The 60,948-nt window shown below is 38.9% G+C and overlaps 2 protein-coding genes and 8 non-coding genes across 10 annotated transcripts; 2 read left to right on the top strand and 8 right to left on the bottom strand.

The window, feature by feature from the left end:
• Positions 1-36,013: 36,013 nt before the first annotated feature.
• Positions 36,014-36,086, bottom strand: TRNAR-UCG (transfer RNA arginine (anticodon UCG)). Its single transcript has one exon. It is a non-coding gene; the product is annotated as a tRNA-Arg (tRNA).
• Positions 36,087-36,492: 406 nt separating this feature from the next.
• TRNAR-ACG (transfer RNA arginine (anticodon ACG)) lies at positions 36,493-36,565 on the bottom strand. The gene has a single exon. It is a non-coding gene; the product is annotated as a tRNA-Arg (tRNA).
• A 92-nt stretch (positions 36,566-36,657) lies between these two features.
• On the bottom strand, positions 36,658-36,730 carry TRNAR-UCG (transfer RNA arginine (anticodon UCG)). Its single transcript has one exon. It is a non-coding gene; the product is annotated as a tRNA-Arg (tRNA).
• Positions 36,731-36,978: 248 nt separating this feature from the next.
• Positions 36,979-37,051, bottom strand: TRNAR-UCG (transfer RNA arginine (anticodon UCG)). The gene has a single exon. It is a non-coding gene; the product is annotated as a tRNA-Arg (tRNA).
• Positions 37,052-37,457: 406 nt separating this feature from the next.
• Positions 37,458-37,530, bottom strand: TRNAH-GUG (transfer RNA histidin (anticodon GUG)). Its single transcript has one exon. It is a non-coding gene; the product is annotated as a tRNA-His (tRNA).
• Positions 37,531-37,622: 92 nt separating this feature from the next.
• Positions 37,623-37,693, bottom strand: TRNAR-UCG (transfer RNA arginine (anticodon UCG)). The gene has a single exon. It is a non-coding gene; the product is annotated as a tRNA-Arg (tRNA).
• A 407-nt stretch (positions 37,694-38,100) lies between these two features.
• Positions 38,101-38,173, bottom strand: TRNAH-GUG (transfer RNA histidin (anticodon GUG)). Its single transcript has one exon. It is a non-coding gene; the product is annotated as a tRNA-His (tRNA).
• A 733-nt stretch (positions 38,174-38,906) lies between these two features.
• TRNAR-UCG (transfer RNA arginine (anticodon UCG)) lies at positions 38,907-38,979 on the bottom strand. The gene has a single exon. It is a non-coding gene; the product is annotated as a tRNA-Arg (tRNA).
• Positions 38,980-44,975: 5,996 nt separating this feature from the next.
• Positions 44,976-47,769, top strand: LOC149630112 (uncharacterized). Its single transcript, XM_089851288.1, has 7 exons — positions 44,976-45,976; positions 46,183-46,521; positions 46,577-46,612; positions 46,706-46,986; positions 47,056-47,161; positions 47,231-47,445; positions 47,513-47,769. The coding sequence occupies exons 1-7, from the start codon at positions 44,976-44,978 to the stop codon at positions 47,767-47,769; spliced, it is 2,235 nt and encodes a 744-aa protein (XP_089707414.1).
• A 2,410-nt stretch (positions 47,770-50,179) lies between these two features.
• Positions 50,180-50,863, top strand: LOC149630113 (uncharacterized). The gene has a single exon (XM_089851289.1). The coding sequence runs from the start codon at positions 50,180-50,182 to the stop codon at positions 50,861-50,863; it is 684 nt and encodes a 227-aa protein (XP_089707415.1).
• Positions 50,864-60,948: the final 10,085 nt, after the last annotated feature.

Raw genomic sequence — 60,948 nt, forward strand, 5'->3', positions numbered from 1 at the left:
TACTACCACCCCAATGCATTCGGTTGGAACGTGATAACCGCGATTTAGCCAATAATATTCCAGATTTCCGTCACCAAATAGTTCCACCGCGAACCGAAAAAATAATGAAATCAAAAGTGTAGTGTCACTCATCTATGTCTTTTGTATTTGTGAAGATACCAATAAAATGTAATATTTATTTATTATTACTGTCACGACAAGCGACAGAAAATGCTAGCCCATTCATTTACAAGGTGCTAGGCTACGTAAAAAATATTTACATGTCCTTTTCATAAATAAAAAATGTTTCCAAGCATTCCACAAAATTTCTTTGCTCTTTCATTTTTAATCCAGATTTTAATTATCAATATCATTCGCATAATATAGGAAAACGAAAACATTGTTTATACCGCTGCCTATCACAGAATTTTCTTAGTTGGCTCAGATTTCTACCCTCTTGTTTTTTTCCTTTGTTTTTTAAAACTTATAACCCAAATATCTCAAACAAATGCGGTACCAATTAAGTTTGGTGTGTTAAGTTTTAGTTTTGAGTGTAATGTTATTAGTATGGAGGGTATGTTTTTAACAGTTTGCCTAATTACTCGGCCCCTGTTTGCAGTACTGATTCTTTAAAAAAAATTATTATTTTTGTGTCCTATATAATCCTATAATTCTGTGCTATAAAATAGTATATTTTTATGAAAAAATACCTATATTCCTACAAATATTTTCAAAATTCGACTGTGGGCCCTGTTAATGCTATTGTAGTCACTTGATGTCTATAAATTATGTTGAAGTCACTGAAAGTCTTTACAAATTATATTGAAGTCACTTGAAATCATATATGAAATGAAATACAGTTTGTGAAGTCTTTGAAGTCAAATGAGTTTATTTTTATAAAACCTGTTGTAGAAGTGTTAATTGAACTTTTGAGGTGAAATTTTATGGAATTAAATTGATAGACGTAAAATTGGGGTAGTTTATAATATTCTACAGACTAAATTGGGCACCCAGGCTTACGGGCATGTTATACGCAGCGCTTTCCGGACGGCATCGGCGGACATCGCCGTCTATTCGCCGATGAAGCGATTATCCCATACCGTCGCCGAGGCTTAGCGAGCTATAGCGTCCTACTAATATCAAAGCAGCGTTTGCATAAGAACTTAAACAATTTAATTCTTAACATAGTTTTAATTGTACTATCTCGGTTTTAAATACTAGGCATTTTATTTTATTTTTAAATTTCAAAAAGTTCTCCCACATGTCTATCGTGGTTTAGTTTACGCGTTAACTCCATAGAAGCGCTATAACTCATACCCACAAACAATGCAACTTCTCATGCATGGCCCTTAGTGTGAATAGGCTAATTGAATTTATAATATATCGGTGGGCCATTTATCCAGAGGATTATAAAAAAAAGTAGACATGCGTCATATTCTAAAAATCTTACATTTACATATACAAACGGTCGTATCAATTAAGTATTTGACACAAGTATAGTTGAAATAAAAGACTTTATTTTAAAAATAAATAAATTATAGTGGGAGATAATTTTAAAGTAGTTAAGTTAATGACTGAAAATAATCTTATTCAGTGATTGTTTGCTTGTTTTTAAAAAAACAGCCATTGAATAAAATAATACCCCCAGTCATTTCTCTCAGACACACTCTCGACTATTACAGTTTTCAATAAACATTGAACTTTTGGAAAATATTTGAATGTTAAGAGGGTATGCAATATTGCACGTCGCACTCAAGAAAGGTCCAAGAAGAATTCGAAAAATCTTTGCAACTTTGGTTTTGTTCTATTAGAGGTGGTCCCGACTCTGACACATTCTCAACTATTTCAGTTTTCAATGTACATTGAACGCAAAATATTTAAATGTTATATAAAATTAAGTGGGTATACAGTTACAGATACATATATTGCACGTCGCGCTCAAGAATGGTTCAAGAAGCCTTTGAAAATCTGTGCAACTTTGGTTTTGATCACTATTTACAAGCTGCCCCACAAAAGGCCGCAACTTCGGGCTAGCTTTAGTTCTTTCGACGCCAGTCTGACGGAGAAAGTGTACTAACTCTATGTGGTGCATAGCCCACTCGATCACGCGCGTCACGACACAAGCTGCTCTGCTCGCGCTATACACCCCGCAAAAAGCCGCAACTTCGGGCTAGCTTAAGTTCCGACTTTCGACGCCAGTCTGACGGAGAAAGTGTACAAACTTTATGTGGAGCATAGCCCACTCAATCACGCGCGCGGAGCGCTGCGTCCCTGAGCGCGGATCGAGTGGGCCATGTTTGGAGCTTCGATTCTCTGAAGGAGAGCGAGACACTTAGCAGGTACCATCAAATTCTCCGTCCCCCTTAAGTCAACCTCTTACAGTGATTGACATATTTCTTCATTTGGTGTATAATGCATTTCTCTGAAAACATAGCCCCCTTAATTCCTAAAAACTAACAAGTCGGTAATACATACGCTCTGAAAAAATTTAAAGTTTAATATAACACAGTGAAATAACGGAATTTATTATACAAGTAAATAAATTCATAAATAAATAAATTACAGTGGGAGTTAAATTTGAAAGTAGTTAAGTAAATGACTGTAAATAATCTTATTCAGTGATTGTTTGCTTGTTTTTAAAAAAACAGCCATTGAATAAAATAATACCCCCAGTCATTTCTCATTTATGTTTGCCTCCATCTTCTTAACGTTGCTGCCTGCAAAAGGAGAAAGAATTTAGTGTTAATCCTGATTAATACTGTGGCATACCATTTTTTAATGACTGGGGGACCTTTATTGCTTTATGAATAATCGTCGGAACTCCGCACACCTAAAAGCTTTATTAAAACTGCAATGAAACGCTGGATATTTACAAATAATGAAATCATGGTTAGCTAAGATTTCTTTTTGTTTTTTTTTGTTTTTTATTAATTTTCCTCCCCCCCCCGAATTATTTCCTAAAGGCTTAATCTAAAACCGTTTTTTAAAATATATTCCAAACCCTCCCCTTTGACTATTCTACCTTAACCGCACCCTATTTAAGGCACTAAACTGATATCACTAAATTTTATAACTTCACAAGTGCAAAGAGGGCAAATAGGTTTAATGGTATTGTCATTTTCAAGACCTTATCTAATAGTAGAAATAATTATACTATATTTACAACTTTGGCAACACCAAGCGTGATAGCAAGGAAATGCAATTCTTCTTATATTACATTGATGGCATACTCTGCACAAAAAATCATTTATTTCCCCTGTTTGCATTGTATCAGTTTTTTGCGGTCCTTCCATAGTTTGACTTGGTAATTCTGATTCGTCATTAGGAATATCTATTATCTCCCCTTCTTGAACTGCCATTTAAATTTCCCTCTTCTTGACCATTAACTCCCGCCAACGTTTTGACTTTCATCAACCTGCTCTTCACCTACTACTCCCCTTCCTTTCACGGGTACAACTTGTACTTCACCTCCCTGAACTCTCGCTGCCCCTTGACCTAACTGCGTTTCAACTACTAACCCACCTCTCTGTCCTTGATCTTTACCCCCAAGACCCCCAAGCTTACGTTTCCTAAACTGAATTAAGGTTTCCTTAACATCGTCGTACGAGACAATAGCTTTTGGGTAACTCGGATTCTCATTAAAAACATTTTTGAAGGCGTTCTGGCTCTTCAATGACCCTTCTCTTTAAACGCGACAGAAGCATAAAGTTTTCAACAGCCGCAATATCCGGGCCGTGATTGTGTTTTTTACTTAAGACGACGAAAGCATTTTTATTTTTGTTAAAATTTGCAGTCGCATCGCAAAGAGGAAAATCAACCCCATCCTGAACCATATGATCATTTCATTTCCTCAACCACATAAAATACACTTTCCCAGCTGAGGTCTTATTTTTTAAGTACCCAAAGTCGTTATATACCGACACCTTGGACTTATCTCTTTTTCATCAATTATCTCCATTTTGTAGAAAATGAATCAAAATCAGTAACAACACCTTTTTTAAAAGTTGGCGAATGCCTTGTTCGTTGCTAAAAACACGCACTTTCTCCCACTTAGCCCCCCCCCACACCATCCTTTTACCCAATCTTTTCATTCAATAATATCGCAGTAATAGTTTTTCCGTTCGTTTCTAGGGTGCGTCATCACAAGCCCCAAAAGGCGGGAACGACGTACTTTCACCTCCTCATCCTTTTAGGCAAGCAACAGCTTTTAACCTCTCCGAGTGACGTATGTCAGTCTGTGTGTCTGTCAGTCTGTTGTTATTGACTTACACCCCAGGGGACCGCGTTCGCAGTTTTCAAATCGGAGCAAACGTTTTCCCAAATTCCGGACCGCATTTACAGTTCCCGGAAATTTGGAAAATTGTATTCCACTTACAATGGCTATTATCCATTGCCTGTCTAACAACAACAGCCTCTGATCTATGCCCATCCCACCTGGACACCAGTCTGTACACACTGGCTTCTAATCACCACCCTCTTATGGTCTTTGTCCATCCTACATGGACACCAGTCTGTACACCTGGCTTCTAATCACCACCGTCATCTGCTCTATGTCCATCCCACATGGACACCAGTCTGTACTTACTGGCTTCTAACACCAACATCTTCTGGTCTTTGTTTTGTCCATCCCACATGGACACCAGTCTGTACACCTGGCTTCTACTCCATCATCATTCTTATGGTTAAGACATACGCGGCGATCGGCCAGGGTTACGAGAAACGTCTGGCCTCCCAATGGTGGGGCTTCCACCAAAGGTTCACGCAATTGCGCTGTTCTTATCTATAGCTGCGATTCGAAACCCTTATATACTACCTATTTGAATAAGGCGAAGCAACCGGCGTATGCTTCATTTCAAACGCCAATATTAGTCAAGTCTCTCAAGAATGTTTAATTGTTCTTTATCAAAACGATGTAACGCTCAATAAGGCGAACAAATAACGAAGAAAATAATTAATATTAATTAAATTTATTTTAATATTTAAGATAATATTGTTTCTCAACTCAAAATTAATACGGAAAGAGTTAAAAAGCAGTCTATGCTTTTGTCTGTGTGTGTCCGTCCATTGTTACACTAGTGCGTCGCGTTAGCAGTTAGCCTTGTGTTGATGTGTTAAGAAATCATACAGAACCATAATATTCCCTTTTTCCATAATATAAAGTGAATATGTGGAAGTATTTTTCGTAATTATGATGCATTTAGTACTTTTGTAGCTTTAAAGCTCTGTTCCATTTTGATTTTCCAAAGATTTTTTTTAATATTATTATTTGAAATTTCTGTTTATATATTACTTAAGCTATACTACATCTGTATATAGAATAATCCTTGGTTTAGTTATTTCAAGAAGAAATCTAAGGCCTGGATTCTGTCGGTCAAATCAAGTTATCCGCAATAGGCTTAGTGAACCAAAGAGTAAATAACTGAGACCTGAGGTGGAGTTAACTTTGGGTTTTGATTATCGTGTCTGTAATGAAGGGACATTAACGGTTCAGAGTGAGCCGAAAGTTAAATACACGTTTTAATAATCATATTTAGATATTATAATAGAGGAAAGCATCATGGTAGCAATTAGAACAGTGAAAGGGCTAATCGTTATCAGGTTAGTGGTATGCATCAGATAATAAAATTTAACATAGAACTTATATATTCTTTGAAAGTAATGATTTGAAACCTAGGATTAGCAGATGATTATATATTTTGACAATGTAGAGAAAACTATTCATTGACTTAAGCCTCGTTAGACAAAACAAAGCGGAAAAATGTTGCTTTAGTATTTCTTTATTTAGTCGTATACTAGTCTTTTCCCCGACTCGGAGAGGTATTATTTTGGTTTTCCCAACTTGTATTTGACTATAATTAAACTTGAATCCTATTATCACTAATCGAAATTACTTAAGTGCACTGATAATCGCATTGATAATACAAACCAAGCGTATTTTTCTATACATAAAAGTACAGCTAAAACTTAGGGAATGATTTTTCATTTTTTCTTTGCCCACAAGTGGAAGTTAAACTTAGGCCAATCAAATGTGGGCTTACAAAAAAGGCACCAACCAGAATAATTTCCTATTTCGCGCGTCACTGCAGCGTCTCAACATTCAGAAGATTGTGTTAGATGGTAATTCTTGACCTTTATCCTAATCTAGAATCTCACAGACCACAGACTGAACCTCGATAACCTCAAGCCTCGGTCTCGAGCTTTTTTCCGAGGCTCGAAAACTTGTCGAGCCTTTCAAAAGTTGCTTATTGAGCCTCGAGCCGAGTACTCAATACATGAAAGTGTGAGAAAGTAACATAATTTCGAATGAAAGTGATCAAAAATTAGTAAAATGGAACTGAAAATGGTTTAAACTGGGACTGAGTTTTATACAGTGTGGATAAGCTAAGAATAACACCTTCGTTTGAGGACAACCCACAATACTGCCAACTAAACTAAATTATACAGGGTGTAAAAAATTGTATGGAATTCGTACTTTATTGCATGCAAGTGAAAAGGTACAAAGGAATATTAGAGAATATGCCTGAATGCAACACTATGATTTAAGGCACAGTCCTTCTATTAGTCTTAGAACTTAAGCCTCCAATTACAACATCTAATTTATTTGAAAAACAGCTCAACGTAAATGTTCAATGTGATTACCATTGTGGTGGAAAACCTTTTCAAGATGACTGTCTAACAATGCATTTAGAAGCATTAAATTCATGACGCAGAAAGTCCAAGTAAAAGTCTTCAGTGTTTTTCTCATCGATAAGGGTCCGATAATTCGACTTCCAAGAATGCCCACGCAAAAATTTAAAATCCATCGCATTTGATGGTAATGATTGTGTAACCAGTGTGGATTTTGTTGGGTCCAGTAATGAACGTAATGCCTGTTTACCTTACCATCCCTATGAAAATATCCTCGTCAGAGACCAGTATATTTTTAAAAAACAATGGATCAGCTTCAATTAGTTCACGTAAAGGTCTTGTCGTCTTGGGTTTTCCCAGTAAACATCATGTTCAAAATGTCCAGGTTGGAATAGGCTGGCAAAGACGAGATTAAATACTGTAATTCGATCTTAGCTGCAAAAAAACGACTAGCTATATTTAAAACGGCCTTTTTCTCGATGCCACAGACAACTCGGACCTTCTGCTTCAAAGTTCTTCCCAAAGAAACCTTTATGTTTTTCTAATTTAGTCCAAAGTTTAGGGTAAGGGGTGTTTTAATATTGGCAAACCTTATTGCTTTGGTTTATTTACAGTATTTGTGCCTTGTTTACAGACGTATTGTTACAATAGCGTTATTACAGTTATTTTATTTCTAATGGGACCGGGAATACTGGAACGTTGAGCCCGAAATCTGGTTTGGTAAATGTTAGGACCTTATTGGTCACGACTGCAGAGGTCCAAATTCCAGCGATGTCGCGGGTCGAACGTTAAAGGGACCTCCATCACAATAATCACCATGATTTGCTCAAGCCGGTAATCTATGAAAACTCAACGTTAAGCTATTTCCGGTCCCTTTAGATACCTATATATAAAAAAGACTCAGTTTCCCCAAGCCTAAAAAACAAAACGATATCAGTTTTTCCAGTTAACTGAAGCGTGGATATTATTTTTTTCTATTGAATTTTAAAGACAATCCGTATTTAACTACTATTTTGAGTTTAATTACATCTCCTAATTTTACTGGCAATGGATTTATATCCTATAAATCAATTGAAATAAAAAATTACTTATTTCAGATTTTTCAACAATAATTCCATTTTCTTAAAACATTTTATCCTGGAATTTATTTTTTTAAGGGCTATCTGGTAAATTTAATCGACACTTTTTTAAATTTCTGAGGATTTTCCTTTCAAAAAGTTTTAAATACATGAAGTATTCATATTGTTTGTAACTAAACACGAACTTTTCTTTTTGTACATCCTTACAGTACTGCGCCAAAAAAGAATATAACTAGCCTCAAACATGGAGTACTATTAAACCAAAGTTATGCAAGGTTAAAGAATATAATAAGTTAAACCTTATGGATTACCTAACCTAGCTCTTGAAAATGAAAATTCTTTGGCTACTTAAGTTTCATTTCTAGTCATCTTTGACACCCCCCCCCCCAAAAAAAGGTTCTAAAACTGATATTTTAATTCATGTACGTTTTGTTCTCTTTGTTTCAACATTAGCAGTGTTTTTGGGACCCTTTTCTCATCTTGGAAAAGGAAAATGAGCAAATAATCCGACCAAATAGTGTTAAGGTTAAAAATTCAGCCAAATTTCAATTTATATAAAAGTATGCTGACAAATTTCAAATTTATAAATGATGGGTTACGAAAAACGTTTTAACATCTGAAAACTTATTTTTGAACGAACCAATGTTTCACTTTAATCAATATTAGGTTAGTTCAAAGTTGTCAATATATCCCTGATTCCCTACTGGCTTTGCAGTACTCTTCCATGATGGTACCACACGTTTTAATAGGTATACTGTAGTGACATGTTAAAAGGAAGTTCACTAAAGTTAGCTTCGCGGCGAGAAGTTGATAATACCCATTACCCCTTTAAAGGATTATCCTTGTCTATGAATTTCATAAGACTGACTGGCTGATTCCAACTATAGCCTCCTAGACCACGCGACTTAGTGAAGGCGGGTAATATTTAACAAAAGCCACTTCAGAATTTTCAGGTTAAGTCTGCCAAATCTCGTCATCTATGAGACCATGATCCAGCGAACACTCTATCACAGCGCCCTCTAACTCACAAAATTAACAGAAAAATCCAAATTTTGTTGCGAATACCAAATAATTTGGTCAAGAGAGTGATAAAATCCTTCTCTTTCAAACTGATTTCTTCGCTATAGAATAGTCAGTTTTTCAAAACTTATTATTTGGTATTCTAGAATTTTGAGAACCATAATTCGATTCCTCGGTGCGAATAGTTAACCGCAATTTTGACCAAATTATTTGATCCGACCAAATAGTAACGAATAGTCTGCACGGACCTATTACAATTACCCATAGCACAGACTCACTGAATAGTCAGCTTAAGTAAAGCAACTTACTTGGTCGAAACTAACATCTAAAAAATAAAATAAAAAGGCATCTTAAGAAAGGAATTTCACCTGATACACTTAATTAAACAAAAATTAGACCCGCCAGTAGTTTTTTCGAAATAAAAGTGTTATATTAATGGAAAATTTATCAAGTAAAAGTTTCAAGGCAGTGAAATGGCAAATTAGCGTCGTCCACTTTGGAGTAATGAAAAAGTAGGTCGTCTGCTGTAGAGTTATCTTTTCATGTACTTCCTTTTTTTAAATTAACATACTTACACTTAATTGATTTTGATAAAACTTGAAAAAGGCACAACTTGAATAGTTACTTGTTAATTTCAGAGAATTCCGAAACGTAACTTCGCTTTATTTTTAAATGATTCGATGTGCTGGAGCACTAAAAACCCCTTGTTATTCCTATGGTAAAATCAGAGAAAAATAGGAATTTTCTTTTTAGGGATGCACGGATATGGGTAAGCCGATATATCTGAATTTCGTAGCCCATATTATCCGCCCCTAAACAAATAATATTTCTCCTTGAATATCGTTTCCAAGAGTAGAATCAGCACTATTTAGGACCATTTACCTTTTTTATTTCGTTTTATTAGAGACATGTCTCACATCTCTTTCGTTAAATGTGGTACCGATACATATTTTAGCCTTAACCCTTTTACTTAAAAAATGGTATGGTCTAAAGTCTAAATTAGCGACACCAAACGCATTAGAGAGCGTTAGCGTCGACTTCAATTGTTTGTGCCAGGGAAATTACTTTCTCATAGTCTTGAACAACGGCATAAAACTGGAATTGTGGTAAACCTTGCATTTTTAAAGGGAAATGTTAAATTGTGGGAATAAATTTGTGTGATGTGTTTCAAATAGTATTGAGCTGATATCCTAAATCAGGAATCAACTGAATGGGGTATTTCCCCTAGAATTATCGACTCCTATGTAAATCATATAAAGTCCTTATTGTAAATTTGTAAACCTTAATGCGAGAGAAAGTAAATAAAATGATTTAAATATCTTTATTTGTCTGATTTAGTTCATATATCAGTTAGCGGTTGGTAAAATAAGACGTTAACAATATGAGTGATTCGTTTTATTTGTTCGCTATATCTACAGCGAGTCTAGATGTATTTAAAGATAATACCCAGAGTCGTTTCAAAATGTTACTCCCGAAGGAAATAATTCTAAATGGGGAATATGAGGTGGGGTTGAAAGAGCTTATATTACCCACTGAATATGATAATATACCAATCTCGGCAACGTCGTTCAATCTTTATAAACACCCTGTTAATGGTAGGAAAATAAGGACTTTCGAGTTACCTTATTCCGAGTGGGGTGATAGCGAACTTGATGGTTTAGATATTTATTATTTAATCGCAAATAGTTTGGATTTCCATTTGGGGGTTGACGGAACCGTTAACATAATTGACCATGGTGATGAAAAACAGAGGGAACTGGAGATTGAGTTAAAGCCGAATATAGAACTTGAATTAGACAAACAACTAGCCGACTTCATAGGTTTCAGAGAGGAGTTGCTAACGGGAAATTCCAAATCAAAGCACTTATAGTTCATGTTTTTAAAACCATCCGGTGAGAAATATGACTTTATGAAAGCGTCAAACGTTATTCACGTTGATAGTATAAAGAAAGAGGAGGCAACAGTAATCAACCTTAATATTGATAAAGGATACTATATAACTATTGAAGATCTGTTCAATAATATTAAGAGTAAATTACCGGACAATATCAAAAATCAGATACAATTCGAGAAAAAATTAGACGGACGAACACTGATGAGAGTTAATTCAAATTATTCTATTGAATTTCCCGCGGATTCCCCCGAACTAGGAAAATTTTAGGATTTACAGGGAACCAAATCGGTGTAAGATTAACCGGCTCTGTTAAATCTAGAGGTATCCCCGACATCGCGAAAGATGTTCAAAATTTATTCGTCTATTCATCATTAGTTGAGGAAACACCTGTCGGTGATACATATGCTCCAATATTAAAAATCATCCCATTTAATAATGTGGGGGAACATCGTGAAATCATGTCTTTGGAATATAATGAACCTGATTATTTTAAACTCAAGTCGAATATAATTGAAACGGTTGAAGTCAATATAAGAACTAGCGATGGGAGTTTCCTGGCATTTCACCGCGGACAGACCATAGCAAAAGTGCACATACGGAGACGGAACAAGAATGGAAAATAACCCATATGTTATATATTTCTCCCAAGTCGGGGCTGATCTACCTTATTTCTCCTCCCCACCTACACATACCGGTGCCGGTTTTGGTTCGATTTTCAAAAATATATTTTCTTATCTGAAACCAATATTTGCACCCGCCGGACGTTTACTTAAAAACGAGGCTCTGAAAGCTTCAGCAAACGTATTATCGGATTTGGCTGAAGGTGCTAATTTTAAGGAGAGCGCTAAAACTCGTCTTAAGAATGCAGGAACCAATATTATTATTGTTGTTGAGGAGGGTACGCGCCCTAGCACCGATGTCAAAGGCATATTGTGCATCCTCGTAATCAGGCCTTGAATAGGCCTGTAGCTGCAGCGTAGCGAAGAATTCGCTCCACCGTGAGAGAGGAGACCCTCGAGGGTTCCAGGGTGTGTGAATCAAAATATTCTAATCTAAGCGAGGCGAAGTAGTCGCACTCGCAAAGTACGTGAGCGGATGTTTCTTCCTTCTCCTGACACGACCTACAGAGAGGGTCGTCGGCAAAACCCATCAGATGGAGGTGCCTATTAAGCCGACAATGCCCGGTCAAAAGACCGGTGGCCAGCCTAATATCCCATCTGCCGAGCGAAATTAGGTCCCTAGCACGAGACCTGCAGGGACCATCGACAAACAGCTTTGTCTGTCTCTGGCCCTCCATGCTGTGCCAGAGCTGGTTTTGTATGACAGTCAACCTGTCATGCAGACACCGTTTGACGTGCCTGTAGGGGATGGGGACGGCCGGCTCCGGCCCCAAGAGCTTGGCCTCCGCACCCCTTTTCGCAAATCTATCGGCTTGCTCATTGCCATAATATCCGCTATGCCCTGGCACCCAATACAGCAGAACCCTGTTGCAGGATGCCAGTCGCGCTAGCAGGTCGAGGCAGCTACGCACCAGTTGAGAAGTAATCTGACACTGGTTCAGAGCGTTCAGGGCAGCCTGACTGTCAGAATAAATTCTCACAGTCCGTCCGGTATACCCTTTGTTAATACAGTAATCTGCGCAATAACAGATCGCGGCAATTTCAGCCTGGAACACACTAGCGAAGGTGCCCAGGCAAGCAGAAAAGCCGACCCTTGTGGTTTGACAGTAATAGCCGGCGCCAGCGCCGGAATCAGTCTTGGAGCCATCGGTGAACCAAATGGTTTCACCCCCAGTGCCAAGAGGCAGCAGGTTAGTCCACTCTGCCCGACTGGGGAAGTGGATGCTGAATGGCTTAGTGAAATCAAAACTGGTAACGGTTTTGTCAGAGCACATCGTAAGCGACGGCTCAAGTGCGGCGTACTCCCGAAAGAGCTTCGTATGGCTGTAATCCCAAAGTCTTGGAACCCAGCAGCCACTGATGTTGAGCCTGTAGGCTCCCATGACAGCCTCCTCCTCAATGAAGAGATGAAGAGGAAGCATGCCAAGGAGCACCTCCAGGGAAGCAGTTGGGGTCGATCTCATGGCCCCCGTAACACCAATGCAGGCAAGCCTTTGAAGCTTGCGCAGGGCAGCCTGCACCGTCTTAAGCCGGACCCTTGTCCACCAGACAAGTGCCCCGTAAGATAGTATGGGTCTGATGATCCCAGTATAGAGCCAGTGTACAGCCTTGGGGTTGAGGCCCCAAGTCTGGCCGACAGAGCTCCTGGTCCTCCAGAAGAGCATCTTGGCCTTCTTAATACACCGATCAAGATGCGGCTTCCATGTGAGTCTACAATCAAAAGTCACCCCCAGGTATTTCAACTCGGAGGACTTTGTCAGGACCTGGCCAAAGAAAGAGATATCATTGAACAGATCCCTAGTATTCTTCCTCGTAAAAGGAACAAGGACAGTTTTATCAGGATTAACGGTGAGGTTAACCGCCTGACACCATTGCTACACGCTAGAGAGAGCAGATCTCATAAGCGCGGTGACAGTATCCGGGAACTTCCCGGTAAAGACTATCGCTACATCGTCCGCATACCCGAAGCAGCAACAGCCCCCCAGCACCCCCGAGCCTCCCCAGGAGTTCGTCCACCACCAGGCACCACAACAGGGGGGAGGGCACTCCACCCTGAGGGCAGCCCCTGTTGGTAGTCACCCCTAGAGAGTCCCCAAGGAGGGACGCCGACACCTCGCGGTCGGTAAGCATGGACTTGATCCAGCGGCCAAGAGTGGCGCTGATGCCAAATCTCTCAACAGCTTCAGTAATAACCGAGCTAGAGACCTTGTCAAAGGCCCCCTCGATATCGAGGAAGACAGCCAGTGAAATTTCCTGAAACTCGAATGCCCTATCCAGGCAATTCGTAAGGCCGTGAAGGGCCGTCTCAGTGGATTTGCCTTTTTGGTAGGCAAATTGTGAAGAAGAGAGAGGAGTTACCGAAAGTACCTCGTCTCTGATGTACCTGTCCACCAACTTCTCCAGAATTTTGAGGAAGAAGGAGGTCAGGCATATGGGTCTAAATGCTTTCGCCTCGAGATAGGAAGCCTTCCCGGGCTTGGGAATAAAGATGACCCTAGAGCGTTTCCAGTCACGAGGTATGTGACCGAGAGCAATGCAAAGTCTGTAGATCTTGCATAGCGGAGAGGCGATGTGGTCTAAGCCCTCCTGCAAAAGCAGAGGGAAGACCCCATCGGGTCCCGGAGACTTGTAGAGCTCAAAACAGTTGACAGCCCACCGAAGCTTGGGAATCGTGACAACCTGTCTGGCTACAAGCCAGTCTTCCCTCTTAGCCCTGTGCAGGACAGGGTAGAGAGAGTCAGGGTTTGTTGGATTGATAAAAGTAGAATCAGGAAAATGGACCTCCAGCATGTGCTTGAGAGTCTCAGCCCCAGATTTAGTGTACACACCCTCCCGTAGCTTAATAGCATTAAGTCGATGTGTGCTGTCGTGCGCTAGAATCTTCATGACTCTAGCCTTGGCAGGGACATTGGAGGTTTGCTTACAGAAGGTCCGCCAGGAGTCCTTCTTAGCAGCTCTAATGGCCCTGTTGTAGGTGTTAAGGGACTGCCTGTATCCAGCCCAGTCACCCGTGCGCTTGGCTTTGTTAAAGAGCCTGCGCGTGTATTTACGAAGCCGGCTGAGATCCGCGTTCCACCAAGGGACAAGCCTCGAGCGGTTGACGGTCTTAAGTGGGCAGTTCCGGTGGAACGACTCCATGATGGAGCACTGTAAATCACCAGCAGCCCGATCAAGATCCTTAGGTGAAGTAAGTTTAAGAGTGTGACCCCCTCCGTAGCGTAGGATTAGGTCTTCCCTATAGCCGGCCCAATTAGTCCGTTTTGGGTTGCGTATCTCCGTCCCCGCCGGGACAGAAGTAATCGCGACAGTAAAGCAGATGTGCCTATGATCCGACAGAGACGGTTCATTAGACACATGCCAGTTAGACACGGAAGACACGAGGTTTTCCGTGGCTAGCGTGAGGTCAATGACCTCCCTTCTATTAGAAGTAACAAAAGTAGGTTCATTGTTTTGATTAAGAATATAGAGTTTACAGCCAACTAAATATTCTAGTAAATCATCACCTCTCTTGTTGCAGTCAGAGCTGCCCCACGTGATGTGATGAGCATTGGCATCGCAGCCAATGATTAGTTTGTCCCCTCTCTTTTCACATTGATTGACCAAATTGATCACCTCAATTGTCGGGAGAGAGTCCGCGTCGTGGGCAAAGTATGCGGAGGCAGTCGTGATAGTCAACTTGGCTTGCCCAGTGGCCAGGACTAGATTCACGGCCGCCGTGTCCTGGGACGTGTACAGCGGTAGAGAGATGCAACAAAGATCCCTCCGAACCAAAATACACGCCCTAGGTCTAGCAGCAGTTTGGTCATAAAATAGTGACCCCGCCGCGTCAAGACCGAGGATTTTGCCATGGCAAATCCACGGTTCTTGTATGAGGGCCAGATCAAGACCCTCTATAGCAAACCTCCTGCAGAGTACCGCAGAGGCCGCCTTACTATGGTGCAAATTGATTTGAATTGCACGTAGCGTCCCCATGGTCCTTAAGAGAGGGGTTCAGAAGGGACCTAGCTACACCTCATCGGTCCCGAGAGGGCTAATGGCACCTCCTCCCCCGACAGGCGAGCTCCCAGTCCCAAGATCCTCCCCCTCACCAGGACCATTAGAACGCTCATCGGCTGAACCCCGAAGGGTCCCATCCGATTCTTCCAGTAGGGTGGACTCATCCATGGAAGAACAGACTTCCGAATGAGCCACCCCCCTCCCCCTCTGTGCCTAGAGCGACACCAGAGAGCTCCTCCGCGAGATCCCCCATCTCGCTAGTCCCACCCCCCGCCGCAGACTCGGCTACAGTGGTTTTAGTGGTTTCCGTGTTCTGAAGGAGTTTGAAGGAACCCTTGTCCACTCCAGTATAGCCCACGAAACCAGCATTCTTAATGGCTTCCAATGAGGAGCCATCAATGAGCAGTACCCACGTACGTCCGGATGCATTTCCAGCGTTCAGTGGCAAAACCTGCATTAAGGGCCTTTAGGCGCCGAAACAGCACCGCCGGCTCCTTGGTGATCTCGTCCTTGGTGCGGAACATTACCTTAAACGGCTTAGGGAGTTCGCTAGCTCTCATTACTGAGAGCACCGCATCCCCCACCACCGAGTAGGCTAAGTTGTCCTTCAACCATTGCCCAGTGAACGAATCCTCACAGGAGTATACTAGGGCCCCGGTCGTCAGGCTAAAGTTCGCAAGGCGCGGTAGAGGGCTCCCCGAAGGTATCCCATCCAGCGCCCTTAGAATCGCCTTCTGAATTGGGCCCACGTCTTCCTCCGTGATGACCGCCGTCGGATAGCCTTTTTTGACAATGGCCATCTTTTCTGAGCTGGCGGCGTCACTATAGGACTTAGCCTTTTTCGACGCCGCCTGCTAGGTACTTGGTGAGGGAGTCGAATCCTCCGCTCTGGGCCTCTTCATTGGGTTGTCACGAGCCACCGCACCCCCAGCGGGGGTGGAGACCGTTTCAGACCCCGATTTGACCTTTTGCCGAGCAATCCGTCGTTTGAGACGACGACGCACGGTACGTTTCGAGGGCTTGCTAGACACACGCACCGATAAATCGGTACGAGTATCGCTGGATACAAGCTCTTGTAAAGTGGTATCAGTGTGGGTTCTGCCTTGAGCAGACCCCCTGCACCGTAGGTTTGGTAGTGTTAGAGTTGTTTTTTTAGATTTATCCATGGGAATGCCACGAGTAAGGGGGCAAGTAAAAGGTCACCACCCGGTAGTCCCCCACCCGGGTGGAAGGCTAGATACAACGGGGTGTCGCCTGGTGCCCCGAGGGGATCGTTAGCGATACCGTAGTTTTACTTCCCCAGTACCATGCAGCCCTCGGCACGATGCCTCAACACCTTGGCTTGGGAAGGGCGCGTATCCGCTTAGCCCACACAACGTAGTGGTAAACCAGCTCTCACCACCGAGGAGGTGTGATACTCCGCACCGATGAGGACCCAAGCTAGCGTGTGTGAAGTTAAAAACGCGAGCGGGAAGCCAAAGCAAGGGGGTGGAAAAGAAACACCCCATCTAGCTTGCGTCCCCAACTTCGAGAGCCTTGACCAATATAGTCAGTGGACTCCAATCAGGGAAAGGAAGACATTTAAAGAGACGACGAAAGACTAAGGAGTCCAGTTTTAACGTGAAACACAAGCGGGTCAGACGGAAAAAAAGATTACTTAGATTAAGCAATGGCACTTTTGATGTCTAATTTAGATTTTTTCAACGACCCGATTACCAATCACTGCATTGAACAATCGGAGACTGTTTTATTCAAACCGTTAGGTAATTTATCGACAACAGGTGCACCCATCGAGTATTTAGTTCATGGCACCCCGGATTATTATTTAGCGTTAGCTCAATCTTTAATAGAAATTGTTGTTAAAGTTACCGAGGAAAATGGTGATAATTTGCCAGCTGGGGAGCAAGTAGCCCCCGTAAATAATTTCATAAACGCGATTTTATCACAATTAGACGTTTATTTGAATGACACCTGTAAATCTAACGGTCTCCCAACATACGCTTACAAAGGCGCGGTAAGCGATCTTCTTAATTTCGGTAGTGAAGCGAAGAAAACATACCTCGCTACACGTTTACTAACTGAAGGAAATGATGTTATTAACGTCAATACCGCATTTTCAAAACCGGAAAGCGGACTCAAAAAACGTCAGGAAGAGATATAGGCCAGGACAGATAGGCCAAAAAAGGGCTTGACCTAGAACATTTGCACATAAAGATGAAAATTGGTGCATGTGTTGTTTTTGACCCAACAAAAAATATACTAAAAGTCCCCTGCAGTAGAGCGCGAGCTTTCGCCGCCATCTTGGAAAATGGCCGCCGGGAATGCCAGCTACAATGTATTCCACGTTCTTCTTCAAAAATTATGAAAATTGGTACACATAATAATTGGAACCACTTCAACATCATGGCAAAATTTTACAGCTCTGTGTTCAATAGTTTGGTCGCCATATTGGAAAATGGCCGCCGTGAATGCTAGGTACAGTATATTTCACCATGTTGTTGGAAAATTATGAAAATTGATAGGTATTATAATCAGAGCTGTGTGAACCTCATAGTAAAATAATGAAGCCATTAGTCAGATATTTTGGCCGCCATGTTGGAAAATGGCCGCCATCAATGCCATTTAGATACAGTATATGGTTCAAAAATTATGAAAATTGGTAATTATTATGTTAAAGACCATCTAAATATCATACTTGAATTTTGAAGACGTGCTTCTGATAGTTTGGGCGCCATCTTCGAAAATGACTGCTCGAAGTGCCAAATATATTACTAATATATAAAATTTTTCGATATTTGTTTATTGAGTAGATGATTTTCATGAACGTATAAAACGCCATAAAAATAACCATTTTCGAGTCTAAATTATCGACCCATCTTCAAAAATGCTCGCTGAAATATTACTATCCTAAAATCTGGAAAAAAGAAAAGGAAAGCCATATTACTCGGATTTTGGTTAGGAAAAACCGTTTTATATGGGGTATATACATTCTAGTGTCGTTAAGGATTAGATTTAAGACACATTTTTAACATTTCGTTCATATTTCTCGTCATCCTGAAGATTTTTTGTTATGGCTTATACCTTGACAATGACCACACATTGCCCAGCAAGCTAATCCAGATCGTCTACATTCACAGTTCTTGACACAAGATGTTCTGCAGGCTGCAGGTACAAATAATGAGTGATATAAGTTCATCTGATGCCGGAAGGAGAATGGTGTGGATGGGTCTTCGACTTTCCCGATCGCGAACCAATGCCCACTGTTCGGGATTAAATCGTTTCCTAGCTATTGTTGGCCTTGAAGATACGCTCGGCAAAAATGTAGTTTTGGGGCATCGGTTGTTGGATGAAGCTTAGCGAGATCAAATGAGGACTTGACAGTATGTGTGGCAACGGTTCCATTATACGTGTAATATCTACATTGTTGAAGCTTGGACGTGTCAATTATCACCCTAAAAAAGCGAAAAGAAATCTCTCTTCGGCAGCAGCTATGGCTTCCTTAGATGCAATATGGTCATTAAAAAAGCGCAACTAATTTGTAAGATGTTGATTATCTGTCATTACTTTAAACCACGCCTTATCATAACCACACCCAGTTACAGCATGTAAATGAAAGAAGTGTTCTCTTTTAACTCAAAGGACTTGTCATGGCGGAGGGGCCCGAGTTCGGTGTGACGGTTCGGGAGTTCCTTGGGTTCGCCCTTGGTTCAGACCGTTCCTTGCCCCATTCCGTGAAGGTTTTGCTGGGCCGCTTTCGCCCCCGCTATTGGCCACCCTCTAGGGGTCGCGAATACACTATTTGTTTGGGCCGTATGGCACTGTTGTGCTTGGAGAGAACCCCCCCGTCCCCTCGAGTCTTCTGCTGCCTTAATCCTTCCCTGTCACCGACCACCTCCTGACTGGGCTCGCCGCTGACGGTGTCCAGCTTCAGTCACCTGCTCAAGTGGCGTTTGTCGGGCCCGCTGGCCGATCCCGTGTGCCATGACGGCGGTTCCGCAGGTTAAATTTGGAATATGATGGGGAGGGGCGCTGATAAGGCCACCAGCTAGGTGTAGCGCCTAATCAAGGGCTCTAACATGCAATTATTATGAAAAATCTTCAGGATGACGATGAATATGTATGAAATGTTAGATATTTGTCTAAATTCTAATCTTAAACAACACTAGAATGTATAAACCCCATATTAAATCATATTGTCTAATCAACATGTTGAGAATAACAGCTTAGAATAACTTTCTTTCAGAATTTAGGGCAATGATTTTCGTGTGGCCATTTTTAAAGATGGCGTCGATAATTTCGACTTCGAGATATCCATTTTTTGTTGTTCATTACGTTAATGAAAATCATCTACTCAATAAACAAATATCGAAAAAATTTATATATCAGTAATATATTTGGCACTTCGAGCAGTCATTTTCGAAGATGGCGCCCAAACTATCAGTAGTACGTCTTCAATATTCAAGTATGATGTTTAGACGGTCTTCAGCATAATAATTACCAATTTTCATAATTCTTGAACCATATACTCTATCTAAATGGCATTGATGGCGGCCATTTTCCAACATGGCGGCCAAAATATCTGACAATTGGCTTCAATATTTTACTATGAGGTTCACACAGCTCTGATTATAATACCTATCAATTTTCATAATTTTCCAACAACATGGTGAAATATACTGTACCTAGCATTCACGGCGGCCATTTTCCAATATGGCGACCAAACTATTGAACACAAAGCTGTAAAAGTTTACCATGATGTTCATGTGTTTCCAATCATTATGTGTACCAATTTTCATAATTTTTGAAGAAGAACGTGGAATACATTGTAGCTGGCATTCCCGGCGGCCATTTTCCAAGATGGCGGCGAAAGCTCGCGCTCTACAGCAGGGGACTTTTAGTATATTTTTTGTTGGGTCAAAAACAACACATGTACCAATTTTCATCTTTATGTTCAAATGTTCTAGGTCAAACCCTAATAGTCCTGGGCTAATAGCAGAATCAAAATACGTACAATTAATTTCCATTATTCATCATGAAATCTTTAACTCTGATAAATTTCTATTGAACGGGGTATCATTGAGATTGAAATTCAGTAGAAGTAATCCCGCATTTGCACTCTTAACTCCAACTAAAAATACAAAGAGTTGTAAAATAAATATCATAGACACTGATATCAGAAGGGTTAAAATTAATCCGGATATAGTACTCGGTCATTTAATGGCCTTAGAGAAAACATTCAGCTAAATACCTGTTGAATCGAATAGAATGTAAACTGTTTACAATTCCCACCGGTTCCATGGAGACCCTACGTGACAATTTATATATGGGGAAACTCCCTCAAAGACTGACCATAGGAATTGTGCGCTCATCAGCTTTCAATGGTCACTACCATCAAAACCCTCTCGCATTTGAACATTTAGGTTTAAATTACTTAGATGTGACTATCGGTAATCAGAGATTCCCTAACGAGGGTTTCAGACCATCATTCGCGCAAAATATGTGAGCTTGACTGAGGGACTGAATAATTATAAGAAGGACAGTGGCAATAATATAACATTCGATGACTATATAAACGGGAACACCCTTTACGTTATCGACTTAACTCCAGATCAATTATCGGGCGAAAGTCATAGAGAAAGAGTTCAAACTGGGAATTTACGTTTGCATATGAAATTTAACTCTCCAGTAGCTCATAACCTATCCGTCATTCTCTTCGCCGAGTTTGAATCACTCCAACAAATATCTCGGGATCGTGGTGTTATTTACGAACAGGGATGAATTCAAATGAAATAAGAAATATTTTAAAATGTATTGTCGGTAAACGCGCGATCGGTGTTTTTCCCTCTAATCATATACCCAAGTGTAACCTTAAAGAATACGGGTTGTGTCTTAACAACGAGGATTGCGCGAAACCCGGAAGTCACTGGTTAGGACTATACGTAAAAAATGGGAAAATTATTATTATTATTAAAAATGGAGAAATTCGCCTGCACCATTTGCGGGAAACCTTTCAACAAAAACTGTAACCGTCTACGGCATGAGCGAGAAACTCATCAAAAGACGTCTTTAGTTTACCATTTGCGGGGGAACTTTTAAACGGCACTATCTTTTTACAAGGGACATGAAAAAACACCCTGAAGTCTCACCCACACACACCCCGACACACACGATCGTTACAGAACTTCTCCGTGACATACGTCACTCGGAGAGGTAAAAATTCTCTTCCGTTATACTCTAATAATCATCTTTAAATGTTAATACTGAGCTTATCAGGACTCGAACCTGGAATCCTCTGCTCCGTAGGCACACGCGTTATCCATTGCGCCACAAGCCCGTTAGCTGTTTATCTAGATGCTATGGAGAGCATTGCAATATTATAAGTTTTCTTTCCGTTATAGTTTAATAATCATCTTTTAATGTTAATCCCGAGCTTGCCAGGACTCGAACCTGGAATTTTCTTCTTCGAAGGCAGACGCGTTATCCATTACGCTACAAGCCCTCGCTTCGTATTATAAAAAATTCTTCCAAACATTGTATTTATGCATTTTTTATAAAGCATAAACGATCTTTTACTAAAATAAACACCGAGCTTGCCAGGATTCGAACCAGGAATCTTCTGCTCCTCTAGAAGCGTTATCCATTCGACGGTTTCGCATTATCACCTGAAGTGTATGAACAAAGCTTTATAAGAAAACTAACCAAACATTTCGAATACCAGAAATATCACCTGCAAAATGTATCTACTAAAGTCTGCGGTTTACACGTAATATATTTCCTGTTCCTAATGTCTAAAGGGTGGTCTTTAAAAAAAAATTATTAATACCTATTGTAATAATACTATGTTAAATGATATTATGATAACTTTGCATATTTACCGGGAATTAAATAGGAAAAGAAAATGTATGCTTCGCTTCTAGTAAATAAACAATTCTTAAACCAATACTGATTTTTTATCCGATCGGGAAAATATTTATTATCTTAAATTGTTTTTATTTTTTATTTTATTTAATTTTTCTTTGTTTTACGTGTAAACATGGCCCCTTTCAAATCCCGTTTTACTAAATTTTTTATCTTCTATAGTATCCTAATTCTTCTATACTCACACAACCTAATTTTGCCAGGTGTTACACGAACGAGCCATTTTTGTGGATCTGTTTTATTATTATTATTATTATTATTATTATTATTTTATTTTTGTTTTTCCCGACCGTTTATTTTCAGGGTAAGAATTACGTCAGTCGTTTAATGAAAGGGGAAGTTTGGGTGTATATACTAATACGGGGTGGAGATATAATCCAATACTTTGTCTATTGCACACGTGAATCAAGTATTTTGATGTAGTTGACGTTGATTGATTAATCAGTTTTTCCTATATAATCGAATTCAGCTCCCCTTAATTATTTATATCCTGCAAACCATCCGGGAATCCCACAGCATTCAACCTAAGTTATGTCTCACATTTTCATTAGTCCCTCTCTTTCCACAATCTCCCTAACCCGGAAAATAGAAATTAACCACGTGATATTATAATGGATGGATGTAGGTAAGCCTGTATTCAAAACACTGGAGAAAAAAAAATGGAGAAATTCGCCTGCACCATTTGCGGGAAACCTTTCAACAAAAACTGTAACCGTCTACGGCATGAGCGAGAAACTCATCAAAAGACGTCTTTAGTTTACCATTTGCGGGGGAACTTTTAAACGGCACTATCTTTTTACAAGGGACATGAAAAAACACCCTGAAGTCTCACCCACACACACCCCGACACACACGATCGTTACAGAACTTCTCCGTGACATACGTCACTCGGAGAGGTAAAAATTCTCTTCCGTTATACTCTAATAATCATCTTTAAATGTTAATACTGAGCTTATCAGGACTCGAACCTGGAATCCTCTGCTCCGTAGGCACACGCGTTATCCATTGCGCCACAAGCCCGTTAGCTGTTTATCTAGATGCTATGGAGAGCATTGCAATATTATAAGTTTTCTTTCCGTTATAGTTTAATAATCATCTTTTAATGTTAATCCCGAGCTTGCCAGGACTCGAACCTGGAATTTTCTTCTTCGAAGGCAGACGCGTTATCCATTACGCTACAAGCCCTCGCTTCGTATTATAAAAAATTCTTCCAAACATTGTATTTATGCATTTTTTATAAAGCATAAACGATCTTTTACTAAAATAAACACCGAGCTTGCCAGGATTCGAACCAGGAATCTTCTGCTCCTCTAGAAGCGTTATCCATTGCGCCACAAGCCCGTTATAGGCCAGGACAGATAGGCCAAAAAAGGGCTTGACCTAGAACATTTGAACATAAAGATGAAAATTGGTACATGGGTTGTTTTTGGCCCAACAAAAAATATACTAAAAGTCCCCTGCTGTAGAGCGGGAGCTTTCGCCGCCATCTTGGAAAATGGCCGCCGTGAATTACAGCTACAATGTATTCTACGTTCTTCTTCAAAAATTATGAAAATTGGTACACATTATGATTGGAACCACATGAACATCATGGCAAAATTTTACAGCTCTGTGTTTAATAGTTTGGTCGCCATATTGGAAAATGGCCGCCGTGAATGCTAGGTACAGTATATTTCACCATGTTGTTGGAAAATTATGAAAATTGATAGGTATTATAATCAGAGCTGTGTGAATCTCATAGTAAAATATTAAAGCAATTAGACAGATAGTTTGGCCGCCATGTTGGAAAATGGCCGCCATCAATGCCATTTAGATACAGTAAATGGTTCAAAAATTATGAAAATTGGTAATTATTATGTTGAAGACCGTTTAAATATCATACTTGAATATTGAAGACGTGCTACTGATAGTTTGGGCGCCATATTCGAAAATGACTGCTCGAAGTGCCAAATATATTACCTAAATATAAATTTTTTCGATATTTTTTTTATTGAGTAGATGATTTTCATGAACGTATAAAACGCCATAAAAATAACTTTTTTCGAGTCTTAATTATCGACCCATCTTCAAAAATGGTCCCGGAAATATTACTATCCTAAAATCTGGAAAAAAGAAAAGGAAAGCCATATTACTCGGATTTTGGTTATGAAAAACCCTTTTATATGGGGTATAAACATTCTAATGTCGTTAAAGATTAGATTTAAGACACATTTTTAACATTTCGTTCATATTTCTCGTCCTCCTGAAGATTTTTTATTACGGCTTATACCTTGACAATGACCACACATTGCCCAGCAAGCTAATCCAGATCGTCTGCATTCACAGTTCTTTATACAAGATGTTCTGCAGACTGCAGGTACAAATAATGAGTGTTACAAAATCATCTGATGCCGGAAGGAGAATGGTGTGAATGGGATTAAATCGTTCCTTAGCTATTTTGTACTTGAAGATACGCTCGGAAAAAAATGTAGTTTTGCGGTGTCAGTTGTTGGATGAAGCTTAGCGAGATCAAATGAGGACTTGACAGTATATGTGACAACGGTTCCATTATACGTGTAATTTCTACATAGTTGAAGCGTGACGTGTCAATAATCACCATAAAAAAGCGAAAAGAAATCTCTCTTCGGCAGCAGCTATGGCTTCCCTAGATGCAATATGGTCATTTAAAAAGCGCAACAAATTTGTAAGATGTTGATTATCTGTCATTACTTTAAACCACGCCTTATCATAACCACACCCAGTTACGGCACGTAAATGAAAGAAATGTTCTCTTAACCTTTTTAACTCAAAGGACTTATCGTGGCGGAGGGGGCCCGAGTTCGGTGTGACGGTTCGGGAGTTCCTTGGTTCAGACCGTTCCTTGCCCCATTCCGTGATGGTTTTGCTGGGCCGCTTCGCCCCCGCTCAGGTGTTGCAATGGCTCGCCTCCGCTATTGGCAGCCCTCTAGGGGTCGCGGATACACTATTTGTTTGGGCCGTATGGCATTGTTGTGCTTGGAGAGATCTCCCCATCCCCTCGAGTCTTCTGCTGCCTTAAGGCCCGTTTTCAATCAAGCTTTTTTGATCAAAAACGCAAGCTTTTGCTTGAAAAATCACAGCAAAACGCAAAAGCAAAATAGTGAGCCGTTTTCAATCGCGCTTGGGCTGAAGCTTTAAGCTTTTATAGGTGCCGCTTTTGCTTGAATGTTAGTTCAAGCAGATATCTATCCTCCGTAGATATTTGCGTTAACTTTTTGCTTTCAAGCGCGATGGAAGATGACGTCACAGTTTAGTGTCCAATAGAAATTCTCCATTTTTCATGCCTCTGAGTGTGTGTTGACCGTTTGACTCGGAGATTTTTAGTGTTATATTTTACATTGAATAACTTGTAACAGTTATTCTATTTTTGAAAATGGCAGAAAAAAATAAATAATAAAAGAAATGCTACGGATAGAAAGATAGGCAGCTAAAAAAGGTGGCGCTGTTAAAAATTGGTGAGACATAAAGCAAACTCACGGAACCGAGGCTTAACATACGCCGTCTTTTCGAGGTGACCGCCATATTTGTTTATAGTTTTAGGGGCGAAAATGCTTTGGTACCCGCCCACTATCACGTGATATCGGTAACCGCACGCTTTAAAAGCTTTGCGCGGCCAGTTTGAAAACGGTTAGTAGTTTTGTAGTTTGCTTTTTTTCACGCGGTAGCGCGCTGATTGAAAATAAAGCTTTTTTTGCCTCCTCAATCGTAAGCAAAAAGCGTAAACTTTTTGCTTGATTGAAAACGAGCCTTTAATCCTTCCCTGTCACCGACCACCTCCTGACTGGGCTCGCCGCTGACGGTGTCCAGCTTCTGTCACCTGCTCAAGTGGCGTTTGTCGGTCCCACGGGCCGATCCAGTGTGCCATGAGGGCAGTTCCGCAGGTTCAATTTGGAATATGATGGGAAGGGGCGCCCAGCTATGTGTAGCGCCTAATCAAGGGTTATGACATACAATTATTATGAAAAATCTTCAGGATGACGATGAATATGTATGATATGCTAGAGATCTGTCTAAATTCTAATCTTAAACAACAGTAGAATGTATAAACCCCAGATTAAATCATATCCTCTAATCAACATGTTGAGAATACAGCTTAGAATAACTTTTCTTTCTTTCAGAATTTAGGGCAATGATTTTCATGTTTTCATTTTTAAAGATGGCGTCGATAATTTCGACTTCGAGATATCCATTTTTTGTTGTTTATTACGTTAATGAAAATCATCTATTCAAAAAAGGAATTTCAAAAAGATTTATATAGTTGAAATATATTTAGCATTTCCAGCAGTCATTTTCGAAGATGGCGCCCAAACTAACGGTAGCACGTCTTCAATATTCAAGTATGATGCTGAGACGGTCTTAAGCATAATTATTACCAATTTTCATAATTTTTGAACCATATACTGTATCTATATGACATTGCTGACAGCCATTTTCCAACATGGCGGCCAAACTATCTGATTAATGGCTTCAATATTTTACTATGAGGTTCACACAGCTCTGATTGTAATACCTATAAATTTTCATAATTTTCCAACAACATGGTGAAATATACTGTACCTAGCATTAACGGCGGCCATTTTCCAATATGGCGACCAAACTATTGAACACAGAGCTGTAAAATTTGGCCATGATGTTTATGTGGTTCCAATCATAATGTGTACCAATTTTCATAATTTTTGAAGAAGAACTTTGAATACATTGTAGCTGGCATTCCCGGCGGCCATTTTCCAAGATGGCGGCGAAAGCTCGCACTCTACAGCAGGGGACTTATAGTATATTTTTTGTTGGGTCAAAAACAACACATGTACCAATTTTCATCTTTATGTTCAAATGTTCTAGGTCAAACCCTAAAAGTCCTGGGCTACAAGCCCCTGCTCTGCATTACAAAAAACTTTTAGCCCAGGACTATTAGGGTTTGACCTAGAACATTTGAACATAAAGATGAAAATTGGTACATGTGTTATTTTGACCCAACAAAAAATATACTAAAAGTCCCCTGCTGTAGAGCGCGAGCTTTCGCCGCCATCTTGGAAAATGGCCACCGGGAATGCCAGCTACAATGTATTCCACGTTCTTCTTCAAAAATTATGAAAATTGGTACACATAATGATTGGAAACACATGAACATCATGGTAAACTTTTACAGCTTTGTGTTCAATAGTTTGGTCGCCATATTGGAAAATGGCCGCCGTGAATGCTAGGTACAGTATATTTCACCATGTTGTTGGAAAATTATGAAAATTGATAGGTATTATAATCAGAGCTGTGTGAACCTCATAGTAAAATATTGAAGCCAATTGTCAGATATTTTGGCCGCCATGTTGGAAAATGGCCGCCATCAATGCCATTTAGATAGAGTATATGGTTCAAGAATTATGAAAATTGGTAATTATTATGCTGAAGACCGTCTAAACATCATACTTGAATATTGAAGACGTACTACTGATAGTTTGGGCGCCATCTTCGAAAATGACTGCTCGAAGTGCCAAATATATTACTGATATATAAATTTTTTCGATATTTGTTTATTGAGTAGATGATTTTCATTAACGTAATGAACAACAAAAAATGGATATCTCGAAGTCGAAATTATCGACGCCATCTTTAAAAATGGCCACACGAAAATCATTGCCCTAAATTCTGAAAGAAAGTTATTCTAAGCTGTTATTCTCAACATGTTGATTAGAGAATATGATTTAATATGGGGTTTATACATTCTAGTGTTGTTTAAGATTAGAATTTAGACAAATATCTAACATTTCATACATATTCATCGTCATCCTGAAGATTTTTCATAATAATTGCATGTTAGAGCCCTTGATTAGGCGCTACACCTAGCTGGTGGCCTTATCAGCGCCCCTCCTCATCATATTCCAAATTTAACCTGCGGAACCGCCGTCATGGCACACGGGATCGGCCAGCGGGCCCGACAAACGCCACTTGAGCAGGTGACTGAAGCTGGACACCGTCAGCGGCGAGCCCAGTCAGGAGGTGGTCGGTGACAGGGAAGGATTAAGGCAGCAGAAGACTCGAGGGGACGGGGGGTTCTCTCCAAGCACAACAGTGCCATACGGCCCAAACAAATAGTGTATTCGCGACCCCTAGAGGGTGGCCAATAGCGGGGGCGAAAGCGGCCCAGCAAAACCTTCACGGAATGGGGCAAGGAACGGTCTGAACCAAGGGCGAACCCAAGGAACTCCCGAACCGTCACACCGAACTCGGGCCCCTCCGCCATGACAAGTCCTTTGAGTTAAAAGAGAACACTTCTTTCATTTACATGCTGTAACTGGGTGTGGTTATGATAAGGCGTGGTTTAAAGTAATGACATATAATCAACATCTTACAAATTAGTTGCGCTTTTTTAATGACCATATTGCATCTAAGGAAGCCATAGCTGCTGCCGAAGAGAGATTTCTTTTCGCTTTTTTAGGGTGATAATTGACACGTCCAAGCTTCAACAATGTAGATATTACACGTATAATGGAACCGTTGCCACACATACCGTCAAGTCCTCATTTGATCTCGCTAAGCTTCATCCAACAACCGATGCCCCAAAACTACATTTTTGCCGAGCGTATCTTCAAGGCCAACAATAGCTAGGAAACGATTTAATCCCGAACAGTGGGCATTGGTTCGCGATCGGGAAAGTCGAAGACCCATCCACACCATTCTCCTTCCGGCATCAGATGAACTTATATCACTCATTATTTGTACCTGCAGCCTGCAGAACATCTTGTGTCAAGAACTGTGAATGTAGACGATCTGGATTGGCTTGCTGTGCAATGTGTGGTCATTGTCAAGGTATAAGCCATAACAAAAAATCTTCAGGATGACGAGAAATATGAACGAAATGTTAAAAATGTGTCTTAAATCTAATCCTTAACGACACTAGAATGTTTATACCCCATATAAAAGGGTTTTTCATAACCAAAATCCGAGTAATATGGCTTTTCTTTTCTTTTTTCCAGTTTTTAGGATAGTAATATTTCAGGGACCATTTTTGAAGATGGGTCGATAATTAAGACTCGAAAAAAGTTATTTTTATGGCGTTTTATACGTTCATGAAAATCATCTACTCAATAAAAAAAATATCGAAAAAATTTATATTTAGGTAATATATTTGGCACTTCGAGCAGTCATTTTCGAATATGGCGCCCAAACTATCAGTAGCACGTCTTCAATATTCAAGTATGATATTTAAACGGTCTTCAACATAATAATTACCAATTTTCATAATTTTTGAACCATTTACTGTATCTAAATGGCATTGATGGCGGCCATTTTCCAACATGGCGGCCAAACTATCTGTCTAATTGCTTTAATATTTTACTATGAGATTCACACAGCTCTGATTATAATACCTATCAATTTTCATAATTTTCCAACAACATGGTGAAATATACTGTACCTAGCATTCACGGCGGCCATTTTCCAATATGGCGACCAAACTATTAAACACAGAGCTGTAAAATTTTGCCATGATGTTCATGTGGTTCCAATCATAATGTGTACCAATTTTCATAATTTTTGAAGAAGAACGTAGAATACATTGTAGCTGTAATTCACGGCGGCCATTTTCCAAGATGGCGGCGAAAGCTCCCGCTCTACAGCAGGGGACTTTTAGTATATTTTTTGTTGGGCCAAAAACAACCCATGTACCAATTTTCATCTTTATGTTCAAATGTTCTAGGTCAAGCCCTTTTTTGGCCTATCTGTCCTGGCCTATAACGGGCTTGTGGCGCAATGGATAACGCTTCTAGAGGAGCAGAAGATTCCTGGTTCGAATCCTGGCAAGCTCGGTGTTTATTTTAGTAAAAGATCGTTTATGCTTTATAAAAAATGCATAAATACAATGTTTGGAAGAATTTTTTATAATACGAAGCGAGGGCTTGTAGCGTAATGGATAACGCGTCTGCCTTCGAAGAAGAAAATTCCAGGTTCGAGTCCTGACAAGCTCGGGATTAACATTAAAAGATGATTATTAAACTATAACGGAAAGAAAACTTATAATATTGCAATGCTCTCCATAGCATCTAGATAAACAGCTAACGGGCTTGTGGCGCAATGGATAACGCGTGTGCCTACGGAGCAGAGGATTCCAGGTTCGAGTCCTGATAAGCTCAGTATTAACATTTAAAGATGATTATTAGAGTATAACGGAAGAGAATTTTTACCTCTCCGAGTGACGTATGTCACGGAGAAGTTCTGTAACGATCGTGTGTGTCGGGGTGTGTGTGGGTGAGACTTCAGGGTGTTTTTTCATGTGCCTTGTAAAAAGATAGTGCCGTTTAAAAGTTCCCCCGCAAATGGTAAACTAAAGACGTCTTTTGATGAGTTTCTCGCTCATGCCGTAGACGGTTACAGTTTTTGTTGAAAGGTTTCCCGCAAATGGTGCAGGCGAATTTCTCCATTTTTTTTTCTCCAGTGTTTTGAATACAGGCTTACCTACATCCATCCATTATAATATCACGTGGTTAATTTCTATTTTCCGGGTTAGGGAGATTGTGGAAAGAGAGGGACTAATGAAAATGTGAGACATAACTTAGGTTGAATGCTGTGGGATTCCCGGATGGTTTGCAGGATATAAATAATTAAGGGGAGCTGAATTCGATTATATAGGAAAAACTGATTAATCAATCAACGTCAACTACATCAAAATACTTGATTCACGTGTGCAATAGACAAAGTATTGGATTATATCTCCACCCCGTATTAGTATATACACCCAAACTTCCCCTTTCATTAAACGACTGACGTAATTCTTACCCTGAAAATAAACGGTCGGGAAAAACAAAAATAAAATAATAATAATAATAATAATAATAATAATAAAACAGATCCACAAAAATGGCTCGTTCGTGTAACACCTGGCAAAATTAGGTTGTGTGAGTATAGAAGAATTAGGATACTATAGAAGATAAAAAATTTAGTAAAACGGGATTTGAAAGGGGCCATGTTTACACGTAAAACAAAGAAAAATTAAATAAAATAAAAAATAAAAACAATTTAAGATAATAAATATTTTCCCGATCGGATAAAAAATCAGTATTGGTTTAAGAATTGTTTATTTACTAGAAGCGAAGCATACATTTTCTTTTCCTATTTAATTCCCGGTAAATATGCAAAGTTATCATAATATCATTTAACATAGTATTATTACAATAGGTATTAATAATTTTTTTTTAAAGACCACCCTTTAGACATTAGGAACAGGAAATATATTACGTGTAAACCGCAGACTTTAGTAGATACATTTTGCAGGTGATATTTCTGGTATTCGAAATGTTTGGTTAGTTTTCTTATAAAGCTTTGTTCATACACTTCAGGTGATAATGCGAAACCGTCGAAGAAAGTTGTTTTCCCATTTTTTACGTATAGTCCTAACCAGTGACTTCCGGGTTTCGCGCAATCCTCGTTGTTAAGACACAACCCGTATTCTTTAAGGTTACACTTGGGTATATGATTAGAGGGAAAAACACCGATCGCGCGTTTACCGACAATACATTTTAAAATATTTCTTATTTCATTTGAATTCATCCCTGTTCGTAAATAACACCACGATCCCGAGATATTTGTTGGAGTGATTCAAACTCGGCGAAGAGAATGACGGATAGGTTATGAGCTACTGGAGAGTTAAATTTCATATGCAAACGTAAATTCCCAGTTTGAACTGGTTCTCTATGACTTTCGCCCGATAATTGATCTGGAGTTAAGTCGATAACGTAAAGGGTGTTCCCGTTTATATAGTCATCGAATGTTATATTATTGCCACTGTCCTTCTTATAATTATTCAGTCCCTCAGTCAAGCTCACATATTTTGCGCGAATGATGGTCTGAAACCCTCGTTAGGGAATCTCTGATTACCGATAGTCACATCTAAGTAATTTAAACCTAAATGTTCAAATGCGAGAGGGTTTTGATGGTAGTGACCATTGAAAGCTGATGAGCGCACAATTCCTATGGTCAGTCTTTGAGGGAGTTTCCCCATATATAAATTGTCACGTAGGGTCTCCATGGAACCGGTGGGAATTGTAAACAGTTTACATTCTATTCGATTCAACAGGTATTTAGCTGAATGTTTTCTCTAAGGCCATTAAATGACCGAGTACTATATCCGGATTAATTTTAACCCTTCTGATATCAGTGTCTATGATATTTATTTTACAACTCTTTGTATTTTTAGTTGGAGTTAAGAGTGCAAATGCGGGATTACTTCTACTGAATTTCAATCTCAATGATACCCCGTTCAATAGAAATTTATCAGAGTTAAAGATTTCATGATGAATAATGGAAATTAATTGTACGTATTTTGATTCTGCTATTAGCCCAGGACTATTAGGGTTTGACCTAGAACATTTGAACATAAAGATGAAAATTGGTACATGTGTTGTTTTTGACCCAACAAAAAATATACTAAAAGTCCCCTGCTGTAGAGCGCGAGCTTTCGCCGCCATCTTGGAAAATGGCCGCCGGGAATGCCAGCTACAATGTATTCCACGTTCTTCTTCAAAAATTATGAAAATTGGTACACATAATGATTGGAAACACATGAACATCATGGTAAACTTTTACAGCTTTGTGTTCAATAGTTTGGTCGCCATATTGGAAAATGGCCGCCGTGAATGCTAGGTACAGTATATTTCACCATGTTGTTGGAAAATTATGAAAATTGATAGGTATTATAATCAGAGCTGTGTGAACCTCATAGTAAAATATTGAAGCCAATTGTCAGATATTTTGGCCGCCATGTTGGAAAATGGCCGCCATCAATGCCATTTAGATAGAGTATATGGTTCAAGAATTATGAAAATTGGTAATTATTATGCTGAAGACCGTCTAAACATCATACTTGAATATTGAAGACGTACTACTGATAGTTTGGGCGCCATCTTCGAAAATGACTGCTCGAAGTGCCAAATATATTACTGATATATAAATTTTTTCGATATTTGTTTATTGAGTAGATGATTTTCATTAACGTAATGAACAACAAAAAATGGATATCTCGAAGTCGAAATTATCGACGCCATCTTTAAAAATGGCCACACGAAAATCATTGCCCTAAATTCTGAAAGAAAGTTATTCTAAGCTGTTATTCTCAACATGTTGATTAGAGAATATGATTTAATATGGGGTTTATACATTCTAGTGTTGTTTAAGATTAGAATTTAGACAAATATCTAACATTTCATACATATTCATCGTCATCCTGAAGATTTTTCATAATAATTGCATGTTAGAGCCCTTGATTAGGCGCTACACCTAGCTGGTGGCCTTATCAGCGCCCCTCCCCATCATATTCCAAATTTAACCTGCGGAACCGCCGTCATGGCACACGGGATCGGCCAGCGGGCCCGACAAACGCCACTTGAGCAGGTGACTGAAGCTGGACACCGTCAGCGGCGAGCCCAGTCAGGAGGTGGTCGGTGACAGGGAAGGATTAAGGCAGCAGAAGACTCGAGGGGACGGGGGGGTTCTCTCCAAGCACAACAGTGCCATACGGCCCAAACAAATAGTGTATTCGCGACCCCTAGAGGGTGGCCAATAGCGGGGGCGAAAGCGGCCCAGCAAAACCTTCACGGAATGGGGCAAGGAACGGTCTGAACCAAGGGCGAACCCAAGGAACTCCCGAACCGTCACACCGAACTCGGGCCCCTCCGCCATGACAAGTCCTTTGAGTTAAAAGAGAACACTTCTTTCATTTACATGCTGTAACTGGGTGTGGTTATGATAAGGCGTGGTTTAAAGTAATGACAGATAATCAACATCTTACAAATTAGTTGCGCTTTTTTAATGACCATATTGCATCTAAGGAAGCCATAGCTGCTGCCGAAGAGAGATTTCTTTTCGCTTTTTTAGGGTGATAATTGACACGTCCAAGCTTCAACAATGTAGATATTACACGTATAATGGAACCGTTGCCACACATACTGTCAAGTCCTCATTTGATCTCGCTAAGCTTCATCCAACAACCGATGCCCCAAAACTACATTTTTGCCGAGCGTATCTTCAAGGCCAACAATAGCTAGGAAACGATTTAATCCCGAACAGTGGGCATTGGTTCGCGATCGGGAAAGTCGAAGACCCATCCACACCATTCTCCTTCCGGCATCAGATGAACTTATATCACTCATTATTTGTACCTGCAGCCTGCAGAACATCTTGTGTCAAGAACTGTGAATGTAGACGATCTGGATTAGCTTGCTGGGCAATGTGTGGTCATTGTCAAGGTATAAGCCATAACAAAAAATCTTCAGGATGACGAGAAATATGAACGAAATGTTAAAAATGTGTCTTAAATCTAATCCTTAACGACACTAGAATGTATATACCCCATATAAAACGGTTTTTCCTAACCAAAATCCGAGTAATATGGCTTTCCTTTTCTTTTTTCCAGATTTTAGGATAGTAATATTTCAGCGAGCATTTTTGAAGATGGGTCGATAATTTAGACTCGAAAATGGTTATTTTTATGGCGTTTTATACGTTCATGAAAATCATCTACTCAATAAACAAATATCGAAAAATTTTATATATTAGTAATATATTTGGCACTTCGAGCAGTCATTTTCGAAGATGGCGCCCAAACTATCAGAAGCACGTCTTCAAAATTCAAGTATGATATTTAGATGGTCTTTAACATAATAATTACCAATTTTCATAATTTTTGAACCATATACTGTATCTAAATGGCATTGATGGCGGCCATTTTCCAACATGGCGGCCAAAATATCTGACTAATGGCTTCATTATTTTACTATGAGGTTCACACAGCTCTGATTATAATACCTATCAATTTTCATAATTTTCCAACAACATGGTGAAATATACTGTACCTAGCATTCACGGCGGCCATTTTCCAATATGGCGACCAAACTATTGAACACAGAGCTGTAAAATTTTGCCATGATGTTGAAGTGGTTCCAATTATTATGTGTACCAATTTTCATAATTTTTGAAGAAGAACGTGGAATACCTTGTAGCTGGCATTCCCGGCGGCCATTTTCCAAGATGGCGGCGAAAGCTCGCGCTCTACTGCAGGGGACTTTTAGTATATTTTTTGTTGGGTCAAAAACAACACATGCACCAATTTTCATCTTTATGTTCAAATGTTCTAGGTCAAGCCCTTTTTTGGCCTATCTGTCCTGGCCTATTTTCCAAACATTGTATTTATACAATTTTTTTATGACACATAAAATATCTTTTAAGAAATTAAACACCGAGCTTACCACGACTCGAACCTGGAATCTTCCCTTTCGAAGCCAAACGCGTTGTTCATTACGCCACAAGCCCCTGCTCTGCATTACAAAAAAACTTTTCCAAACATTGTATTTATACAATTTATTTATGACACTTAAAAGATCTTTTAAGAAAATAAACACCGAGCACGCCAGGACTCGAACCTGGAATCTTCTGCTCCGTAGGCAGACGCGTTATCCATTGCGCCACAAGCCTGTTAGCTGTTTATCTAGATGCTATGAAAGCATTGCAATATTATAAATTTTCCTTCCGTTATAGTTTAATAATCATTTTTTAATGTTAATTCCGAGCTTGTCAGGACTCGAACCTGGAATCTTCTGCTTCGAAGGCAGACGCGTTATCCATTACGCTACAAGCCATTACATCGTATTATAAAAAACTCTTCCAAACATTGAATTTATGCATTTTTTATAAAGCATAAACGATCTTTTACTAAAATAAACACCGAGCTTGCCAGGATTCGAACCAGGAATCTTCTGCTCCTCTAGAAGCGTTATCCATTGCGCCACAAGCCCGTTAGCTGTTTATCTAGATGCTATGGATTGCAATATTATAAATTTTCCTTCCGTTATAGTCTTGTAATCATCTTTAAATGTTAATTCCGAGCTTGCCAGGACTCGAACCTGGAATCTTCTGCTTCGAGGGCAGACGCGTTATCGATTACGCTACAAGCCCTTGCTTCGTATTATAAAAAACCCTTCCAAACATTGTATTTATGCATTTTTTATAAGGCATAAAGATCTTTTACTAAAATAAACACCGAGCTTGCCAGGACTCGAACCAGGAATCTTCTGCTCCGTAGACGCGTTATCCATTGCGTCACAAGCCCGTTAGAGGTTGATCAAAATGCTACTGATGCATTGCAATATTATAAATTTCTCTTCCGTTATACTCTAATAATCATCTTTAAATGTTAACACTGAGCATACCACGACTCGAACCTGGAATCTTCCCTTTCGAAGCCAAACGCGTTGTTCATTACGCCACAAGCTCCTGCTCTGCATTACAAAAAACTTTTCCAAACATTGTATTTATACAATTTATTTATGACACATAAAAGATCTTTTAAGAAAATAAACACCGAGCATGCCAGGACTCGAACCTGGAATCTTCTGCTCCGTAGGCAGACGCGTTATCCATTGCGCCACAAGCCTGTTAGCTGTTTATCTAGATGCTATGGAAAGCATTGCAATATTATAAATTTTCCTTCCGTTATAGTTTAATATTCATTTTTTAATGTTAATTCCGAGCTTGTCAGGACTCGAACCTGGAATATTCTGCTTCGAAGGCAGACGCGTTATCCATTACGCTACAAGCCCTTACATCGTATTATAAAAAACTCTTCCAAACATTGTATTTATGCATTTTTTATAAAGCATAAACGATCTTTTACTAAAATAAACACCGAGCTTGCCAGGACTCGAACCAGGAATCTTCTGCTCCTCTAGAAGCGTTATCCATTGCGCCACAAGCCCGTTAGCTGTTTATCTAGATGCTATGGAAAGCATTGCAATATTATAAATTTTCCTTCCGTTATAGTCTTGTAATCATCTTTAAATGTTAATTCCGAGCTTGCCAGGACTCGAACCTGGAATCTTCTGCTTCGAGGGCAGACGCGTTATCCATTACGCTACAAGCCCTTGCTTCGTATTATAAAAAACCCTTCCAAACATTGTATTTATGCATTTTTTATAAGGCATAAAGATCTTTTACTAAAATAAACACCGAGCTTGCCAGGACTCGAACCAGGAATCTTCTGCTCCGTAGACGCGTTATCCATTGCGCCACAAGCCCGTTAGAGGTTGGTCAAAATGCTACTGATGCATTGCAATATTATAAATTTCCCTTCCGTTATACTCTAATAATCATCTTTAAATGTTAACACTGAGCATACCACGACTCGAACCTGGAATCTTCCCTTTTGAAGCCAAACGCGTTGTTCATTACGCCACAAGCCCCTGCTCTGCATTACAAATAACTTTTCCAAACATTGTATTTATACAATTTTTTTATGACGCATAAAAGATCTTTTAAGAAATTAAACACCGAGCTTGCCAGGACTCGAACCTGGAATCTTCTGCTCCACAGGCAGACGCGTTATCCAATGCGCCACAAGCCCGTTAGCTGATTATCTAGATGCTATGGAAAGCATTGCAATATTATAAATTTTCCTTCCGTTATAGTTCAATAATCATCTTTTAATGTTAATTCCGAGCTTGCCAGGACTCGAACCTGGAAATCTGCTTCGAGGGCAGACGCGTTATCCATTACGCTACAAGCCCTTGCTTCGTATTATAAAAAACCCTTCCAAACATTGTATTTATGCATTTTTTATAAGGCATAAAGATCCTTTACTAAAAAAAAACACCGAGCTTGCCAGGACTCGAACCAGGAATCTTCTGCTCCGTAGACGCGTTATCCATTGCGCCAAAAGCCCGTTAGAGGTTGATCAAAATGCTACTGATGCATTGAAATATTATACATTTCTCTTCCGTTATACTCTAATAATCATCTTTAAATGTTAATACTGAGCTTAACACGACTCGAACCTGTAATCTTCCCTTTCGAAGCCAAACGCGTTGTTCATTACGCCACAAGCCCCTGCTCTGCATCACAAAAAACTTTTCCAAACATTGTATTTATACAATTTTTTTATGACGCATAAAAGATCTTTTAAGAAATTAAACACCGAGCTTGCCAGGACTCGAACCTGGAATCTTCTGCTCCACAGGCAGACGCGTTATCCATTGCGCCACAAGCCCGTTTGAGGTTATTCTAAATGCTATTGAAGCATTGCAATATTATAAATTTCCCTTCCGTTATAGTTTAATAATCATCTTTTAATGTTAATTCCGAGCTTGTCAGGACTCGAACCTGGAATCTTCTGCTTCGAAGGCAGACGCTTTATCCATTACGCTACAAGCCCTTACATCGTATTATAAAAAACTCTTCCAAACATTGTATTTATGCATTTTTTATAAAGCATAAACGATCTTTTACTAAAATAAACACCGAGCTTGCCAGGATTCGAACCAGGAATCTTCTGCTCCTCTAGAAGCGTTATCCATTGCGCTACAAGCCCGTTAGCTGTTTATCTAGATGCTATGGAAAGCATTGCAATATTATAAATTTTCCTTCCGTTATAGTCTTGTAATCATCTTTAAATGTTAATTCCGAACTTGTCAGGACTCGAACCTGGAATCTTCTGCTTCGAAGGCAGACGCGTTATCCATTACGGTACAAGCCCTTACATCGTATTATAAAAAACTCTTCCAAACATTGTATTTATGCATTTTTTATAAAGCATAAACGATCTTTTACTAAAATAAACACCGAGCTTGCCAGGACTCGAACCAGGAATCTTCTGCTCCTCTAGAAGCGTTATCCATTGCGCCACAAGCCCGTTAGCTGTTTATCTAGATGCTATGGAAAGCATTGCAATATTATAAATTTTCCTTCCGTTATAGTCTTGTAATCATCTTTAAATGTTAATTCCGAGCTTGCCAGGACTCGAACCTGGAATCTTCTGCTTCGAGGGCAGACGCGTTATCCATTACGCTACAAGCCCTTGCTTCGTATTATAAAAAACCCTTCCAAACATTGTATTTATGCATTTTTTATAAGGCATAAAGATCTTTTACTAAAATAAACACCGAGCTTGCCAGGACTCGAACCAGGAATCTTCTGCTCCGTAGACGCGTTATCCATTGCGCCACAAGCCCGTTAGAGGTTGATCAAAATGCTACTGATGCATTGCAATACTATAAATTTCCCTTCCGTTATACTCTAATAATCATCAGAGCTCACCAAAAAAGACCGCGGATTTTGGAAATGTTTACCGGTGAGCTCTGTCGTCATAGCTTTTCTCCGGTCATCGGCGTTTTATAAATGACGCTAGCGCAATAAAGCGTGCAACGTACCAAGGCTTAACAAAAATTGTATGATAACATATTTATAGAGATAGATAACAACTTTTATAATTAAAATTAGAAACTAACATATCTCTTAAAATTCTCGCGTGATCAACTGGTTTCACGCCAATTAAATAGCTATAGTCCCATAGAGCTATTTGTATTAATTCCTCCATGGTCTTTTCGCCAAGCTGAGAACTACAGGTTTTACGTCACGTTATCCAAAAAGCCGACTATTTTCTTTGAAGACCGCGCTAGCTCAGCGCTAAGCACCGTGCGTGACGTCAAAATTCAAAAACCAAATCCCGTTATGTAGGACACTGCTAACAGCGCTGGGCTCTGCTGAACGCGGCCCAGATTTCCACCATGATTATAAAATCTAAGCCTAATTATTTATTAGTGAATTTAACTTTCGGCTCACTCTGAACCGTTAATGTCTCTGCATTACAGGATCGAAAACCAAACCCAAGCGTTTACTTTTTGGTTCACTAGGCCTATTGACAAATAACAGTTCATTTGACCAACATTGTAGCGTTGCGCTTGTATTCACTTTAGGAAGGATTATGCTATAAACAGATGTAGTATAGCTTAAGTAATATATAAACATCCATTTTAAATAATAATATTAAAAAAAACTTTGGAATATCAAAATGAAATAGAGCTTTATAGCTACAAAATTACTACATGCATCATAATTACGAAAAATATTTCCACATATTCATTTTATATTATGGAAAACGGGAATATTAAGGTTCTCAAGGAATTCTTTACACATCAAAACAAAAACGAATTTCTAACGCAGCGCACTAGTGTAACAACGGACGGATACATATAGACAAACACATAGACTGCTGTTTTACCCTTTCCGTATTAATTTTGAGTTTAGAGACATGATTATCTTAAATATTAAAATAAATATAATTAAAATTAAATATTTTCTTCGATAGCTGTTCGCCTTATTGAGCGTTACATCGTTTTGAAAAAGAACAATTAAACATTCTTGAGAGACTTGACTAATATTGGCGTTTGAAATGAAGCATACGCCGGTTGCGTCGCCTTACTCAAATAGGTAGTATATAAGGGTGTCGAATCGCAGCTATGGATAAGAACAGCGCAATTGCGTGAACCTTTGGTGGAAGCCCCGCCATTGGAAGGCCAGACGTTTCTCGTAACCCTGGCCGATCGCCGCGTATGTCTTAACCTTAACGATGATGATGGAGTAGAAGTCAGGTGTACAGACTGGTGTCCATGTGGGATGGACAAAAACAAAGACCAGAAGATGGTGGTGTTAGAAGCCAGGTGTACAGACTGGTGTCGATGTGGGATGGACAAAAACAAAGACCAGAAGATGGTGGTGTTTGAAGACAGGTGTACAGACTTGTGTCCATGTGGGATGGACAAAGAGCAGATGACGGTGGTGATTAGAAGCCAGTGTGTACAGACTGGTGTCCATGTGGGATGGACAAAGACCACAAGAGGGTGGGGATTAGAAACCAGTGTGTACAGACTGGTGTCCATGTGGGATGGACAAAAAGCAGCAGATGATTGTGATTAGAAGCCAGTGTGTACAGACTGGTGTCCATGTGGGATGGACAAAGACCAGAGGCTGGTGATGTTAGACAGGCAATGAAGTAATAGCCTGTAAATGTAATACAATTTTCGAAATTTCCGGAAATTGAGAACACGTTTGCTCCGATTTGCAAACTGCGAACGCGGTCACGTGGGTGTAACAACAGACAGACACACACACAGACACGTCGAAATTAGAACCTCTTCGTGACATACGTCACTCGGAGAGGTAAAACGCCGATTCAAAGTTAAGCCTTGGCCCCTATGGTAAATTCTACTTCTTTGAGCGAGAAACTTAAAGCCGTCTGCTAACTTACACTCTACGTAGACTGGCAGCCCTGTGCGGGGCGAGGAACAGGGGATGAATTAGGGGATAAAATGGTGTAGCCCCCTTAGGTGTAAACTATGTATTCGACGCCATGGAGCTAGTCGACGCCATCAAAACACTCGAGCTAAATCGTCGCCTTAAATAGCGTTTATGAACTTTGCGAAAGTATATGAAAGAAATTAGGACTAATTTTGGTATTTTTTGTTTGCGAAAACGTAATATTAATTTAAAAATAAAACGCTTTTCAGGTAGGAATTTGTTAGGCAGATGTCCCTAAATGTGAAGTTCTTTTTCATGTCTACAATAATGCATAGCATTTAATCTCATCGTCAGTCCGACGGTTGTTTTTGCCTTGTTGTTGTATCACTCTATGTTTATTTGTTATGGACTGTTATTAAACGTTTCATACCACAAAAATGTCTTTTTCAATCGTAAATCATAGTCAATAATAACAGGTTATTGGCTAGCACCCTATTCACTGCGCCAGTAGTGACAGTGACGAAAAAGATACGACGTAAGACGAAGAGCGTTCGTATTATTTAAGAAAAAATGTCATATAAGACCAAGGCTTAAGCAGAACTGCGGGTTCGTACTTAAACGCTAAAGTCAAGACAAGAAAGTAGGACTAGCGACGACGATATATTGACAAGACATTCTAGACTACATAGACAAGAAGTAAAAGATCACAACATGGGGGACGAATATAAAATTGAAAAATTAAACGAAAAGAATTATAGACATTGGTCTATGAGAGCTCAAGGTTTGTTGGAAGCTAAATCATGTTGGAAAGCAGTAGATCCTGGATTTGGAGATAACATGACAGCAACTGAACTGGCATTAGACCTCAAAGCAAAGTCCATATTTTATATGATCATGAATGAGGAAAGTTTAGACGACATTACCCAATGCTAAAGATCTAAAGAGATATGGGATACGTTGACAAACATACATACGAAGTTTGACATTTGGCATGGATTACTACTACTGAAAGGTTTTGTAAAAACTGCCAAATTGAATGATGAAACGATAGGACAATATCTGACTAGAAGAACGGCTCTATATCATAAAATACCACATGCAGGATATAAGTTTGAAGAAAAAGTACTTGCTGGTTTGGCAATACTGGGTTTGCCCAAAGAATATGAGCTCTTAGCACGAAGTTTGCGAACTGATAATAATGATCTAACCATGGCAATGATAAAAGCCAAGCTCACTGAGGAAGAACGTCATATAGAATCAACGACTAGAAGCAGCTCAGAAGCAAGCCATCAGTAGTATGAACATCCTAAGGCCCTCGTCGCAGCTCACAGATCTGTTCAAGATGCTGGCGGATCGACATAACGAGGCAGAGGAAAATATGATAGTAAACGAAACAAGCAGCGCAGTGATGGCAAGCACAATAAACTGCCTACATCAAGTTCGAGTGAGGACAGTAAGTCACACTACAATCTCAAATGTTATAGATGTTTGGAATATGGACATATTGGAAGATATTGCAAGGGTCGTGAACATGAATTAAACAAACAAGAAACAGCTTGCGTCAGAAGCACAACTGACATCGAATCAAGGAACAAAACGACTCACAATACAGAAATACAATACGAAGCGTTATCAGTATCTGGAGTCCAGAGTTTAGGAAGAAAGAATGTATGGATCATGGATAGTGGCGCGACTGATCATATGACGTCTTACAAGGAGAAATTTATTTCGTGGATTGAGGAGAGATCAGTCGTACACGTCGCAGGGGGAGGAACGCTAATATCAATGGGAAAAGGAGACGTCGAAATAACTCTTACAGAAGAATGCGGAGGGTTTACGTTACGATTAGTTAACTCCCTATACGTTCCTGAACTGAATGGAAACTTAGTATCCGCGAGTAAAGTAACGGAAAAGGATCTCGCGATAACGTTGCAGAAGAACAACGCAAAAATTGAAAACATGGAAAGGTTATCGCGGAAGCTTCTAAAGAGGGGCGCCTGTACGTCCTACAAGAAGAGCCAAAAGTTATAACAGAAGAGAAGCACGTTACCTGTATTATGAATGTAAGCACCAAAGACTCGAAAGACTTATGGCACCAACGACTGGGTCATCTACACGTCAATGCAGTTGATACTGTCATAAACAAAGTTCAAATTGAAGTCAATGAAGAACGAGCATCAAAGAACTGTGAAGTATGTTTGAAAGGGAAACTGAAATCGAAACCATTTCCCAAGAAAAGTTTAACAAGGGAAGATCAACCACTAAGATTAATTCATACTGATGTTGTTGGCCCGATTACACCAACATCTAAGGGAGGAAAGAAATACTTCGTAACATTCATAGACGATTATTCCCGATACACCGAAGTTTACATGATGGCTCAGAAAAATGAGGTTGAAGAGAAATTTGATCTATACAGGAAAAAGGTGGAAAATTACCAAAATAAGAAGATTATTACGGTACGTAGCGACAACGGCGGAGAATACCTAAGCAATTCGTTCAAACGGAAGTTAGAAGAGCTTGGAATTGACCGTCAATTGACAATCCCTGGCACACCACAACAAAATGGAGTAGCCGAACGTGCAAATCAAACCCTAGTAGATACTGCCAGGTGCATGTTAATACAGTCGGGATGACCACTTTCTTTCTGGGCTGACGCAGTTGCAACCGCCGCATACATTCGCAACCGATGTCCCACAGCAGCTAACAAGGGCAACATTCCTTTAGAACTGTGGAAAGGAAAGCCAATCGACATTTCACACCTAAAAGTATTCGGTTGTAGAGCATGGGCAGTTGTCAAGCGAAGAGAAACGAAATTTTCCCCAAAAGGAAGAGCTTGTGTTCACATTGGATACGACGTTCATGCCAAAGCTTATAAACTTTGGGATAGCGAAACAGAAGCCGTGTTTATAAGTAGAGATGTCCAGTTTGAAGAAGATTTATTCCCAATGAAAAACAAGCGGGATAAATTGGAAAAGAATCTAACACCATTAGACGACGGCATTTGGCGAGTGATGAGGATTGTGCCGAGTGGACAGGCAGGCCTCACTGTAATTTTTTAGAGAAATGAATGTTCCCTTTTTGGTCTCTTTGAACCATAACAAATTTTATTTCATTTTCAACATTTATGTTTCTTCATTATTTGTTGATTTTTATAAGGATTAAATTTTACAAATTATGCATTTTACGACTCAGTTTTAACAGGCGTTGCCCAACATCCCATCCCAAACATTCGCCCACTAACATTCATTCATGAATACCGATTTCGATAAGTTGCAACATTAACATTAACCTTATCTTTAAACTAAATGCAACCTTTCGATTGTTTGAAGACTGAAGCAGCCAAAATGCGTGTTCGGAAGAGAACGGTCGCGGTCCGCCATGTTTTTATATATTTAGTTGCAAATCGAGCGAGTTACTAATACAAATCCCTGAGAAAGCCGAAGTTCAATGCTAAAAGTTTTACTGAAGAGGTTGGGAACCATCCATTTCTCTATGAGACGGGATAGGAAGAAGAGGAATTTATTGATAATGTTATTTCTTGTGCTGTTGAGCACAATGACGAAAATTTAGATTTGTTAACACGGTTAAAAATTCACAAACACAAATTTATCTACCCCTGCAACACCCTCGGTACCATTTACATCGAGAACTTCACAGTCGGTAACAGCGGATGCATCTGTAACAGAAACGTCTTCCCACCCCTCTTCCCCTATTCCTAGTACCTCCCAACAAAACTCGAATACACAGCTGAACACCGACCCTCGAATAGAAACAATGAACGTTTTAGGGGGTGCTGCTTTCTTGGCGCGTTTTGACGGTAATGACGCGCTCAACTTTACATCTCTGATAAACGAGTACAGAGGGGAAATAATTAACTATCTAAAAAAACATTTAAAGGAGAAAAAGGGAATTAAGTGGTATTTAGTTGCTAAAGTCAAATTTTATAGGCAATTAGCGAACTCGACTGATGAAGTAGAGTGTGAACCATATTTCCGCAGTTTAACCCAAACTACTAAGATGATGGACGCAATCCACGGTCAATTAACGAGATGCATAGTAAAAATTTTAAACTCAATGGAAGCGTTTGAAAATCAGGGGTCAGGGTGGAAAATCAAAAACTTAATTTATATTCAATTGAACATTTGTTCGTATAAACCTATTATAGGTGGAACGTACATTAAATTACCAAAAAAACTTTCTGCTAAGAAGTGTTTAATAAACATTCAAAGCAAAGACGATAAGAGCTATCTTTGGAGTATCTTAGCTAAACTCCATCCCGTGTCAGGACCTAACAAAGAACGGGTTTCTAAATATAAACGGTACGAACACTCGCTCAATACTTCAAATATAACCTTCCCCTTTGAATTAAACTCCGTGAGACTTAGAAAGTTTGAGGAATTAAATAATCTTTCTTTAAATGTCTTTGGTTATGAGGAAAATATATTCCCACTATACATCTCTGACAATAAATGCGAAAAAGGACGACAAATTGACCTACTACTATTCAGTGAGGGAAATAAGAAACATTACTGTGTAATTGACGATCTTGACCGTCTTTTATCCGGTTTCGCGAGACACAAGAGACCTTCATTTTATTGTAGATATTGTCTACACCGATTTAGCGGTATCAATGCGAAAGTAAGGTGCGATGAACATGTGAAGGAGTGTTCGGTTTATTCACCACAAAAGATCGAAATGCCTGAAGACAATATATTACAATTCGATAAATACGAGCTTCAAGAAAAAGTAAACTCCGTCGATTATTTTAAAGGACTGTATCTTCACCCATAATATTTTTAGGTCCCATGGTCGATATAGGCCGATTTTGAATCGGTACTGGCGAAAGCGGATTTACGTGAAAAATCTCTTTCTGCTACTGTAAAACTTTCGGAGCATATTTGTTCGGGGTTTTCTTACATCGTTGTCCAGTCTAATGGTAGATATTTTTAATTCAGGTAACTCCGACGCGTTTTATTTATAGATTAAGGTTCGATATAGGTGTTCCGGCTAAACCCGTTACATATAAAGGGGAGGATGCCGTGGAAAAATTCATCGATTCCCTGCTAGTGGAGGATGAGATTATACAGAAGAAACTTCATAATCCTGTACCTATAACTTTATCCCCTCAACAGGAACTCGCGTTCCAACTTTCTACAACTTGTTACATATGTGGTGAACTTTATGTTGATGATTTAAACAACCAACCTGTTCGTGATCACTCGCACATAACTGGTGAATATAGGGGTAGTGCACATTCATCGTGTAATTTAAAGCTTCGTCTACCTAACTACATCCCCGTTTTACTTCATAATATGTCGCGGTAATTAATAATCGCACTTAAAATTATTATAAGCGTCTAAATACATAATTCGTAGGTATGATGGTCATCTTTTAATGCAGAAAATAGGGATGTATTAGAACCAACGTATACAATGTATCCCATCGAATTCCGAGACCTATATCTCCTTTTCTTTAGGGAATTTAAGGTTTTTAGATACGTATAGATTCATGCCGAGTAGTTTACAAACTTTAGTAGAAAATTTAGCGGAAGGTGGTTTAGCCTCCTTCAAAATTTTAAATTCAGTTTATGAAAAGGAGAAGGCTGAGTTACTACTACGTAAACAGGTTTACTGTTACGATTACATAAGTGATGTTGAAAAATTGAACGAAACCAGATTACCCTCAAAGGATAAGTTTTTTAACAGACTGACAGGGGAAAATATTAGCGATGAGGATTATAATCATGCACTTAAAGTGTGGAGTGTGTTTCAATTGAAAACCTTAGGTATAGACCGCTCTCTTCAGTTAAAAAATTGGAGTAATTTAAAGTAATTTTGAAATTTCTAACTCCTAGGTGATTATCATGATCTTTACGTGGAAGCTGATACACTCCAATTGGCGGATGTATTTGAAAATTTTAGGTCGATGATTAGCGATAACTACGGAATTGATTGTAATAGGTATATTACCCCTCATATTTTTGGTTTAACGTATTATACCCCCCCCCCAAACCTTTCACCCCTCTACAGAACATATACCGGACCGGGGTTGTCATGGATGTCTGCTCTCAAAATGAGCAAGGTAAAACTGGAATTATTTAAAGATCCAGACATACATCTGTTTATTGAATCTGGTGTAAGAGGGGGAGTGTCTGTGATTTCCCATAAATTTTCGGAGGCAAATAACCCTTACATTGCTGAATCTTACGACCCTTCTAAACCAACCAACTATTTGTGTTATCTTGGTACGAAAATAAGGGTGGACTATTAATGAGAAACAGATTTGCTGTAAAATATTTTATTTCTTTGAAGATTGTAATAACCTGTACGGTGATGCTATGTCAAAACCACTGCCTATAGATTCGTTTTCTTGGGTGGAAAATGATGAGCTAAAATCGCTTATGGATGATATTAGAAATATACCTGATGATTCAGAGACGGGATACATATTACAAGTTGATCTCGAATACCCTCCTGAATTGCATGATCTTCACAATGATTATCCCCTCGCACCCGAGAAAAAATTCCTAGCTACGATGAACTCTCACCATTATCGAAAGATATTCTAGAAGCTACAGGGAGTGAAGGGGAGTTAAAATTCCCCAAGCTGGTACCTAGCTTGTATGATAAAAAATATTACGTAGTTCATTTAGTACAGGAAAAATAGGTTTTAACCCGCAACAAATTGAAACAAAGCTGAAAATTTCAGATCTTATAGCTTTTTGGGCGCTCTTTAACGTGATGTGGTCTCCCACACTCTCCCATTGGAGGAATTTCCGCCATATTGGAAAATGGCGGACAAAATCGAGAAAACGTTTGATAACTCCGGTTCTACTTAACCGATTAACACGTAATTTGGCTTCAATTGTAGATCGCCTTCAAACACATAATTCATCTTTCAAGATATTTTGTCCTATCACTAACCGGAAGTTCACAATCTGACCCTGAAGATTAGCCTCATATAAAAAGTGGGGATTTACAGCATTTATGGTTTCTATTTTCAGAATACGTTTCCAAAATTAAACATATAGTTCCTATTACTGACAAATTTTGTTACTTTTCTGACAAGAGCTATAATGTATAGTACGGAAGAGGGTAAAACAGCCTTTTAACCATCATAAAACTTAATGTTTTAATATATACCATTGTTCATCCACATTTGTCAATACGGCTAAAGTTGAGTTAAAGCGTGTGAAACAAAGTTGACATAACCAAGAGTATACTTTAAATGAAGATTATGGAATTTAGCTTTTGAATTAGCTTCTCTTCCACCAACAAGTGCGGCAGCAAAGCAACATTCAAATAGAGATTATCACCAAGTTCAATCATGGCTTGGAAGCAACCTAAATGCTAGAGAATGGGGTTGGAGACAGGTAGGATCTGAACTCAAACCAATCGTTACCACTCTACAACCTGCTCCAGCTGAGCTTCTGCAGATGATCCCTCGTAAATGCAATTAAGTCTGTGATTTGAAATGTGAATGCGGTAAAACTGGTCCAGTCGGTTCTTCAATTTGTAGACAATGCAAGGGAGTATCTTGTTCAAATGAACATAGAGATTTTGAGGCTCAACCTCAAGTAGAGGACTATGATTAAACTTAAGCTTAACCAATGTTGATAAATATACTAATATACAAGTTGGTAAACCAAAATAAACCTCTCCGATACGGGACGCAATTAATAATATTAAGAAAATAATTAAGAAAATATAATTGATATTAATTACTTTAGTCGTCAGTAGTTTAACGTAATTCTACTGAAGTCGTTTTAAGAAACTTAATTCCCAAAGTAATTTTAAACATAGCTATTGTTGACGTTTGAATTCTAGCGTATGCCTCTTTAACAATTTTTGGAAATTTAGGGTATATAAGGCGATTCATTCACAATAAATGTTTAGAAATCCGCAATTGCATGAACCTTTGGTTGAAGCCCTGCAATTGGAAGGCTAGACGTTTCTCGTAACCCTAGCCGATCGCCACGCACTTCTTTATCCTAACGTTGGGAGTAGAAGCAAAATGTTTGCTCCGATTTGCCAACTGCGGACGCGGTGACCGACACACAGACAGACAGACACCCCCCCCCCACACACACGTCCAGTATAATACCTCTCCGTGACGTCATCGTCACTTAAAGAGGTAAAAATATAGTGGGAATAATATATTTTAGGTTTAAAACCCTCTTTGCATTTATTTCGCTTGAAAGCGTTTCGAAATACTCAAAAATTAGATTTGCCTTACCTTCCGGGCTGGATTGTGAACTTCCGGTTAGTTGTAGGACAACATATCTGTTGTATGAATTATGTGTTTGAAAGTAATCTACAATTGAAGCCTAATAACTTGTTAATCGGGTTAGTAGAATCAGAGTTATTAAACTTTTTCTCGATTTTGGAAATGTATTCTGAATATAGAAACCATGAAATGCTTTAAATTCCCATTTTTAAATGAGGCTAATCTTCAGAGTCAGATTGTGAACTTCCGGTTAGTTGTAGGACAAAATATCGTAAAAGGTGAATTATGTGTTTGAAGGCGATCTACAATTGAAGCCTAATTACGTGTTAATCGGTTAATTAGAACCGGAGTTATTAAACGTTTTCTCGATTTTGTCCGCCATTTTCCAATATGGCTGAAATTCCCCCAATGGGAGAGTGTGGGAGACCACACCACGTTAAAGAGCGCCCAAAAATCTATAAGATCTGAAATTTTCAGCTTTGTTTCAATTTGTTGCGGGTTCCCTCTATTTTTGGGCTAAAATGACTGTACTAATTACAGTAACTTAAAATACTAGTTCATTTTTAAAACTGGCTGAGGAAGGACCGCGGTCCGAAAGCTCCTAAATTTGTAAAATTTTAAACTTTAAATAAACTTATAAAAATTTACTCCATGAAGTAGCAGTTCTTATTAAATAAACAACATTCGAAATATTAAAATACCATGGATCAGAAATTCAATATCTACGATTAAAATACTACTTAGAACTCGGGATGAAACTTAAAGTAATTCATAAAGCTCTTAAATTTAGACAAGGGAAATGGTTGAAGCAATATATTGACTTTAACACCTTAAAAAGGAAGAGTGCGAATAACGCTTTTGAGAAAGATCTATATAAATTATTGAATAATTCACTTTCCGGGAAAACAATGGAAAATCTAAGATGTAAGGTAGATTTCGAACTAGTCCATACACCCGCAAGAATGGTGAAACTAACAGCCTCTCCAGCTATTGAGAGAATTACTGTTTTTAATGAAAACCTTGTCGGTGTTCATATAATTAAGAAAAAGCTAGTTTTAAATCGCCCCATTTATACCGGTTTCTGTGTTCTAGAATTATCAAAACTCACTATGTACAAATTCCACTATGATTTTATCAAAGCGAAGTACAACAATAGAGCTTTGCTAAATTTCACGGATACAGATTCCTTATTGTATCCTATCCAAACTGAGGATGTATATCGGGAATTTAAGGAACATATGGATAAATTGGCCACCTCCGATTATCCAAAAAACCACTTCTTATTCAGTGAGTCTAACAAGAAAAGGTTGGGCGTGTTTAAAGATGAATTAAATTCCATTCCAATAATTTTCTTCTGCGGTCTTAAACCAAAAATGTACAGCATTAAATCCCTCGCGGGTGAAAAAAAACAGCTAAAGGCATATGTAAAAGAATGATTCAAAGGCATGTACATCATGAGGATTACAAAAAGTGTTTGTTTTTAAGAAAAAACACTACGACGGACATTATTCTCATAACGAGCCAAAAACATAAACTTTTTACAATCCATCAAAAAAAAACAATGCTTAAATTCCTATGATTCAAAACGATATTTTTTAAAGGACGTAATTACGACGTTAGCATTTGGCCATTATAAAATTAGGGATGAATTCGCTGATTATTAATTCGGAGGTGGTTTATTCGCTATTCCCCCCCTTTAGTCCCATTATCACTGTAAACTAAATCCCCCCTCTTTAGAAATAACACTAATTTCAAATTTGACCAGGTTATTGTAGTTTCTGATGGTGGCGGTGGTGTTGGAATTTTTATTAATCTAGTTTCAGGGCCATGGAAAATGATAATGACACTCTTGAAACCCTGAAAAAACATGGATTCGCGCCTGTTCCTCTGCCCTCACTGCGAGGAGGGACTTAAACATATGCCTGGTGACGGCCAGTTAGATTATTTCTGTACCACTCGGAACTGCGTGAAATTTCGACTATGCGTTTTAAGTCAGACGAAAAAGGTGGTTTGGATGGCCACGCGAGCTCTATCCCGTCGACTGTTGGACGTGAGAAACTTTTGCGAACACTGTGGAGGGTTCAAATATACAATTAGGGGCGAGTGTCCTTGTAATGAATGGCGAAATTCTGATTGCGATGATTCGCTGGAAAATGTAAAAAAATGGTAAAAGGAAAATATATGAAATTATGGATCATTAATAAAATATGGTTTATTTCTTGTTTGAGAAAAAAAATCACTTGTCATATTTTAATGTAGTTGTATATAACGTTATGGTAATTAGTTCTAGGAATCTTGTATATAATATGATAGTAATTAGTTGTGGGACGTATTTCAAGGGAGAAGGATGAGGCGAACGTTAGTCATTCCTCTTGAAGTCGTGGAAAGGTTAGAAGCAGCTAGAACAAGTTGGGAAAACCAAAATATTACCTCTCCGTGTCGAGAACATTATATAACCTTAAGTATCCAATGAAAACGTCGACCTTTTTGCACTCATCCTTTCCCGCGCTTTGCGCTTGCGCATTTCATCCTTACGCTCAACATTATCTTCCTCCATTTTACATACAAAAATCAAATACTCACAAAAGAAGCGGCAAAAACCTGCTGGCTCTTTACAACGACTTAATTTGACTTAATAGAGTAATGGCACCTACTTGCCTTTGACTGTATTAAGCTCTATGGGCAGTTAACATGGAGTGCCACTACTCTATATCACACTTCCAAACACAAATATTTACTGGTAGATAAATTGACAACCTAAAAGCAAAGAACAATTCTCAAGAATGGCTCCCGCAAATTTTAAAGGTCTGTTTTCAACTAGGTGGGCGTATCTGATTAGATTTAAAATATATATTTTTGAAATTTGGTTTCAGTCAAACAAACAAGGAGCATAAACACAATAGTGGAAGCTTCAGTCTTATTCAAAACATGTAAAATAAAGAGAGGTAAAAATAACATCTTTATTTAAAGTGCTTTTACACACTTTTTTATTGCGTAAACAAAGTTGTTATTTTTATTAATTCTTCTTCATCTATATCTATATAAATCAAAGTCCTGACTGACTGACTGACTGACAGACTGACTGATAATCAACGCCCAGCCCAAACCGCTTGCCCTAGAAGTCTGAAAATTTGCAGGAATGTATTACTCATAAGTAGTAGGCGCGTACTAAGAAAGATTTTTCCAATCCGCCGCCATCTTAAAAAATGGCGCCCAGAAATGTAAAAATTCTTCTCTATGCAACAAAGTCCGCGCTTTTCAACCGATTTCAAAAATATTAAGTACAGTGGTTTCCTTTATCCTATAGACTGGCTGAATGGTACTTTGGGTTCGATCTGTTGCCATATTTTTAAATGGCGGCCAAAAGCTTAAAAACCCTTTTTTATGGAGTAATGTTCGCGTAAAAGTAATAAAAAATGCCCCGACGGGCTGACGGACAACGCCGAGTGCCTTCGCTCCTTGGGTGCTACAAAAATATTAGTCAGCAATAAAATCTACCATAAGTCTATTATGTAAGACTTTTGAATCTACCCATTCTTTATATCATTTTGGTGGAAGTTCTTATTTCACGCGAGCGACGCCGCGGGTAACAGCTAGTTATTAATATACGTAAGCCGCCAAAAATCAAGTACTTCTAAAAAGATATTTCTTGAAAAATAAACTATATACTATAAAAAAAATTAAATAAAATCCTCTCTATTTTTCCCTAGCATTGGCTCTTTCTGAAATATGACTACCCATTAAGAACTCGTTGCATCGCGAAAACTAGAAAATAGGGGTTTCGACGTCACATTTGACCTATTTCCGTTTCTCCGTCTATAACTTTCATGATTACTCTATACAACAGTAACAAGGAGTATAAACCCATTAGTGGAAGCAGTATTTTTTTTCCAAAACAATCTCGCTTATGTTTATCCTCTCTAGACTTCGCTAAAAACGTATTACTCCTACGTAAAATATTAATAGACGGGCAAGGATTCATACCATTAAAAAAGGAGCGCAATATTATCCATATTTCACACACACAATCACATAGGCTGCTGGGTAACTCTTTCTGTATTAATTTTGAGTTGATAATAAAAGATTATCTTAAATACTAAAATAAATATAAACAATATAATATATTTTCTTCGCTAGATATTCACCTTACTGAGCGTTGCATCGTTTTAGAAAATATAGCTAGACATTGTTGGGAGACTTGACTAATATTAACGTTTGAAATGAAGGATACGCCAGTTGTTTCGACCTACTCAAATCGGTAGTATATAAAGGTTGCGTGAACCTTTGGTGCAAGCCCCACCATTGGAAGGCTAGACAATTCTCGTAACCCTAGCCGATCGCCGCGTATGTCTTAGCCTTAACGATAACGATCGAGATAGAAGCCAGTATGTAGAGACTGGTGTCCATGTGGGATGGACAAAAGCCCAGATGATGGTGTATAGAAGCCAGTAAGTACAGACTGGTGAACATGTGGGATGGACATAAGACTGGATGATGGCGGTGTTTAGAAGCCAGTAAGTACAGACTGGTGTCCGTGTGGAACTTTAACATCCCAGGTCTTGGCAATGCTGAACTTTTTACTCTTAAACCATCAACGGTGTAAAGGAAACATAACGTTATTAGCCTTTTGAACCTTAAAAACAATTGGATTAACTCCCCTTGTATGTCCCGATAGGCTAAGTGTTGTCTAACCCCCCCCCTCCCACTTTTTTACATCGCAAAAGTTGAAGAAATAATGGGTTACAAAAACGTGTTAAAAAATATTACAATGTTTTATTTTGTTCCATCTATATATAAAAAAAATAAAGCAAAATAATTATCAGCGATAAAGGAATTTTAAATTTTAATTTAATTATTCACCATGAACCTATTCAAATAGCCCTGAAACATAGTTCATAACCAATTACCATTAATTATTTTTCCTAGTGGTTTCTGAGTAAAAACCGGGCAGTGTTTGAGAGGGCCCAGGTTGAGAGGGCCCAGGTTGAGAGGGCCCAGGTTGAGAGGGCCCAGGTTGAGAGGGCCCAGGTTGAGAGGGCCCAGGTTGAGAGGGCCCTGGCTGAGAGGGCCCTGGCTGAGTCGTAGCTTGCTGTTGTATAGCTAATGAACATATATCAATGAATAAAAATGTTATTAGTTTCCCTATATTACACTAACCTATCGCTAAGAAAATATATAATAAACAATGGTCGTTACCTCTTATTAGGGGACAGTTCGCAGCCTGATGGCCTAGCTGCCTGCAAGCGTAGCAGACTCTTCTTGACCTGTGATTTCCACCACCGCGATTTCCACCTCGCCTTCCTCCTCCCCTCCCCCCTCGACGGCCACGCGTTCCTTCAACGAAGTTCATGTACACTCTAACCATTTTCGAATGATACAAAATATCCCTCGCATTCAGCTATATACGCTTTTATGGGTATGGTGTTAAAAAACGAGCCCTTTCAAGAACATTTTTACTAATAGATTCATTGTTGTATAGATTAGAGTATATGTAGACCGAGTAACGTCAATAGGCCAAAAATGCTGTGAAAGTTATATTTTTTTGGGAAAGGAAATGAGTAACGCATTATTGGTTATGGTGCCTCCAACTCAGATCCAGAACTCAATTCTCTACTGGATATCGTTAATTCCACGATATATAGCGGCCTATAGGAAACAGTTGTTCATAATTTTTTTTCACTAAAATTGACACACAGAATAAACCTGCAATATTGTGCTCGGACCATCCTTTAAAGCACGATACAGAGAGAATAGGAAACAGTTGTTCATAATTTTTTTTCACTAAAATTGACACACAGAATAAACCTGCAATATTGTGCTCGGACCATCCTTTAAAGCACGATACAGAGAGAATAGTTTTATATTTATCAGAAGTCCGTATTAGTGTCCATAACCACATTAAGAAACTGATCAATGACAGTACAAACTCATTGATAGCGCGGCAACTCTTTAACCACGTAACATAGACATAAATTCTCAACATCAATAAGTAAATAACCTAGTCATAAATTCAGCAACATCAATAATTATATAACAAAGTCATAAATTCAGCAACATCAATATTTTATTACGAAGTCATAAATTCAGCATCATCAATAATTATATTACAAAGTCATAAAATCAGCATCATCATTAATTATATAACAAAGTCATAAGTTCAGCATCATGAATAATTATACAACGAAGTCATAAATTCTCAACATCAATAATTTAATAACAAGGTCACAAATATCCAACGTCAAAAATTTAATAACAAAGTCAAATTGCCAACATCAAAAATTTAATAACAAAATCATAAATTCCCCGCATAAAAAATTAAATAACCAAGTTATAGATTTTGAAACATCAATAGTAAAAAAACAAAGTTTTAATTTCGTAACAAAATCGCAGATTTTAAAGAAACCAATAATAAAGCCCTGGTGATAATTGTTGCTGTCTGGTAAGTTCTGTTCTCTAGAGGAGTGAGTGTTGCACATGAAATAATTACGAATTTCTGATCAAGTGTTAACGGGTTAACGACACTTCCATATCGTATAAGGACGTCACAAATAATTTACTGCAATAGACGATGTATCATGGAAAAACTCCAGAATTGTCATACATTCCTGAAGACAAAATGCCTATCAGATTTTACACTCCCTCCAATGTTGCTTCTATTTGAGAGTTATTTGTTCGAGAAACCTGACAATTTCCCAAAAGGGAAATCGTTTGGGAAATGGCAGTGATCGTCACTTCATGCTACACATCCAGTGACTTTGCCCGAAGCTCGGTTTTCCACCAAGACTTACTAAACGGGATCGTTTGGGAAATGGCAGTGAACGTCACTTCATGCTACACATCCAGTGACTTTGCCCGAAGCTCGGTTTTCCACCAAGACTTACTAAACGGGATCGTTTGGGAAATGGCAGTGAACGTCACTTCATGCTACACATCCAGTGACTTTGCCCGAAGCTTGGTTTTTCACCAAGACTTACTAAACGGGATCGTTTGGGAAATAGCAGCGAACGTAACTTCATGCTACACATCCAGTGACTTTGCCCGAAGCTTGGTTTTTCACCAAGACTTACTAAACAGGATCGTTTGGGAAATAGCAAAGAACGTAACTTCATGCCACACATCCAGTGACTTTGCCCGAAGCCCGGTTTTCCACCAAGTCTTACTAAACGGGATCGTTTGGGAAATAGCAGCGAACGTCACTTCAAGCTACAAATCCACTGACTTTGCCCGAAGCTCGGTTTTCCACCAAGACTTACTAAACGGGATCGTAGCGGAAATGGGAGCGAACGTCTTCTTTGGAGCTTCAACATTGTAAACACATCGACTAAAGCAGTAAGAAATGTGACAATTAAACGCAATGTGTCCAATTTTGAATCCGTTAACACTCGATCAGAAATCCTCAATTATTATAAAATCTTGACATATACATGCGTCTAGACAACAGAACTTGATAGACATAGACGTTCATTGATACAGGACTCCCAGTAGGTAGCGCCTGGAAACCAAAATTGACCTGAAAACATTTTAATAGCAAAATTACATCATCACTCCTCCCCCCTCCCCGAATCAAAAGGTGACAACAGGGAGAGTTCTCGCCCTTAATTACGTAACGAACAGAATTGACCTCTTGTATACCAGAATTTTGTTACTATAAAGCTTTCTCGTCTATTTCCCTCTAAATAATCTGAACATGGTTGAAATTGTTCTGGTAATACTCAATGGAAATCCGTTCATTGATAAAACCAAAAGTACAGAGATATAAAAAAGGTACACTTTGTTGAAACTTGCTCGCGCCAAGTAATATGAGAAGTCCTCCTTTATATCAGAATAGTGTCGACCCCCCTTCCGACCTTCGCACACGGAACAATCCGTGAATAGGCTGATTTAGTAGCAGATGCTATGTATAGTACCAAAATAAAACTATAGGATCGATAGCATCATGTACTACTTTTTAAAAACCTGTGACATCAAAAAGCTCTTCCCTGATGGTTAGTTCATGTAATCGGTTAAGTGGATTGTAGTTTGCTTCTCAAGTTACATGTCGTGCACAGTCAAACGCAGGGAATTGTTAATGAAGTGTACTTTTTGTTTATATCTATACACTTTTGATAAAACCCTGTTCTTGTAACGTAATTTGTGAACAGCTCCAATAAGATTTCTTTATTCCACAAATTAATATTGCAATCTGAATTCACACAGTTTTCTTTATTCCGCACATGAATTTTGAATCCACTAAGAGTCAAATCCCCAATTATTGCAAAATCCTGATATTTACATATATTTAGTCAACAGATCTTGATAGACAACAACGTTCATTGATACAGTGTTCTCCCGTAATAGACCATTTCATTATTGACCTGGGTGAAGAGAACTTCACAGGGCGTATGAGTACGTCAAGAAGCACCACTAGAGGCAGTGCGAGTTAGACAGCCTCCCGCGTGTAGTTAACTCCGGCTCCATCTGGCGTTGCCACTTGGAAAATCGGAAGGAGCCCCTGCGCGTTGGTTTCTCAAAAAGTAATTACAGGAATGGTCCATTACGTAACAAACACTTCTGACCCCAATGTTTAAAAGCAATCTTACATTACATCACCCCCTCGGAACAAAAGTAACAATCGAGAACTCTCCCTTAATTACGTAACAAACAGTTTAGACTTCTTGTATGCTAGCCCATATTCTTTGAGGCTATAAAGCTTTATCGTCTATTTTTCCTCTAAATCAAAAGATCATAGTGGAAACTTTCCTAGTAATCCTCAAAGGGAATGCCTTCCATCATAAATTTTGACTATCTTTAATTATGCTATAAAGTTTTTGTGTCCAAACACAATTTGTTACATAAATTTTCACATGACCTTCCCACCTCCCATGGTAACAATTAGCAACATTGATTATAACCCCCTTCAACCCTGCTCTTGTAATATTTGAACAGCCCCAAACCCCCCTAATAAGATTTTGTTATTCCACACAGGAATATTGCCATTTGAATTCACACAGAATTCTTTATTCCACACAGGAATATTGCAAATTGAATTCACACAGAATTCTTCATTCCACACAGGAATACTGCAATTTGAATTCACACAGAATTCTTCATTCCACACAGGAATACTGCAATTTGAATTCACACAGAATTCTTCATTCCACACAGGAATACTGCAATTTGAATTCACACAGAATTCTTCATTCCACACAGGAATACTGCAATTTGAATTCACACAGAATTCTTCATTCCACACAGGAATACTGCAATTTGAATTCTCACAGAATTCTTTATTCCACACATGAATATTGCAATTTGAATTCTCACAGAATTCTTTATTCCACACATGAATATTGCAATTTGAATTCTCACAGAATTCTTCATTCCACACAGGAATACTGCAATTTGAATTCACACAGAATTCTTCATTCCACACAGGAATACTGCAATTTGAATTCACACAGAATTCTTCATTCCACACAGGAATACTGCAATTTGAATTCACACAGAATTCTTCATTCCACACAGGAATATTGCAATTTGAATTTACACAGATTTCTTTCTTTCACACAGGAATAATGCAGTTTAAATTTGCACACATTTCTTTATTCCACACAGGAAAAATGTAGTTTGAATTTGCACTCATTTCTTTATTCCATACAAGAACATCGCCATTTGAATTTACACAAATTTTGTTATTTCACACAGGAAATTTAAGGTCTAATAGTTCAGCTTTTTTCTGGTAATACATATACCTTTGTGGTACGAATAGTAACATTCCCTGTAAGAAGCTTCGAATCTGTCTCGAAAAAGTTTGTTTCCGAACGCTAAATCCAACTGGCAATGATAGTCAGTTGAAACTTTCTCTTCAAGACCAGGGAGTAGAGTTATGTCAAAGGAATCAAAGAACATCTTCAGTGCCGTTTTACTTTTTAAAAAATTTATATTGAAATCCCCCACAACAACTGTTGGAACAGAGGCATCATATCTAATATCGAATAAAGGATTAAAATCCTCAAACACTAATCTCAAACTCGCTCCGGGCGATTTGTATAATAACACAACACTCATTGGTTCATTTTCAATGGTAACATCCAACCAACAGCGTTCCACATGCGAATTTCTAAAAGGTCTATCGCTTCGCAATACCCTATTTTCCAAATCGTTAACTACATTCTCGGGTAAATCTTTTAAATAAATGGAAGAACCAAAAGCAATTCTACGTGCCGTTCTTGGCAGATAAATACCGCCCACTTCCTTAAAGGATGGCACATTAAACTCATCGGTTGCCTTCTTCCACGTTTCAACAAAGCATAATAAGTGGGCATTTCTTATCACGGTACTGTCCGCTAAAATATCTTCCAAATGTACGTTTAACGACTGCACATTGTGAACATAAATATAAACCGGTTCGTTCAAGAACGGTAACGCAATACTCTTCGTATCTCGTAATCTTTTAAGTTCCAATTCAACTTGTTTGTTTTTAGGCGCATTTGGAACTTGAAATTTACCCTCAATATACAAACCAGAGGCGTTTCTCGCTCTACTACAAGCAACGTATAAATGAGCTCTCTCTAATTTCTTTCTTTGATTACAATGCACTACTACAGACGAATACGTATCACCTTGACTCTTGTGTATCGTAATAGCCTCAGAAATGACCAAAGGAAACTGTTTCCTAGAGACCGAAACATTATTTTGCCTCCATTTTCTACTGAATGCCTTAGTAACTTTCTCGACAGGAGTCCAAATCCTGTTAAAGTTATTCTGCTCGTATAACCCATGACTCTTTTGTCTCAACAACTTTCCAACATTAGCATCAGCAAACTCAATCCATACCCTAAACGGAATTTGTTCACCCAGCCTATTTTTGCCGTACTCTATTTTTCTTAACCAACCTGTTGCCCCATTTGTAAGTCCGTCAGACGTATCAACATTGTTAGTCATCATGTATCTGGCGCCACAAGCGAGCGTTAATTCTTTAGGCAGACCATACGTATCAGACGTTGCCAACGTTTGAACTTGAGAAAGAATGTTATTTCTAACTTCGATAGTAAGATCACCATTTACAATATCTACTGAAACGGAAATAGACTTTTCCGTATTCATGTTTAAAAGCATCTCTTCGTTAAATTGGTTGACTTCAACGTTAGTAGGGAAAAGATGTATCGCTTCTTTTGGCGGTACACGCTCTCTATTCACTTCTAAACTTACAAAAAAGTCAATATCATCCTGATTCATACTTCCCACAGCCATTCTGTTCAAAGCTTCCGCAAATCTTTTGTCATCTTTTTGCCTCATAATTTCTTCAAGCTCTGCAAACTGGAATTCTTCCCATATTGGGTTACCAATTAACGCCGCATAGGGATTGTCAGTATCACTTTGACCTTGAAAAGCGAAATGATCGCGCACTGGTCTAAGTTGGTTAAAATCTCCAACTAACAGTACAGATACACCACCGAAATAATCTGGACAACCCATTATCTCTTGCAATCTCGCGTTAACTCGGCTAAAAACCTTGGCTCCAACCATTGATATTTCGTCA

This window comes from Phalangium opilio, unplaced genomic scaffold (genome assembly GCF_054372755.1).
Source record: "Phalangium opilio isolate 3A_F unplaced genomic scaffold, DU_Popi_V2 ptg000103l_1, whole genome shotgun sequence".
In the NCBI taxonomy this organism is placed as follows: Eukaryota; Metazoa; Arthropoda; class Arachnida; order Opiliones; family Phalangiidae; genus Phalangium; species Phalangium opilio.

Coding starts and splice junctions, on each gene's coding strand:
- LOC149630112 (XM_089851288.1), top strand. CDS start 44,976: ATGAACGTTTTAGGGGGTGCTGCTTTCTTGGCGCGTTTTGACGGTAAT. Junction 46,987..47,055: donor GTTTCAATTGAAAACCTTAG/GTATAGACCGCT, acceptor TCTAACTCCTAG/GTGATTATCATGATCTTTAC. Junction 47,162..47,230: donor TACGGAATTGATTGTAATAG/GTATATTACCCC, acceptor ACCCCTCTACAG/AACATATACCGGACCGGGGT.
- LOC149630113 (XM_089851289.1), top strand. CDS start 50,180: ATGAAACTTAAAGTAATTCATAAAGCTCTTAAATTTAGACAAGGGAAA.